Here is a 65,000-nt window from a genome sequence, read left to right on the forward strand (position 1 = left end):
TGTCACATTATCGTCTACAGAAAGACATCAGAAGTACCTGTTATACTCTCCGAAAAGTGTATTCAGATAGATAAAATCCTACTCTGTGCTGCACTCTTAGTGTCTTTCCTTTTTTAGTAATAATCTGAAATGTTGGTTCAGAGAATAACCAAAGCATGCAGTATAAGGGGGAATTACAGGAGCAGCATTGGGAAACTTGTATTACAGCGATCAACAGCCCTTTCCGCTATTGCACCGTTATCCTGTAACACAGTTCCAGCCTTTTGCCACCTGAATTTAAATAACACGCAGCATATTGAAAGAGGATGGTAAATTACAGCACAAACAGTCTTAATTATTTAGATTACTGTGTATCAATGTTATGGTAGGGGGGAAAAAATGGTTGATTCGATGTGTATTTATGTCGTGGCTTATATTCAGGCCTGCGTTATAGAAAAGGCGGTTACTGCACTCAGAAAGTTTCAGTTTCAGGAAATGTAAAGTCAAAGAGGAAGTTGTGCATTTTGCAGCACTGAAATGGGCATTGAAATTAACGCTGGCTGTGTAGCTTTGTCAGATGTTTGATCAGTTTGAATCGTCTGCTTTGGCAAGGTGTGCTGAAAATGCAGCTGTTTTCTCCTTTCGACATAGACCAGCGCATTCCTTAATTTCATGATTTAATTCTGTAATATTAACCAGTGCTCGGATCTGGAGCCTGAGCTCACGATAGGGTTGCTGTCTGCCTCCGTGCCCTGTGATGAGCCTATGACGCTCTGAGGTGGCGTCTGTTTCAGGCTGTGTTTATTGAATGATAATGAGCGAGTGGAAAATCAAGCTCCATTTAATATGGCAAGGAAAGAAAGACTAGCTGCCTGCAGTCGTATCAAGCTGTAGAGGTGGGGCACTTGTGAGGATTATATGAGAAAACGTACAACTGGGAGTCTTTTCTCACGTGAGGACACTGGGTCCAGTCCATTTTTTGATTCTCTCTCTCTCTCTCTGTCTGGCTCCCTCACATATAGATATGGGCAGTATGATGTGATATGATTAATTATACCACAGCGCTCTTAAATTGTCGATTCTGATTGGTTAGAAGATGTCGAGTAATTCAGCATATAAGCAGCCAGTAAGTCTTCTGTCTCGTGGACAGTGGACTTTGTACTTCCTAGTTTCTCTGTAACATGACAAGCGGTACAGAGGAATAAAAAATATCGGGGTCTTTTTGGACAACAAAATATTTTTTAATCAGTTTTTGTCATTTTCAATCTTTGTCATTTTCCTTGTAAAAGTTTTTATTTAAGCACTGAATTAAAAATAATGTGGTGATTAGGGATGATCAGGATTTTTGCAGCCGATACCGATTACCGATTTCTTATTGTCATGATACAATAAGATTGTCATGATGTTCAAGCAAACATATAAGTGATATGTAAGCTTTCTGTAATAAATGGGGAATTTTTTGTGTTTTACGTCTTCACATACAGTAGAACGGGATTATCAACTGGAGCATGCCTAGTGGTGATAGCAGGATGCTAGTGCTTAAACAGAGAAATCATTGTCAGAGTCCATAACAGAGGTCAGAATAAGAGCACACAGGTAATCTATAATGTAAATGGGACAAACAGGCACATGACTAAACCAGGAAATACAGGAACTAGAACAAGAGACACAGAAAAGAGAATGAGGAAATACAAAGGCTCAGAACTGAAATAAACAAACAAGACTTTACAAATACAAAAGGTATCAAAGAGGGTGTAACTTGAAAACTAATATGGGTGAACATAATCAGAGAAACCAACCAATGACAAGATCAGACGGAGGTAGGAAAAAAACAGAAACTACATACTGTATATAGACGCTGTATAGACCACCCCAATTCCTGTATTACTAGCTCCTTTATGAAAAAAAAATGCTATTGTGTTATTTCCTACTCTGTTTCACCAGTCTCAAAGCACTGGCACACGCCACCTCAATAATGCATTTCATAAGAGGGCAGCCATTCACTCTTTGGCCTTCGCCTAGCCATTGTTTACGGCTGCAGTACACATTGGGCAAGTGTGTCTCAATTCCTGTTAACACTGCAGTGCTCGGATTTAGATGTTTTTGGCCAATTGGCTGGAAACATAGTCCCCAAACATAAGTTGCGGGACTCTGTAAGCCTTGTGTACGAGTCCTGTTCTACCCAGTAGTGGATTCTGGATTCCTGATGTGGCTGGTTGTTTGGCCAGTTTGATTTCAGCTGATAACAGAAGGCATTTAGGGCTCAGCTGTTCTGTTCATGATCTGTTTACTCCTTAACAATGGAAGATGACACATTGCCTTATCTCACTATACAGTATTTTAAAGCAACACAATTATCATTTATCCTAAAATACCCAATATGTCTTATCTATCAATGAAACTTAAGGCCCAAGGTCCCCCCCCCCCCATGCTTAGGGATCCTACTAAATGTAAAGGTGGGAATGTAAAAGAGCTGCAGCTAAAATCAGAGTTTCGAATGTACAGGATTTATCAGTTATTTCCTAATCTTTATTTCACCTTGTTTCTCTCAGGTCACAATGATCTGATCATCTTCTGGGTAATAATTTTACTCATTGTTTGTTAGAGAGACTGAGACACACAAAAAACAAACCTTAAAATGGGTCCTTTTAATCCGAACATTACATACAGTAAGTGTTAAGAAAGCCATTGGAGGAACCCACCCGTGCATGCCGATGATTCCACTTTAGTGGTGTGTTGGTTGAAACCCAGCAGGTCAACCCTCTCTACAGAGGACAGTATTAAATTCATCCCAGATGCAGCCATTCACTTCTCTGCGTGCAGCTTTTATGCGGAACACATGTTGGTTAAGGTGTGACCTGCTCAGAAATCCCTTAGAAGCAGAGTTACAGTATGAGTTTTTAGCTGATTCAGATTAAGTACTGAGTGGAATTAGAATTTTTTTATACGACTTCACAAAAGGCTCAAGGGGTTGATTAATTTTCTGTACCAGCAGCTCTGACAGTAGTTCCGGACTAATCAGACTAATACGTTATCTTTTCTTTAGTAAAAGCTTACAAAGGTGCTTGTATGGCAGACTTAAAAAAAACACAAATTTTTTAATCAATTACACAAAGTGTAATTGATTACAAAGTGTGTAATTGATGGTATGTATGATCCTGCTTTATGTGAGGAGACATTTATTTAGTATTTGTGTAAGGAGTCTCCTCTGTTAGCACTATATAACGTAGGTAAGAGGTAAAGTTTTCTGACACTGGCAGGGCTTTAGGACATATGGCTTTTAAAATTTTTTATTAACTTCCAGAGAGAAAAATGGCTGGTAAGGGAACAACTGTTTATAGCTGCTATAACATAAGTGATAACCAGAACAAACTTGTTTTGCGGACGCTCAACAACATTAAACATAACTTTAAATGTGGGCGGCTGTGGCGCAGATGGTGGAGCGGGTTGTCCACTAATCGTAGGGTTGGCGGTTTGATTCCTGGCCCACATGACTCCACATGATGAAGTGTCCTTGGGTAAGACACTGAACCCCAAGTTGCTCCCGATGGCAAGTTAGCACCTTGCATGGCAGCTCTGCTACCATTGGTGTGTGCATGTGTGAATGAGACACAGTGTGAAGTTAAGCTTAAAAACACGCTATATAAGTGCAGACCATTTACCAAATGGATAGGATGTATGGAGTTTTCAGGGGTTTCTTTTAACACATCTGCCTTTATTTTTCATGATAATTCAGCTCCACATTGATGTTAACCTTTTACATTAATATCTGCTGTCAAGTGCAGTCAGCCAGTTCCATATCTTCATTGAATTTTTTCTTAGTGCAGAGCTTCCTGTTTGGCTAACCCTTACGATCGTGACTCTGATCATTTCCTGCCTAAACTTAAAACCCAGAGCCTCCTCATCTGCACTAGGCCATGGACATTCGTTGACAGGCATTTCTGTCACCTTTCACGTTAGTTTGTTTAATGCTCAGAGCCAAATGGAGCTCTGTGTATCCAAACTCCTTTACGTAGTATAGATTTTTCCACTTGGAGACTTCAGGAGCGGGGGCGTTGGGATGCAGCATGCACCGTGCTCCAGTTTTCCTGTCAGTATGTGCGAAACAAAAGAGCCTCTCCGATGTCCACCCCCACCTCTCCTTCCTCGGTAGAGACAGGCAGAGCCTGCGTTTGGCTTGGTTGAGCGAGGACGTTTCCTGGACAAAGGCATTGTGTGGCACGGTGCTACTCCTATTATTCTGTCCTTTTTTCCTCTGTCGGACAGCTGCGCTTTCCCTGTTAGCTCTAACCCATCCTTGCATTTTCCAAAGGCCAAGGGAAAAATGGCCCTGATGACCCTTTAAAAGAGACATCCTGAGAGACATTTCCTCCTCTTCTAGTGAAAGCTAGTGAATTTAAACCTGTTTCATTATTGAATATATGGCACTGCCATGTATGTATTCAGATTTAAGTGCTATACCTTTATAGGTAGGGTTCTTAAAGTATTATGGAGCAATTCTATGATATTTTATATTCTGAATAAGCTAGCACTCTTACTTTATCAGAGCTAAATCAAGTGAAGAACTACTTCATTCGGGTGCCGTCTTTGATAACATCATGATAAGAAATTGCTGCAAAATCTAAATAATAAATTTGCCTGTTCCTAAGATTTAACCACTGTTACATGAGTCATGTATAACTCCTACATCAGCAGAAAACACTAACCACAATCTACCCACTCTGCTCTCCCACCATAATGCCCGCTCAGGAATTGTAAAATAAATGCCAAACGAAGCAGATGAGTCGTCCCACTGTGCAACCTTGACTTCCTTCCCTCCTTTTTTTTCTTCCCTCATATGCTAGGATGTTAAAGATGAGTCGGTCAAGCCCAAAGAAACAACGTTCAACGGCAAAGCTGGCTGGTTGAAGAAGTCCTCAGGGAAGTTCCTGGGCAGCTACAAGGACCGCTACATCCAGCTGGACAAAACTGAGATTGCAGTGTATGAAAACGAGGTAACGAGACGATGAGTGCTGATTCACCATGGACTGAGATCCTAAAATAGGACTATTTATCATTTACAATCTCAGTAGCTCAACGGGTAACATTCTGAATGTCTAGAGCACCAAAGGGCCCTTCATAAAGGTCCTTAACTGCATCGGCGCACCGTACAAAAGCTGACCCTGTTTGCTAAGTCCAGCTTCCTTACAAACTGGGATATGTGAAAAACAATAATTTCACAATTAGAATAAACTAATTATTTATTAACAAGTATGAGAGGCTTGTTTAACATGATGCAAATTGCATATCTAAGTCACCAGACACTTACCTTTTTTTTTTGGATATATATGGGGCAGTGGTGGTTCAGCAGTTAAGGCTCTGGGTTACTGATCGGAAGGTCAGGGGTTCAAGCCCCAGCACTGCCAAGCTGCCACTTTTGGGCCCTTGAGCAAGGTCCTTAACCCTCTCTGCTCCGGGGTACTGTATCATGGCTGACCCTGCACACTGACCCCAGCTTCCTGACATGCTGGGGTATGTGAAGAAAAGAACTTCATTGTGCTGTAATGTATATGTGACCTATAAAGACTCATTATCATTATATAATAGCATTCATACCATTTTAAAAGTGAAATCTGTGCACAGACATGCAAAACTATGCCAACAATAAACACCTAGAATCCAAAATACATTGACGTAAAATATCTCTATGGTTCTTAAAGAGCCTATTTTTTCCCCTCTCTCTGCATTTTTAACATTTAAACATATAAATTGCTTGAAAGTTATGCTCAAATCCTTCCTTTTATGGTCTTGTTTAAATCTGAATGTAAACAAGCCCTCTCTCCCCATTCACCCAGGACTTACAGAAGTGCGTGGAGCGTCTGGATTTGGAAAACTATGACAAATGCCACGAGTTACGCAGTCCTTTCAAGAAGAAATACAGGCTGATACTGATACGAGCGCCCAAGAGTGCGAGTAAGGTAAGTCTCGACGCTACCACTTAATCATGAGTAACATTGCGATGTCAGCCATGGCACACTGCAGCAATCTTCTCGTATTTGTAACATAAAGAAGGACTGTCATCGATTAACAATGCAATGCAAAGCAAGGGCAGATCAGCAGTCTCTGACGTCAGCGGTTCAATATGGCATGCAGGAAAAGCACACTAGGTCTTTGTGTGGGCTGCTGTGAGTCAGACCCATAACTCTCCAGACTCATCCAGTCCCTATATCACTCATTCTTCATGCTTTATGTCCTTCTGACATTTTGCGCTAGTAACATTAATCAGGAATTGAGTACATGACAGTGTGCAGTAGAGCTGACCGGAAGTGGTTAGTCAAATGGCATGATTTGTTACATTGTAAGGGAATTGCGTTTGTCGAAATTGAACAGATATTTAAATATGAAAAGGTATTTAAAGAAAACGATACTATATAAAAGACTATCTGTATGAGAGATAAAATATTATGTAATGACAATTTGTCTCTAAAGCTATGTTCCTCTTTATTTAGTGTTTTTGCGGTATGTTAAAACTGTAACCCAATAACATTCGGGTTACAGTTTTAACATACCGCAAAAACACTAAATAAAGAGGAACATCCTGTTCCTCACACACTGAGATAATGCTCAAACTCCCACCTATCATTGTGCAAAAATGCTTAGCTGTTTAATTTTAGAAGCCGAAAAATGCTATATTTACCCAAATGATGGTCAGTAACTGTTTTTAATATGAATATCTTCATATGTGGTGCGGAAAACTAGCAACAAACCATTTCTGGTGCTTTCCCGTGTGTACCAGATGTTCTGTAGGTTAAAAGTGTGCCGAGTAGATCTCGTATCAGAAAACTGTCTGAAATCCAAATCCAATTTTAAACAACAACAAAAAAAATCAAATAGAAATATTGAATTATAAACATTACTCTAATAAAAATAATACCATCTGCACTCAGTGTAGTTAAATGCAGATGTTTAAATGTGGCTACTGAAACTTTTTAAATGATGTTGAGAGTAAAGTTATCCATTCTGCTCGATACATATTGATGCGACAGGTTCCCATTCAGGTTCAGACGTTTACATCGGCAGTACACCTCCTGCCTCTATTATGTTAAAGTCAACTTTTGTGACATTATTCCAAATGAAAAAGCGACTCACATTTTGCCTTATTGTTGGAAATCGAGATTTTGAATCCCACTGATGCTCTTGTCCAAAAGAGCGTAATCGGCCCTGGTGTCTAGCTAGTTAGGACAACCTTCCTCTTTCCCTTATTGTTCAGGTCAACACGAACCCATTACAGGAATCTGTAGATTGTTAGCTCAGTTAAAGGAATGGTGCCTAATTAATAATAGTTCATCAAGGTTTCAACTTTGAACCTGATTGGGATCGAAAGTAGTTCATTAGGAGCATCAAACAACAATTTAATCATTTCATATCTTCTAATTGCGTTTAATTTCACAAACAATCTTATTTATAATCTTATAAAATATAGTTTAATCACAAACAGCAAACGATCACTTAAAATGCAAATTCATATACATAAATTATTCATAAGAATAATGTAATTATAGTGGCTTACTGCATGTTTCTGTATTGATGTTATATGCCTTGAAGCTAATGTGGAAGGTTGTTGTATGTTATTGTATAACCCTGGAATTATTCATGTGTATCCAGGCCGAAGTATACAACATTGTATAACACTAAGGGTGCATTTTCTACCTCGGTGTGGTTTGTTTGCGCGGGTGAGAACACAGCGATCACACTGGGGTGCAGACTGAAACAACTGCTCTAAAAGCGTCTGGGGGAGATGGTCTCACTCCGGTTCAGAGTGAATTCTAGCGCAGTTTGAGTGTGGGGATGGAGGATCGACCAGACTCCAGGAAATGAAGTAAACATGTTGTATTTTGGGTTGCAGTCTTTTTTTGTAGATGTGCTGCTTAACTGAGCTGCGAAGCACAAACTGAGCAAAAGGGCAGAGCTGTAGCATGCAGAAATGAGAAGTGTTCTGAATATTGAACCAAATATAGATGGGGGATACAAAGCACAAAATGTTTTAAACACTGGCTCAGTGTCCTCTGTTTTTTGTGATTTTTGTGATGTGAAGGTTTTTTTTGTGTGGTTTTACAAAGGTTTTTCAATCACAGTATTTATGACCAAAGATTTACGAGTACATTTTCAGGCCTACATGCCCATGTGTCAATAGCTACGTTTATATGGACCGCAATAATCTAATTATTGACCTTGTTCTGAATAAGACAGTGAATAAGACACTGAATAAGACACCTTATTGTGAATAAGGTGTTTACATGAGTTGCTTTTAGAATATTCCTTTCATGTTCCCATTTTACATGTTATAGAACATAGATCGATTAACAGCACACGTCATTACGTCCCCACGCCACGCCGTCCGACGTTCCCTCCAGAATTTCACGTATCAGCATACAGTTGGTCTTCGTTATGGTACCGTATACAGTTTTGGGTGTTTCATTTTTAATTTTACGAAAGCTTCAAGTGCAATTAATTATTTTTCATGCTGTACGTGCAAATAGACGACTGCTTGAAGCCATGTGCTGCTTCCCAAACCGTGTACTTACCTACATGTATTTTGCCTACTATATATTAGGTAAGTACGCGGTTTTGGACGCAGCCGTGCTCTCTTGTTTGCCGTGAATTGGTTGAGCACTGCCGTGTGTGTACGTGTCCACTCGCAAAATGCGGTAAAAACTCCCACGAGACGTTAATAGTGTGATTATGTCTGTAATACACGTCGATAATGCGACTAAAACAGGAATACGCCACACGTCTTAATTCGATTTGTGTTTACTTCGAGTATAACTTTAGCCGGATTAAGGTCATCGATAATCGCTGTTTACATGCTAGTTAATTAATCAGAGTATTAGTATTGTCTTAATCGGGTTAATATCGGATTATTGTTGTCCATGTAAACTTACTGAATGTTTTGTAGCTTCTTGGTTTGTTTAATCAGATCAATAGTTGAGAAAAGCTCCCTAAAGAATCTGATCCCATTTAACCCAAAAATGTTTTTGTCATTGTCATTTGACAAAAGTCAAATGTCTTGTTTGTTTTTTTTTTGCATCACACTGTCTCTTCTGGTCCTGACTATCCTGCCTCTGACTCAGTCAGGAAATATTGTCTACTCAGTTTTTGCTTAACATCTGCAGTCATTACAGCTTGACACGATTGCATCAGTTTCCATTAGCTCAATTCCATTTAAGTTACAGGATAGTCACGCTGTTTTTTTTTTTTTTTTTTTAAATTAGTTTTTAGAGTTTTGAACTCTAGTCTGAAATTCCCAGCTTCACATAACACAGGAAGAGCCTTGAGAAGTGCAAAAGAGATACCTAAGTAGTGAAACAGGCAGCATTACTAACAGATGATGAAAACGAAGCTTTGGCGAGCTTCTCAGAACTCAGCAGCTGTAAAAAGAATGTGTGAGCTTGTGTGTGTGTGAGCGCGCGCGTGTGTGTGCGTGTGTGTGCGTGTGTGTGTGTGTGTGTGTGTGTTTCTGCCTGTCACTTTTTCCCTTCACTTGAGCACAGTGACCAGCCAGCTGTGTGAGTCAGACAGCTCAGCTTATGGCTTCATTTTAACCCTCAACCTCAAGAGCTGCAGTTCTATGAGAAAAAAAAGAGCTTTAGAGCGTAAAGACTCAACCCAGACTTCATAGCAGTTGCACTTTTAACAGTTTGGTGTAGATTCAGACTATGGTTTATTTTGGAGAAGCAAAGAGTCTGGAATACAGACTACTTCAGAGACACACAGAGTTCACCAGCAACCAGGATGTGTATCGCACTTCATTTAAACGCCACTCACCAGAACAATGGACTGTATAAATAAACGTAGAAATAAGCAAAGACTGAAAAGAACACTCTAGGGATTTTGGGGGTTATATAAGAAAGGAGGTTCATTTTGCTCAGACTAAATAATTTGTTGGCACTTATTAGTCTTGTTGGCTAGTAAGTGATTACTTCTGTTAAATGAACAGCAAGACACAGAATGTACAATTTGTTATTTTTTCCATGCCATTGTACCTTAAATATTAAAAAAAAAAAAAAAAAAAAAAACAAGGTTGAATTTTATTTATAAAAATGACATAAAACTTGCATATCAGCGTAATTGTAAAAAAAAAAAAAAAAAGTAAATAAAATAAAAAGTAGGGCAGAGTTTGAATGTCTAGAGTAATGATTCATTGATATCCATTCAAATGAACTCGTGTCGTTCTCTTGAGAATCTGATTGTGTGCCAGCAGCTCAGCACAATGCCATATTCATAATGATTTCATATTCCACTGTAATATTGTAGGATGGAAATACTCGTACTGTATGGCTATCAGAAACGATGTCAGATGTATTTTCTGTGTGCCTGTGGTGTGCTTTTATTGGGTACATACACAAGAGTGAGCACTGTTGTTGTTACAGTGTCATGGTTTATGACAGTGTTTTATCAGACGGTGACCTCACTATTTACTTTTCTTTTCTTCTTTTTAAAGTACTGATTGAAATGCATTTCCATCTGTTACCCTCTACCGTTTGTTTTTTTTTTGTTTTGTTTTGTTTCTTACTCCAGTGGTTCTGCACTGCAACCCCAACCCTTACCTAAATCATTCTACAACAGCTTCTCTATGCAGGAGGCTACAATGAAACCCTTTAGCTCTGTAATCCTCTACTGCTGTAAACATGTTGCGTTGTGACGTTTGCTTCCACTCGTAGCATGTTTGTAACTTTATCATACATGATGGCTATTAACATAGCACACAAGAATATGGCCGAAGTAATGGCGCTTTTCCTCGCAGACATGTTTTTTTTCCAGCTTCTAACAATTGATAGATAATAACAACATGACAACATGATAGATACTGACAGTGTAATATAAATATAAAATTAGGCCATTTGATTATATTTGTTTCATTTGTTTTTTCTTATATATTCAAGGATATGCAAAGATATATACAAAGATTTGACAATCAAAATTTCCTTTCATTTTCACTTGGTGTGTACTTTTTTAAATGGTTAATTGATACAATAAAAGCGTGAAACTGATATTTTTAGACCAGGTCATCAGAAATGCGAGAGAGTTTAGAGAGACAGTTTGGGTAGTCGTCTATTATTAGTTCATAATGAATTAGTACTTTGGTGAAGTAGCTTGCTTATATTAATTTTGATAAAATTGACAGCGAACATACATAGACCTGGGTTGTAAGAAGTGGGACAGGACATTTAAAGGAATAGTTTACTCAAAAATTTTAATTCCGTCATCAATTACTCACCCTCATGTCGTTCCAAACCCAAAATACACTTGCTCATCTTTGGAACACAAATGAAGACATGTTAATGAAACCTTGGAGATTTCTGTCCCTTCATTGACAGTCCATGTAGCCAAAACTTTCAAGAGGGACGCTGTAAGCTTCGTTCGTTACATTTTGAAAAATATACCAAGACCTAAAGCAAAATCAACCTACAGTGTAACGAACGAAGCTTGAGTACAGCGTCCCTCTTCCTCTGCTGTAAACAGTGCAGTGATTCCGGATCTGGTTGTATCGGGAGAACGACCACTCTCTCATCAACCCAACATGCATGTGCCATGGTTCTTTCAAGCATGCACGTTAGAGAGCTATGCGGAAGTGAAGATATTTTATGAATAAAGACTTCATTTTAGTATTTCTGCGCACACAAAGCATTCAGATTGCTTCATAAAATTGGGATTAATCCACTGGAGTCACATGGATTACTTTTACAATGCCTTTATGAACCTTTTGGAGCTTGAAAATTTTGGGTACATGGACTGTCAGTGTCGGGACAGGAATCTCCCAGGTTTCATTGTAAATGTCTTGATGAATGAAAGTCTTATGGGTTTGTACGGAGCCCCTAAAGGGACATGGTGCTGGAAAAAATTTGGGATGGGAGAAAAAAAAAATTCTAAACTTTTGCGTTCTCTCACAAAACTTTTGCTTTCCCCCGACAATGTTTTGCATTCCCCCGAGAAAATTTTGCGTTCCCCGAGAAAGTTTTGCTTTCCCTCACAAAGATAGCCTACCTGTTGTGTAGACTTCTGCATGGTGGTTCGTGCTTGTATCTTCACAGCATCACTTTTTTTCGTCGAGACTATGCTCTTTCACGTAATATCCTTTTCAGGGGTCTTTCACTTATGTCAAAACCGTGCCTCGAACTAAGCACGGACCACATTTCTTTATATTTGAGTCTAAGTTCAAAATAAAACTCTATGAACTGCTCCATTGTCAACCTATGGAGCTGTCTGAACCACTACAAGCGGGAAAATAAACAGGAAGTGTTTGACCGAACTCATAACAGGTTTTGCGATGGAACGCAAAAGTTTCTCGGGGGAACGCAAAAGTTTTACGAGAGAACGCAAAAGCTTTTAAAAAAAAAATTCTCCCATCCCAATTTTTTTCCCCCCATCATGTCCCTTTAGGGGCTCCGTAGGTTTGGAACGACTTGAGGGTGAGTAGTTGATGACAGAATAAAAATTTTTGGGTGAACTATCCCTTTAAGGCTTCACTTTCTGACATATACCTGTTCAGAATAATACATACTGCAGGTGAGGCATTTTACAGAACTAACATAGGAAGCTAATTATTTTTGGAAACTTTTCATTTGCTCGTAGGTCTGTGATGTCAAACTGCAGGCTCCAAATCAGGAAGAGAAAGAAGCTTGGATCAAGGCACTCAGCGATGCCATTAACAGGGCAAAGAATAAAATCTTTGACGAGGTATCAAAAATGCATTCTTTTCAGTTTTGACCTTGAAAAACAAAGAAACTATAATGTGCAATTTCTTTTTGCAAGCATAATCATTGTACAGTATAAGTCCTTAAAAATGTGAACTTTGCATTACTTAACATACTTAAGACTTGAATTTTATGAATAGCTTATTTAGTTCAGTTACCATGCTGATTTAAGCCTCTAGTGTGACAAATGCCTAATATACTTCTTTGCTACAGTTTAATATTTATAAATTCCCATACACAATGTATTATAAATAGCATATACTGTACTTTATGTAATAATATATTTTATTTCTATTTGGTTGATCGACTAAAAAACTTCAACATTTTTTTACCTGCAGGTGAAAGTAGACGAAAGTTTATCTTTAGATCATGTAACACGTTCTCGGCCGAAAGGAAACCGTGGTAGAAGACCACCAACCAGGATACACATGAAGGAGGTAGGCTGAGATGTTTTACACACACATGCAGTAGCAGCATCAAGGGATTGTATGTCACAGCTGTGTTTGTTACTAGTGCTGAAAGTGACCAGGCGTTATTGATTAAAGTTCTGATTTTTTTTTAAAGGCTGCAAGCATGTCATCAGATGGAATCTTGAGACTGGACCTTGACACTGTCGACAGTATGCCTAATGGTGCCCACATCTTGATGGATGGTGCTGATGGAGAAGCCAAAGTGGCTCCATCTAAATCTTTTGATGATATTCCAGAGAAAGCTGAAGGTGAAGATACGGAACCTCAGAAGAAAGTATTGAAGCCTCCAATGCCTCCATCAAAGGAGAACAAACCCAGTGAAAGTCAGGACAGCGAGAGCAAAGAAGACGAACCTGCCCCACAGAAGAAGATTCTCATGCCACCGATGCCACCATCAAAGGAGCAGAAACCATCTCAAAGTGCAGAAGAGGAGAAGGGAAGTGAAGAGAAGACAGCTGTGAAGCCACCCATGCCTCCCTCAAAGGAGAATAAACCCAAAGTAAGTGCCATTGGGGATGACGGTGAAGACACTGCCTCAGAGAATGGTGAGTCCAAAGCAGAAACCACACCAGACAAGTCCAGTCCAGTTCAAGGTGAGACAGATGTTCCTGAAACCGTCCATCCTCCCAGTCCACCATGTGAAGACATGAAACCCAAGCAGGCATCTAGCTTAAGTGATAATGAAGTTCTTTCAGAAGATGATGAAGGTTTTCCCAGTAAGGAAGATGAGACAGAAGACAAACTAGTCAAACTTTCAAATAATGTCCCAAAGCCCCAAGGAGTGATGTGGGATTCACCTTCTTCAACAGAGGAGAAAAGTTCTGTTGGCCAAAATGCTGATAAATCCGCTCAAAGCGTAGTAACGACAATAAAGTTTGAACCTGTAAAACCTGCCACTGAACTCAAATTAACTCCACATTCAACTCCAGAAGCTGTTAAAAAGAGTGCTGGCCCCCCTGCTCCACCAAAAAAGAAACCTCTTAAACCACCTGTCAAAATGGAGGACCAGGCTGTCCAGGACCACCCTGTGGTCGCAGCTATTGCTTCAGTTCCTGTTGCCGTGTCATCCTCAGTTGAAAAAGTCTCTGAAAACGTGCCATTAGATGAAGCAAAACCTGTCAATCAAGAACCAAAAGAAGAGCGAAAGATTGTTATCCTGAGTCTAAGTAACTCAGGAGCAAGCGAGGACCTGGATGATCTATCTGGAGTGGAAGCGGAAGTAAAGTCTATTGACAGCGGTCAGCTCTCTGCTGAAGACTCTGAAAGTAGTGAGCAAGTTACACCATCCACAGATAAGCTGCAGAGTAGTCTGGAAGTCTTAAATGGTGTGACCAGTGAAGAGGAACTGGAGACACCGGACAGCAAGGTCCAGACAATGGAGGATCCACTTTCAGCCATCCTAACTGTTAAGCTTGAACCCACTATGGATGACTCCAGCCCAGTTACTGCAGAAAGTAGGTGCACCCCTCAGATCTCCAGCCCTGCTTCAACGCTGAACTCCTCCTTGAAGAAACGGTCTGCATCCACGGGAGACATTCTCGAGGACATGAAGGGCTTGCAAAGTAAAGTGTCCATGGAGCTTGAGGAGACAGAAGAGCTGCTGGGTAAAATCGCACCCAGAGGGTCCCCTGAAGCCGGACAAGACAGTGAGGGGGTAACAGATCCAGAGATCCTGCTTGCTAAAGCAATGGAGAAACTTAGGAAAGCTGACCAGTTCTTGAAAGAAGCCAAGAGTTTTAAAGAGCAGGAGAACAAAAGCAATAGAATAAGCTTGTAATTGTTGAAGATAAAGATATTGGGGCTATATTGTTTTAATGGAATCACAAAACTTACAAATGATTAAAGTGCAATTATACCCCCATTGCTTTTTAAACTGGACCGGTGCGTAGTTAGTGAGTCCGTCTATAACTGTTTCATAACCAGGTACCATGGATTAAACTAGGGATCCAATACTGAGTATTGATATCAAACCAACATTGCCCAGAAATGCTGGAGCTATGAATCCCTGAATTAAACTTGATTAATGAGCCCAATTGATGTACTTGATGAGTGAGATTACGGAAACATAATACTGAATGCTTCTCAGTGGATGTCAACATGTATTCTTGCTTTCAGAATTGTAATCTTTGATGTTTTCTGCACTGGGTTAACATGACGCTTATCATGATGTCAGTTTGACAGTTTTCAGTTAAAGGCTTCCAGCACTGGTGTTCAACTAGCACTTAAGAATGTGATAGAATGGTGTTGCACTCAAATTTCACTCTACTGTATAGCACACCTCTTCTCCACCTTAGAGTATCTTACTTTAGTGTTCCACACACTAGCACAAAAGCAGGGCCACATGATAATGAAACTAGTGTCAGGTTACATTATTTTACTGATGCTAATAATAATGCAGTGGCCTTGTTCAATTTTTATGTTAATGTACATCGGAACTAGCAACTTCTGCTCTGATAGACATCAGTTTCATCCATTTCACAGTTTATACAGAGAGCATCATGAAAACATCTATTTTCATACTGACAGTGAGAATCCAGTTTTAATTCCTCTGCTTATTTCTAATTGGTTAGAATATCAACAGTGTTATGCTAACAGCTATTATGCTTACTGTCCATTGTCTTGTCTTTTAAATTTTTTTTTTTTTTTTTAAAGTGTCAGGGCATGTACCTTTTTTGTTTGTTATTATCAGTGTTTTTATATGTAGAAAACGCAGTATATGATCCAGATACTCAGTAATAATACAGTTAACCCCCTTTTTTGTATGAAATTCTGGTTCTAGTTTAATATTTCATTTCAAACAAAAAAAAAAGTATTAGACTTCCGAATTGATTATGTGGTACAGGTCATAGCCCTGCACGTATAGGTGTAGCCCACTTACCAGAACATTCCTGAAACATGATTCAAAGTTTTTCTATGTGAGCATCCAGATAACATTTATAGTTACTTTGTATAGCAATATATTAGCTCATTAAAAAAAAATATAAAGGATTTCCTTTTGTAAATAACATGTCTACCAATGAATTGCTTAATATTTAAGTTATTAATATTATGGCATCCTGGTTCTTGTCCTTTGAAGTAAAAAAAAAACCTAATATCAAATTTACTCAGAGATCCCAATGTACTGAACTGATAAATTATGTTTACCATTAAAACTATAAGAAGATCTATGATTATATATTGTAATATATTATTTGTCAGTGACTGCATTTACTAACTGGTCTAATAAGTTTTCTTGATGTCTTATGTTTAATGTGCGGGGGGGTGGGGTGGGGTGGGGTTAACACTGCTTGCTAAGCATGTCTTAATAAAAACGTCTTCCCTACTCTGGTTATAAAGATTTTTTAATGTTTTTTTTTTAATACATTTACATGTGTATTATAAACAACTCGAGAGAAAATGATACTTGAATGTTTCACATCCCCAAAATACTTGCTTATGAAGTAACAGTTTCACCATGTGTCTCTTACATTACTATATATATGAGAAAAAGAGCATCTGTCATCACTGACAGTGGTGTACCTTCCTCTGCATTAGTGAGGATGTGAAACCTTTTGTGATTTCTTGTTAGTAGCCTTGATACGGGATTTAAAATGTAATGACGAGAATTATCGCTTCTCTCATTTGATGTCATTCCTCTGTCTCTTGCACTAAAGTCTGCTGTGGTCCATCTGATTCATAATGTAATTATCAAGCCCTTAATGAGCTCGGTCAGAAAGCAGAATATTTCCGAAGCTTTCCGAACCATCTAGCGTTTTCCAGTTGGGATATTTTCATGTTTGCATGTATAATGTTTAGATCATTATTTTGATCAATGAAACAGACAAATGTTAGCTAGTTCCTGAGGAAATGTAATCTAGTACCGATTACAATTTACATAACTAGAGATGCATTCAGTTTTGTAATATTTTTTTAAATCTGATTACTTTTAGACTATTTCCTCTTTGGATCATTTGATTTAATCAGATTTCTAAGTAGAATCATTTCAAGAAGGCCAAAGGAACAATGCTAATGAACAGAATAATCATCAGAACTTAGACAACTTGTAAGGTCATTTTTTCCCCCAAATAGTAATCCGAGGTTTCCCCTGGGTGTCCTACCTTCAGCTAGCTATTTGTTTAAGTCACAGACCCATCACTGAGTACTTCTAACAGGCAGCTGTGATGAGGCTCTACTAAAAGGAAACCATTCAAAGTGAACTTTATCTGAGTGGTAGTTATGGTATTATTCAAATGACGTTATCATTTCATTCAATTTACATGTAGTATATCACTGCACAACAATGCCCAGAGCAGTTTGGATTTTGGATATCTTATAAACATCTTGGTTTGAGTATCATTTTGAGGTCAATGCTTTGAATTCAAATCATTTTCATTTCCTTATGAAGGATTAACATCTCTGATAATAGTATCAGATTAGCTAAACATTTTGGATGGTAAATTTGCTAAGCTTTCTGCATGTTCCGATAATATTTTAGGTGACATTTTAAAACTATTATTATTATTATTATTATTGTCATGAAATGGAGTTTGAGACGGATGCAATTGCTGTTAAGCACTTTAATGAAGATTATAATATCCAGAGGGCAAGGGAAAAGACATAAACAAAGACAGGCAGTGGTCAGGCGATCAGACAAACAGGCTAGAGCAGGTAAGGCAGAAATCAAGGTCAAAGGAGTAAACAAAGTCAAAAACCAGGCTAACAAACACAAGATTAAGGCTTGGTACATGACAGAGGAAAAGCTCAGCTGAGCGTATTACTTCGCAAAGACTTTGTGTATGTAAGTCTCTTTTATGTGTGGTGTGATTGTGAGTGTAATTGGGAACAGGTGTCTCTTATTAGTCCGCGGGGAGATGTCGTTGGCCATGTTTGTAGTTTACAGTGCATTCTGGAAAATGGAATCATGAGTTTGCCATGACATGACAATTATGTTATGCAAGTAATAAAACATGATGGGGTGTGCTGTTATAGGAAAATAATCAATGATCAGGTGGTGTGATGCAACCCACTGCAAAGCGGAGTTATTGGTACTACTCACATGTTGGCGTGTTTTATTGCTCTTTATGTAGTACCACAGCAGTATGGTAAGGATTATCATTTTATTGATTAAAGAATCCATTTTATCCATTTACAGTTTCTTTTAATGTGGAATTTCTGCAAAACACATCTGATCCTGTTATGAAAAGCAGCTATAAACAGTCCTTCTTTCACTTTCTCTTGAAGTTAATTAGATGCAGCTTGTTGTCGAGAAATGGAGAAAGTTTTACTTTCGGTACCAAACACTGACACTGGAGACTTCTTACATAACTGCTAAATACATGCTAAATGTTAAAAAAGCTTCACAATATCACTTATTATATATGCATTTTCTTTGGGAAATTCCAGCACATTATTTAATTTTGTTTATTATTATTATTGTTGTTATTATGATTATGAGTATTATTAATATTATTTGGGCAGTGATAGCTCAGTTATTAAGACTTTGGATTTCCATAAGGTTGTAAGTTCGAATTCCATTCCACAATTGGGGCCTTGAGCAAGACCCTTAACCCTCAACTGCTCAGTTGTATAAATGTAAATCACTCTGGATAAGGGTGTCTGCCAAATGCTGTAAATGTCATATAACTGGTAAAATATCAAAAGCAGCACATTAATATAAATCACATACAACTGGAAGTATTATACAGTTCTTCTTCTTCTTCTTCTTCTTCGTCTACTTCCTCTTATTATTATTATTACAGTCCAGTGAATCCAGGTATTGGTATTTAAACATGTTGCATGTGAGTTAATTCGCAGAATGTCTGAACACGACTCATCAGAACACGTCCTTTTTTCTTCTCAATGACACACTTGTTTAGAAAAATGAATGGAGAAAGCTGTTGAAAACTAAATTTATCAAGTCAGTGTGTTTATGCGTATATGTAGTATAGTAGTAGATGTGTGTGTATGTGGGCAGGTTCACTGTTCCTGGTTCTGCCGTAAGCTCTGAAAATGGCAACATTACTGAGAAGTGAGAGATATGGTGAGGAACTGGTCATGTAGTTTGGCTGCTTTGCTCTCTCCAGGCTTATATTAGTAGTAACTTCCTTTTATTATAAAGCACTGTTCCCTTCTTCTTTTTTTTTTTACATAGATAGAGGAAGTCTATACCTATGCTTCTATAATAATCGTAAGGCAAAGTAAATTGTATACAAGGCCATTCAAAGTGCATTACCAAGTTATGTATAATTAATTTATGTAAACATAACAATAAATTGGTAAATTACGCAGTATATTTATAGAAATATAAGCAGATTAGGAAAGGAAAACAGTACAAAAGTAGTAATAATGTACAGTGCCCTCCGCTAATATTGGCACCCTTGGTAAATATGAGGAAAGAAGGCTGTGTAAAATTGTCTTTGTTGTTTAACCTTTTGATCTTTTGTTTAAAAAAAAAATCACGAAAATACTCTGCTCTCATGGATATCAAACAATTGCAAACAAAACACGCAGCCTTCTTTGCTCAAATTTGAGCAACACTACTGAATATGTGGAGTTTCTCACGTTCTTCCCATGTTCGTATGTGTTTCCTCTAGATTCTCAGGTTTCCTCCCACCTCCCAAAAACAAGCCAGTAAGTCAACTGACTACACTAAATTGCCCCAAGGTGTGAATGAGTGTGTGCTTGGTGCCCTGCATTGGACTGGCATACCATCCAGTGTGTTTTCCGCCTCATGTCCAGTGTTACTGGGATAGCCTTCAGATCCACAAGAGCCCTGACCATCATAAAGCAGCTACTGAAGATGGCTTCTGCTTGGTTGGAATGTAAACCTGCATCCACACCAGCCCTTTCCGGATAAGATTAGACACCTCTGGGTTATCATGTTTGCCTTGCACCTCCAGGGTTGGCGGTTCGATTCCTACCTCCGCCCTGTGTGTGTGGAGTTTCCTCCCCCAGTCCAAAGACATGCTTTGTAGGCTGATTGGCATTTCCAAATAGTCCGTAGTGTGTGAATGTGTGAACGATTGTGCCCTGTAATGGGTCGGCACCCTGTCCAGAGTGTCCCCCACCTTGTGCCTCGAGTCCCCTGGTATATGCTCCGGGCTCCCCATGACCCTGCGTAGGATAAACGGTACAGAAAATGGACGGATGCATTTGATGCATGACAACTTAATCCTGGTTACTAATGGTTAACATAAACAATAGAAATTTGGTGCTTCTATTTTAAACAAACTGCACATGTAGAAATAACCTTTGCCTTGGAGCGGATATTAACTTTATTCTAAAATTATTCCTCAAAAACTAGAATTGACCCTAATGTTCAATTACCCCAAAGGTCAGCCTTTTCTTTTCTTTTTTTCCTAACAACTAATAGACGTCAGTCTCACTTAAAATCTTTTCCTCAAAAACATGCATAAATCTTCATGTACTCACTATAAGCAACATTGTTCTGTCGTTTGAATCTGATAAATAAACCATTTTGTAAAATATCAGGGAGAATCTGTATTTACACAGTTAAGTTTGTAAATAATCATCTATACCAATATCTGCATAACTTCCATAATTCTCAACTTTAAACTTAGGCAGGGAATGACACCAAACTGTGTTAAGGAAAAAGTCAATCTGGTTTCCAGCATGACCGCCCGCATGTTACAACATTCAGCTGCACTCTAACCTGTTGTTCATTTTTCTAGATTAAGTCATACTGTGTCCTAAAACACATCAGCAAGTGTGTGTGGGTGAAATTACTGGAAGAACTGAATGTGGTCTGAGCCTCTGAGGCAAATATTTACAGAATATGTTTTAGTTTGGATAGACATCCTTTATTAGATATCAACATTAGACTTATTGCTCCACTACTAATTGAAATAAGTGAAATCAGAGGGAGGACATAGCATGGCCCTTACAATGAAATAAATGGTTTAATTTGATTTCTTGCCAAACTGCTATGTTAGAAGACCAATGATTGGCTATATAGCTTGTTTTCACCACTTACTTTTGTGCTGCAGGTTTAAAAATGTACAAAAGTAGTTGATTGGATCACAGGAGTGTGTAGCATTGAGAAAAAAAAAAAGAAAATCATATATTCACTGCAATATCCTCTAGGCCCTCTGGTGTTATGCGCTGTCCCCCTCTGCTGCTGGGGGTTCGAGCTGTGTTTCACTAGCATGTTATGTCTCTATAGCAACAGGGCTGGCCAACATCCGTTTTGCAGTTTCACTATTAAAAATCCTGCAGATGTCTGTAATATTCTGACTTCTATTAGAAGGAATGCATTCATATTAACATTCATGTTACAGTTGGAACAATTTGTGCTGTTATAAGAAAATAATGCACACCTTCTGACCACATTCATCCATGCAGTGGCATTTAAATATATATCTATATGTATATAGACAAGAAACCTAATTATAAATTCAGTGTGTTTGTTGAGCCATTAATATAGAAACACAGAAAGTGCACAAATAATGTATTTTTTACAGGTTAGGTGGAGGGTAATGTGGTTCCTAAAGCAACATATAGCAACACTATATATGTATTGTTTTTAAATCACAGTTTTATATGGTTATTCACTGGTGGTTAATGTAACACACAGTGCCGTTGATTATATACATGTCAAATAACATTGTTCTGTGCAGTAATTGCACTTTAATGATGCTCATAAAAAGTAAGACAAGTCTTCATTAGGAGGGCATCGCCTTGCTCGGTTTATTTGATCATATTTTATGTAAGGAATAACATATGACAGGCCGTGCACTGTGGGGGTTAGTGACACTCTGTTGTGCATCGTGCCACATCAAATTTTGCGGACAAGAGTCTGAACAAGTCAGGCTTCTGAACTGACACGCATACCCAGCATCACTGATTATGACTACAATCCCTGTCAAAAATGATGGAATCGCCACACTTCGTAGCAAATAAACAAATCACAGATATGACAAAACAATTTTTGTTTAATAACTGAAGATTCAGGTTTCATGAAACATACCTCCAACAAGTTAAATGAAGTTATTTTTAATTAATGGCATATATTTATTTCCAGATCAAGTAGAGGAAAAAATTATAAAATCACTCAATTTTGAGGAAAATCACCCTGTAATTTGTGATATGGGGTTGCATGTCAGGTAAAGGACCAGGGGAGACCTCAGCAGTTAATGCACAGGTGTACATTGAAATTTTGGACACTTTTCTTACTCCATCCACAGAAAATAGGTTTGGTGATGATGAGGTCATTTTTCAGGATGATAATGTCACATCTTGCCACAGAGCAAAGAGTGTTAAAGCTTTTCTTCAGGAAAGGCAGATCAACTCAATGACATGGCCAGCTATCAGTCCGTATCTCAATCCGATTGAAAATTTATGGTGGAAATGAAAAAATTTGGTCCATGACAAGGCTCCATCCTGCAAAGCTGATCTGTCAAACGCGCTTCGAGAAAGTTGGAACCAGCTTGATAGAGAACATCGTTTTTCATTAGTGAAGTCCACGCCTCAAAGAATTTAGGCCATCATAAAATCCTGAGGAGGAGCAACAAATTGTGATTTTTTTTTTCCATAATTCCATAATTTTTTCCTCAACATTGAGTGATTCCATATTTTTTCCCTCTACTTGATCTGGAAACAATATGACATTAATTAAAATAATTTGAATTTAATTTGTTTGAGCTATGTTTCATGAAGCCAGAATGTTCAGCTATTAAACAAAAATTTCTTTATGTCATATCTGTGATTTGTTTATTCGCTACAACGTTAAAAACCCGGGTGAGCATCCTCTAAGTTTGGCGATTCCATCATTTTTGCCAGGGGTTGTAGAACGTTCATGCTCAGGAAATGTGCTGGCCAGCTTGCAGATATCCTAACAGACGTTTCAATTTGTCCCTGAGCCAGGCAGTTATCCTGGTGTGCTTCAAGACGACTATCATCAAACTGTCTGTGTCCTGCAGTACTCACACCACTCACCATGAAGTGCTTTGAGCAGTCTCCCCGCCTTGCTGGACAATTTTCAGTATGCGTACTATCTTAACCTGTCAACAGAGGCCGCTATAGCCGCAGTCATCCACCATCTGGAGAAAAAAACGACAATTGCTTGAGGATGCTGTTCATAGACGTCAGTTCAGTGTCCAGCACAATCAGTCCACAGTAATTTATAGGAAATCTGTGCCTGCTGGGCTTGAACCCCTCCCTCTACAACTGGTTCATGGAACTCATGCTAGTTCACAAGGTCAGGCACTAAGAGTACCATCAATCCAAAAACCCTGTTGGCAAGATTAGTACAGTACAAAAGGAAAACACAAGACAAGGATGTTTAATTATTTTTTTGGTTTGTTTACACTGCTGAGTCATGACTGTTCTGTACAACTCAAATCACATCAAGTACACTGATGACACAGAGAGGAGGTGGAGCAGCTTAGAGCTCTCAATGTCAATGTTGACTTCAGGAGGATCTTTATGATCTGATAATGATCAATCTGTGAGAAACATTTTATCTGCGGATACTTTTCCTTTTTCACTTGATCTTGCTGCTACACTTGTCTTTAATCTCCTGTACAGTTTGCAGACAGTTATTTTCACTGATTTTTCTTAAGCAACACTGTTGTGTTGTGTACCTTGTTGTAGTCACCGAACACATGTCATGTAGCCGCACTTTATGTAGTCCTGTATACCATGTTGCTGTAGATATTACGCGTTGCAATGAAAAAACATTTGGGTTTGCTGTACTATAGGGGTGATACAGAGGAATGACAATAAAAATCCACTTGTCTTGTGAATGACGAGTTTGTTAGAGAATGCAGTTTGTTAACATACAGTGCCCTCTTGTGACATTTCATGAAACGACATTGGTAAATCAACACATTTTATTAGGTTAAAATACCTGGGACTGCTGCACCACCATGCTGCCCTAGCTTGTTAGCTAATACATAAAAATGGTTTCAAATAATGTATCAAATAATTCTTCTAAAAAAATTTCTCACTTGGACATTATTTGAGGATATTTGCTTCATAAACTGACATGCTGAATTATGTACGTTCATTAGAGTCACAAGTCTGTGATGCACAGCTTTAATTGAAAAGCATCCATTACAACTTATCAACTGTCCTATTTATGGCTTAAGAATTTTTGCATTGCTATTCATTATGATAATTTACATTCGCTGTCCACTTTATTAGGAACACCTGTACACTTGCACAGGTGTCAAGTGAAGTGGGGTTTTATTGTCATTCCTCTATATAGCCTGTATACAACGGAACGAAATGTAAAATAATATTCTTTCTCCAGGACCACAGTAAAACACATAACAGTACGCAAGACTACATAAAGTGCAGTGTGAGATCAGTGCAGGACAATAAATACACAGAACAGAACAATAAATACACAGCTCATGGGCTGTAATCTGTAAACTATTGGTAGGGTAGCAGCAATATGTTTAGTGCTCCATAAAGTGTCCGATGCAGCTTTGTAAAATGTGGTGTTACTGAGTCATACTGGGTTAGGTGTTTGACTAGCCCATGTGAGTGTTGGGAGGCAGCAGGGTGTTGAGTAATCTGACTGCCTCAGGGAGAAAACTCTTGAGGAGTCTGCTGTTGGTGGCACTGATGCTCCTGTACCTTCTCCCAGATGGCAGGAGTATGAAGAGTCCATGAGGACTGTGAGAGGGGACACCTGGAATGCTGATGGCTCTGCGGATGCAGCAGCTGTTGTATAAGGTGTCGATGGTGGGTAGAGAGACCCCGATGATCTTTTCAGCTGTTCTCACAAGCCGCTGTAGGGTGTTGTGTTTGGAGTCTGTGCATTCCCCTTAACACACGCAGAGACAGCTAGTCAGGATTCTTTCATATTGTCCCTCTATAGAAGGTTGTGAGGATGGGAGGTAGGAGTTTAGCCCTATGTAGGATGTGGAGGCTCTGCTGGGCCTTCTTGGCAAGGCAGGTGGTGTTGAGATTCCAGGAGGTGTACAGTTGTTCCTAATAAAGTGGACGGTGAGTGCATATAGTCTACTGAAGAAATAAACAATACAATTCAATTCAACCTCAATTTAGACCCCTAATGAGCACACCGAGGAAACACTGAGGGAAAATAATGAATCAATGTTGATAGGAGCCAAAAGGGAGTCAAAAAGGAAACCATCCTTGTCTGGGTGACACCAGACAGTTGGATTATAAACCAACCGGTAATTAAGTTTGTTGAAAGCATGTTCAGTATGAGCATATAGTGAATAAGATCCTGAGATGAACATAGGACAGTCTGTATGATAACAGCAGCAGTTCTTAGGTACAAATCTACAAAGTAAGCATGAGACTTGGGCATATATTTAGGGTATCCATGTGAGATCATGGGCGGATGGTGGCTTAGTAGTTAGCATGTTCGATTCCCGCTGCGGCCCTGTGTGCGTGCACAGTTTGCATGTTCTCTGTTGTATATAAAATATACATGAAATAAACACGAGGGAGACCTAGTATGAGTAATATGTAATATTATTGAGAATTCACAGGGCTGGTGGACTGTATGAACGGATGTTTACCTAAGACACAACACACAGATAGGCAAGGTGCAAACCATACATGTATTTGATTAGTGCGGCAGGCCTCAGAGCATAGGTGGACGGTCAACTAAGAGACACACACACACACACACACACACAGGCCTATGCCACCACGCACACACATACAGAAGGAAAACAGAACATTATAAGAATAATAAAAGGAGTATTAAGATATTATAAGGATAATATAATGATATTATGAAGTAGGGAGTACAGTAAACCACTTGCAAGCAGTATAACTATATATATATATAACAGAAATGTAGAGCAAATATGAAAGGAAATTGTAAACCAGAAATACAGAAAAATGTGAAAGAAACTTACTCATAATATACTTGGAGGTGGGGAAGAGTGTTGTCTCACGAGAAAAAGTCAGGAGTAATACAGACGGAAGCCTTAATTTTTAAGAGAGAACCAAGAGGGGCCATTTATAAGGGTAGTTGAGTCACGTTGCACCCGCGAGATAACTGTGAGACCAAGGTCTCTCCGAAATGTTGTGTCTCGTACCTCTTTCAAACCTAATGGTGTTCGGAAAAGGCTCTTTTCAAAACATACTGGTAATTTTGATAAGCCCTTTCTAAAACAGAATGGTAATTTTGATAAGCTCTTTCTAATACACATTGGTGTCTGGGTCATCCTGACCCTAAGAAAACTGTATAAATAGAAGAGCTTCAGCTCTGGTTTTTTTGATCGCATTTTGGGGCGTCTCAAACTGTGTGGATCTCGTGTGGTGGAACGGAACGAATAAACCTGGACCCGTGCTTCTTCTCACTCACGGCTGGTGTCTTATTTTTCTTTCTCCAATTGAATATGTGAGTATTTGTTTCTATGTTAAGTGTCTTCAGGTAATAGGAAAAATTTGAGCCAGCATCTCCCCGTGCTGCGAGGGTTTCCTCCGCGTACTTCAGTTTCCTCCCCCAGTCCAAAAGACTTGCATGATTGGCTAATTGGCATGTCCAAAGTGTCCGTATTGTATGAATGGGTGTTTAAATGTATAAGTGGATGTGCCCTGCGATGGACTGGCACCCCTTCCGGGTGTACCCCGCCTTGTGCCCCATGTTCCCTGGGATAGGCTCTAGGTTCCCCGCAACCCAGTAGGATAAGCAGTATAGAGAATGGATGGATGGATGGATGGATGGATGTAGGACCATTCACATGCAATACAAAGAAATTCACAAGTGTAGAAGCTCCAAGCTGAACAAGAGCATCAGGATCCAGAGGGCCAGGAGATCCACAGCAGTACTGGTGTCAGGATCAGGCACTGGCATCAGGGCAAATAAAAATGATAGTAATCAATTCTAAATAAAGGAGAAGACTCTTTAACAACAATAATATTACTATAAAGAAAGTAGAAAAATGAAGAATACGTGTTCCTGTCGGTTTGGCTTTCCATTCCAGTTCAATGGAAAGATAATTGTTTGCTTAGGCATTAAGCTGGGCAGGTGCAGGGGGGCTGGCTGTAGGAAAGCAGCAGGCAGAGCACTTCAGGACTATTTTCCTGCCTTCAGGGTGGAACTGTAGCGAGGAAACCTTTATGTTTATCTGTATAGCACCTATTTTGTTTAGAGACTGAACAATAGATATTTGGCTCCCGTGACTTTAAGTGTGAGATGTGTAACGTTAACAATGAAAACATGAACCTGACTGACCACGAAAGCCGCCTATTCAGGACGTTTGTTTTCGACGTTTGTTTTGGATCATATTCCTGAGTAAAATGTTCCTGTAAAACCGTGAAATACGAATATTTCGATAACATTATAAAAAGGCTACTCATGACTATACCTCAGAGGCTTTTAATAGAATACAACCTCGGAGAAAACAGAGCTAAGCGCCGCTAGCCGCTCAGGGGGAAAAAACGGTCATTTATTTATGTTTATACAAATATATTTGGCACAGGAATGGAGGACGGCTTGGCGTCGGAAGACGATATCTGTAAGTAAGCTTATAATTTTTGAAATATTGCAACAACTGCTTAATAGAGAATTGCTGAAATGTGTCCGTATGTAATTCTGTTAAATGTTATTGTTTCCCCCGTTAAAGCTCCAGTAGGCTACTGCTGGACTTCACAATACACAGTTTCCTGCTCAATGTAAATTCTAACTGAACTACAATGTTCAATATATTAGTCTTATAGCTAGCACATATTCTACTGTTTGGAAATCAAATGGTACCATTAAAAACTTGCTTCGAATAGTTAATGTATTAATGAGAACCATTTATACTTTAAGAACCCTATGAAAGATATAACAAAAAATTAAATTGTTTTTAAGGATTCTTGCACCACAAACTTTTTTAAAAAAATCTTTATTATATATATATATATATATATATATATATATATATATATATATATATATATATATATGTGTGTGTGTGTGTGTGTGTAGAACCAAAGAGTGTAGGGTTTTCCTATTAGACAGTGTTAAAACCTCCTTCAGGAATACACAATCTTATAATACACAAGGCTAGACTCCAATTGTTCAGTAGCCATCTTTGAAACATAGCTGTCCTGTAACCTTTCACTACTACTGTGCTGAAAAAACCCAATAGAAACCCTCAGAGAATTTATAATGGTTTTAATGGTTATAATGGATATGGTACTGGTTTTAATACAAACTGTACTGGTCCCTCATGGTCACTACTGGTAATTTGTTGCCTGCTATTGGTGGCATGTTATATCTAGTGGATACAATGATGGTAATGATTTTAATGATTAGCTGATGGTTTGTAATGTTATTTGTAGTGGAAGCCATTAGAGTTTCTGTGATGGTTTGTATTGGGGTTTTTTTCAGCAGGGTAGATTCTTGATACAAAATTTGTTGCATTAATAAAAGATACAACTTGTTCTGAAAGGGTTTTATTGGTAACCTTTTCTGAAAGTGTTCTTCCTAGAACCCTCAACTGTGTAGGGTTGAGGGACAAACTGAAGAACGTTTAATGAGTGTAGACTGCATCGTCAATGTCTAACAAACTACTTATCCCATGACTGGAAAATAGAATTACATATCGGATTGTATTCCTATAATAATGGTTCAATAAAATGAGACAGCCTGCATTCTTACTATAGCACTGTTATGTCTTTAATAGGGTCATTTGCAATAGTTAATTGTCCTTATTGTTAGAGGTCTACACAATACATAGTTTGTTAGGCGCAAACACTACGTTAGTTTGTATTTGTGATATTGATTAGGAGTGTAACAGAACATTCACAAGTTGATTTGATTCGATTCACAATTCTGCATTCACCATTCAATTCAATTCGATTTCTCAGAAAATCTGAAAAAAGTTGAAATGAAGAAAAATTGTGACTTTTTTATTTCTATATAATAAACATGTAAATAAAATGCAATGCAGGTTCACCATTTCTTATAAAGAAATAAATAAATTCATAAATTCTCCACAAAATTTTTGATTGGATAAACAAAGTGTCTGACCTAGGAACCTGGGTCTGACCGTAGCAGAAATAGGGCTCCAAAGTTGGCTAAAATGCCAGAATTCTGCGGCCTCTTTCTTGGGCGGCTTAGATCACAGAGGCGTGTGGATGGTGTTGTTTAAAAGCTACTGAAGAGCTCTTGTTATCTATTATAACATGGTTGTGTAAACATATAACACATATTCCATGTTTGGCTTTGCAGTCCAGAGCTATTAGGCTATTAGTCGCTTCACAAATGCAAGTCTCACAGGATTTCCATGAAAGATCGCAATCATGTGAACAGTGTGTTCTCTGTATATTTTAACCCGATGGGATGTGCAGATTGGGACCTCTGTTGTTCAAACAGTGCAATTACATTACATGAATTATTAATAAAATGCTGATATTATACATTTCCAAGATGCACATACTTTCGTTTTTTGCTTTGCGATGCATTGCGTCACGATGTACTGTTACATCCCTAGCATTGATCTATATCACAGAAGACTGCAATATGCAAACAAAACCTCTAACTAAATATATTTTCATTGTCATTGTCAAGTAATTACAGTTGCAATCCAGATTAATGTTTGGAGATTTCCTGAGATTTACAAACATAAATAATCTTAACATGTCTTCAGCCAGCTGTTGATATATTACCATATTAATGCATTACTATAAAGAAATATACTGTATATTTAACCACGTGGCAATAGAGTACAAGGATATCACACTCACATAAAGTAGCAGTATAATTGCAATATTGTATTGTGCTCACATTGTGAAATCCTAATATGTTGCCTAATTGTGTATATCACTGTTTACTACACTTAGGCGATACCCATGTATATTGATGACTGGCCAAATATATTTAATCGCATTTAAAATGCATTTTATTTATTTATTCTGAGAAAACAACAGTCCACATTTACTTGCAGTGACTTGAGAGAGAGAGAGAGAGAGCGAGAGAGAGAGAGAGAGAGAGATAATACCTGTTGAGCTTTATTACTAGCTAGTAACTTGCAATTGTAAAGATTTTAATAAATAGTGCTGCATTAGCAGTTTGTTGGTGCACATTCATGGGGCAGCGCCAGCTGTCATACTCAGCTCTGTGGCTATAACTCTTTGTAGCTATAGCACATTAGTAATAATTATAATGCAACTTAATTCCAGTCAATAATGGAAATAAGGAGGAAACCTATCCAGTTATATTTCAGACCTGTGGGAACCAATGAATATGGGATGTCATGTGTGTTTTGCCACAATATTGTTGCATAATGGTGAATTCTAAGAATGGGACTGATGGACTTACTTTTATAGTCAGCAATTGTCCTTCATTGCTCAGTGCATTTACCCTGTTGCTATAGAAAAATGGCACGCAGTGCCCTCCACTAATATTGGCACCCTTGGTAAATATGAGGAAAGAAGGCTGTGAAAAATTGTCTTTATTGTTTAACCTTTTGATCTTTTGTTTAAAAGAAAATCACAAAAATATTCTGCTCTCATAGATATCAGACAATTGCATACACAACACAGGTTTATAAAAAATAAAAAATGAAGAAAAGCTCTGAGTCTTCTCTTATAATGGCCAATGAGGTTGGAGAATACATGTCAAGGGATCTGAGAACATTCCTCCATACAGAATCTCTCCAGATCCTTCAGATTTCGAGGTCCATGCTGGTGGGCTCTCCTCTTCAGTTCACTCCACAGGTTTTCTATGGGTTTCAAGTCAGGAGACTGGGATGGCCATGGCAAGACCTTGATTTTGTGGTCAGTAAACCATTTTTGTGTTGATTTTTATGTATGTTTTGGATCATTGTCCTGCTCCAACCACGGCCCATTTTATGTTTTCTGGCAGAGGCAGTCAGGTTTTCATTTAATATCTGTTGATATTTGATAAAGTCCATGATGCCATGTATCCTAACAAAATGTCCAGGTCCTCTGGTAGAAAAACAGCCCCAAAACATTAAAGAGCCACCACCATATTTAACTGTGGGCGTGAGGTACTTTTCCATATAGCTACCTCTCTCTGTGTGTCAAAATCACCTCTGGTGTTTACTTACAAAAAGCTCTATTTTGGTTTCATCTGACCAGAGAACTCGATCTCATTTGAAGTTCCAGTAGTGTCTGGCAAACTGAAGACGCTCGAGTTTGTTTGTGGATGAGAGTAGAGGCTTTTTTCTTGAAACCTTTCCAAACAACTTGTGGTGATGTAGGTGACTTCGGATTATAGTTTTGGAGACTTTCTGACTCCAAGACACAACTAACTTCTGCAATTCTCCAGCTGTGATCCCTGGAGATTTTTTGGCCACTTGAACCATCCTCTTCACGGTGCGTTGAGACAATACAGACACATGTCCAATTCCAGGTTGATTCATAACATTTCTAGTTGACTGGAACTTCTTAATTATTGCCCTGATAGCGGAAATGGACATTTTCAACACTTGTGCTATTTTCTTACTGCCAGTTCCCATTCTGTGAAGCTCAACAACCTTTTACCACACATCACAGCTTTATTTCTTGGTCTTACCCATTGTTATGAATGACTGAGGGAATTTGGCCTATGTGTTACCTCATATCTATACCCCTGTGAAACAGGAAATCATGGTTGAACAATTTTCTGTTCCTAGTCACCCAGGTGTAACTAAAGAAATGTAAAATATCAATGGGAATATACTTCTAATATATATATATATATATATATATATATATATATATATATATATATATTTGTTTAAACCTGTGTTGTGTTTGCAATTGTTTGATATCCATGAGAGCAGAGTATTTTTGTGTATTTTTTGAGCAAAAGATCAAAAGACTAAATAATAAAGACAATTCTTCACAGCCTTCTTTGCTCATATTTACCAAGGGTGCCAATATTAGTCAAGGGCACTGTATTTGTATTTTGCATGTATAGTAGAGGACCTTAGTGAATTCTGAGATATACTTGAAGTGCAAAAAAAAATCCAAGAATGCTGAAGGAATGCTAGACTTGCAGGGATTAACCATTGTAAATTGTTTTTGCAGTGGTGCAATCAGAGAAGGTCTTTCACAACGCTGCAAAAAGGAATGACACAGGAAAGATGCTGGAGCTTATTAGGAAAGGGGTAGACATCAAAGCTAAAAATAAAGTAAGTCTCTTGCAACCAAATGAGCTGTACTGAACATGTGTTCATTTGATTTCTGGATTGATTTTTTTTTTTTTCAGATTTGTTTAGAAGTTTTACTGTCATACTTAAACCATGCACACGGTATAGTTTTACACAGAATAACTACTCTAATAAAAAGAAAGGCCAAGTCAGCATTACACCGTTTGAAGTCAGTGGACTTTCAGCAGTATGCAGAAACAAGAGGAAGTCTGTTCACCGGAAATTGACTTGCACTCCAGATATTCTCTTTGGAATGCTTTGTTTTGATCGCTTATGCACCAGGGCAACGGAAACCCACTCTTTTCGGCTCTTATCACAGGATATGACTTCACGTCAGACAGTAAAGTAAAACCACACCTCTGTGAATATCACTGGAATTTTTTTTCTTGTCAGTCTGACATATTACAGTTTGTCTTCATGAATGTCACCATCTTGACTGTTTTCTTAACAGTTTATCCCTAGGTCAATGTTTGAGTATCACTGAAACGTGTTAATAGAACATCTTTTCAGTTTCACCAGTGTCATTTCCTTATGTGCAGGCAGACAGGAAGGCACTGCACTGGGCTGCAGGTGCTGGTGGTGAAGATGCTTTGCGTCTGCTGCTGGAGCACGACACTGCGCTGGATGATGCAGACAGTGTATGTATGATAACTTGTGTGGAAAAAAACTTATTTAAGTATATTTTGAATGACAAGAAGACAATAATTTTTTTTTTACTGATTAGGGCAGATCTAAGATCTGTACGGGCATGATCTTATATTCTGCACAGCTAATTCACATCCCTCTGTCTGAGACTCCCAGGCTGCTATGTCACTGAAGCAGAACTAAAGACAATAGTGCAAGCAGAAGAGTGTTTACTCTCTTCATTAATGACGTCAAACAGGAAAGGAAAATTTTGATCTCTGTGTGAAAGGAACAAGCAACACCAGTCATGTGAATAGTGAGGTTAAATATTACGCAAGATTTGCGTAAGCTCTCAACCTTCTGCTTTGCGCAGGAACAATTCTGGCGAGTTACATACAGGAAAGTCATCAGATCTCAACCCAACTGAACACCTATTAGAGATCTGGAGCGATGTATTAAACACCACATAATGGAATTTTCTTTTAGGAAGAATGGTGTTCATCCCTCCAGTACAGTTCCAGAGACTTGTAGAATCTATACTAATATACAGTATTTGTAGTAGCCCAGCACCTCACTCACACTTTATGTTGTTGTTGTTTTTTTCCCTTTAATCTGTCACTCCTCTGTATAAAGAGCTGCTCAGGAAACATTATAGAATGGCTGAACATGCCCGGGGGAGCAAAGGAAGGCTGTCGTTCCTTCTCAGAGAGAGTAATCAATTAATGCTCACTTGGACTCACAATGAATTCATGATCTTTTGATATCAGGGCACCATTCTTTAATTCATTATCTAATAGTTTGGTGACCAACAGGTAGGAGCTCATTCAAGTGTTCTCAGTTTGACTGGGAGAAAAGAAACAGAACATTTTACAGACTTCAATATTAATCAGCATGTTTTCTCAAATATAAAGGACTCGTCCCTTTTACTATGTTTGAACTGAGAACACAAAGCTCAGCATAGTTGTCCTTCTGATGAATGTTCCATCAGCCATGTGCTTAGGCACCTGCTAAAACATATAACAGAAAACAACAATTATTATTAAAGTATTATTATTATTATTATTATTATTATTATTATTATTATTATTATTTCCTATTATATATAATCCAACAAGATGCATAACCAACTGTCATAACATTATTCTCTGTGATATCTACCTGATACACTTATACTCAGCCCATTCATCATCACCATCGGATCATTACTGGTTAGATGCTATTTGGGAGCTGGACCATTCTCAGCACAGCAGTAACACTGATATGGTAGTAACCTGTGTGCAGCATGTGTGGTACTGGTACGACTATAATAGACTAATGTATCAAACATACACTATAGACTTCTGTTACCTTAACTTGCTCATTTGTATCTTTCTGTTGCATGCCTCTACAAACTGTGTGTGTTTGTTTTCCAGTTTGGCATGACTGCACTACTGTTGGCAGCGTGGTTCGGTCACCTTAAAATATTGCAGATCCTTGTCTCGTCTGGTGCAAAACTCAGCTGTGAAAACAAAGTAAGGCACACATTGTGATCTGATGGTGGGGTGGGTGGGTGGTGGGTAGGCTGAACTTGTGCAAAATAGACCATTTTACCCACTTAAAGGAAAGTTTCACACAGTATGTTTATACTGAAATATTTGTGATGTGCTTAGTGATTCTGGTGCTTTGTCGGTTGGTACTGAGTATCTGTTATTCCCATTTGTCTTTTGCATGCAGATGTATTCAGAGCAAAGGAGGACATTGGTAGAGCAGCTACAATGGAATTTTGTAGGAGAAAATTTAACATAACTGATAATTGTCAGATTTTGGTCTGAGCACCTAAAAAACCAAATGCTTCTTTTCTCACTCACCATTTTCAGTGACATTTGAGATCATGTTAATGAGAAATCCAATATAGAAATAGTGGAGACAGCAAACATCGAAGTCCAAATTTCCAGTATGCAATGCAGCTATACGACTCAGTTGTGTTGATTTACAGCAGAGACTCAGCTTGGCTATTTAGTGATGTATGAGATGACAAGTGCAATGGCGTTGGCGATGGTATTGACATGAAAGTTGAAGCTGTAGAACCTGATCTTGAACAGACTGTACAGAGGAGGATTAAGGCACTGCTGCGTCTCACGTTTGGTAGAGGTAAATAACTACTACTGACACTATCAGTGAGTAGTCAAACTGCATTGTGGGTAATGAAAGAAACAGTGAGCCAAAGTGAAAACAGAAAACAGAAGGTGAAAAGAGTAAACAAAAAATTGACGATCAGGGTGGATTTTTTCTTTAAGATGGTATAATGTGCATGTAATTTATAGGAGAAAGTACATTACACTTGTAGTGGGTCAGCTAAACCTCATGAGAAGAGCTCATGCTTTTAGCACATGCATGAACACACCCAGGATTACTCAGAATGGGACTGTTACTTAGCTTATAAGTTGGACCAGGTATATTAGTACAAGGAAAGAAGTAAATATTCAGCTTCAGCTATAAAAGGACTGGAGTTGGAAGTCAGTGAACTAATGTGAAAATTTTTTAGAAGAATCTGAAATTAAACTTCCATTCACTGACTGATGTAATCCTGCTCCTCAGAAAGGGCTGAGTCTTCTGCACTGTGCTGCCCAGCGAGGTCATATTCGTATTCTGGAGTACATCATGGAGGATCTGGAGGATATAGGACTTGACAAAGTTGACAAGGTGATGATGCACATTATACGATTGCACTAGTCATTATAAGTTGCATTTTCAGTTGAATTTGGGGAAACCACTTGAAGCATTCGTTGTGTTGAACTATTTCAATTGCTTTCGTTTGATTTGTTCATTGCAAACAGCTGAAAGTCTGTACATTTTGACAATAAACCTGATTTGCAGTGGGGGTTGAATCATTTTGATTGCAACTGTACTACATCGTCTTCCCATGTGACTGTGCAGTTATCATATGCTCTGGATATTTTTTATATTGCACTAAAAATGCATGGGAGCCCTCCTGCAGCCATTGCAATGTTGCATCAAAGCATATGAATTTATGCACATGCAGGTACAACATAAAAAATTCAGAATGGAACAGCATGCACCCAAAAGTAGTTCCCACTGTCTTTTAATACCAATCACTTAATGTGCAATGAACCTGTTAAATGTAAGGAATTAAACACAACAACTGGCATGCTGTTATATGAAAATAATCAGTGAAGAGGTTGTGTGGTACCATTATCGCCATTAATTTTCTAATAAAACTATGTCCTGAAGTCGTTTATTCATGAAGTCCTTTTTATATACATCCATTTGCAAATTGTAACAAATTTACTGTATAACGATTAAAGAATGGCAATGCCCTATATTTATAGTAATGCTTAATGTTATGTAACATCTGAGTTAGTTTCTGTTTTCACTTACTTTATAGCAGCTATAATCAGTCATTCCCTCACTATACTCTTCAGACTGTTTTTTTTCTCTCTCTTGAAGTTAATAAAACAAAGGTAGTTTTGTCATGCATTTTGTCATGTTACCAAGAAACCTCAAACCCTCCATCCTAAAGATTCTCCTATGGTGGAAATCTTTACAGCTTCATCTCCTTACAGAAAATTTCACCCTATCATCAATTACACACCTATTTTAAAACCTGTTCATGTAAAGCACCTACTATACAAGTTGTTACGATAAAAACGATAACGAATTAGAGCGAGTGCATTGATATAGACCTGTGAGTTTCCTTGCAGTAAAACTACTGGCCGAGCTGCTGCTATAGAAATATAATCAACACCTTCTGATCAATCAAAATCAAGAATTCAACAGCATGGACAAAAATTCTATATTACATATGCACCATATGGGTGGAAGAGTTTGTATGGTTTTGAAGTATAAGCTTGTACTTCATAAGCGTAGACAAATAGGTTCTCTTCTTCTAGAAAGATAAACAGGGTAATGATTGCATAAACCTTATTGTAGAAATCTAGTTAAATATTAGACACAAGGTTTTGTTGACTCAATTGACTAAAGTATTTGTCACCTCTTAAAAATATCGGCTAAATGTGGTATTTGAGAGACCTTTGTACCCACTAAAATGTCTTATGTATAGCACAGTAGTGATGTGATGGTAAGACGTAGTCATACTCCAGGTTTGGAATATGACTTTTCATAGTTGATAACAAAAATAGGTTCAAATTAATATAAGCTGCTATTCACAAGCATACTACTATAAACTTTTAAACTGATATTTAATGTTGTAATTATATGGTAGATTGGATAATATAGCCTATTAACACAATATCATGGCTTTCTGAGTTAAACAGTTGGCAGTGATGTAATTCTGAAGTTTATTAGGAATTGGTGCATGCTGTCCTATCTACCCTGTCTCCCATATTTCCTGTGTGTCAGTCAGGTAAGACAGCATTTCACCTGGCAGCAGAACATGGACAGTTGGAGGTGACGGAGTATCTTATTGGCATGGGCTGTGCTCACGACCTCAAGGACAAGGTAAAACACGGCAGGAGGTGTGGAATATTTCAGCCGCATTGCTCTGCTAATTAAACCCCTCCTGGGTACTGGAAGACAGAGCAAATGAGAAAGTACGCATTAACAGCATGCTTCCAACAGTCACATCTGATGAGTCAAGTTCTGAACAGTTCATGTTTACCCCAAATGTAGTCAGTCAACCAAGACATGTCTGGTGTCTAAAGTTTGTTTCCTAGTTTTATACTGGAGCTATATAGACAGTTTAAGAAAATAGTATCTGTCTGTACTAATATCAATAGATGTGTAAATATACAAGTCAAATTAGAACTACAGTGGATATAAAAAGTCTGCACACCCCTGTTCACATTACAGGTTTTTGTAATGGTAAATGGTCTGCACTTATATAGCACTTTTATCCAAAGCGCTTTACACTGTGTCTCATTAACCCATTCACACACACACTCAAACACCAATGGTAGCAGAGCTGCCATGCAAGGTGCTAACTTGTCATCGGGAGCAACTTGGTGTACAGTGTCTTGCCTGGGTTGGGTCATGTGGGCCGGGAATTGAACCACCAACAATCCACTCTACCACCTGATCCACAGCTGACCAATGTAAGTTTGTGATGTAAAAAAAATTAGACCAAGATAAATAATATCAGATCTTTTCACATCACACCTTTAATGTGATATAGCAACTAACAGATTAAATAAAAAAAATATAAAACTTACAATAACATGGTTACATACCCTTTCATAATAGATCATGTAACTGTGCTCAGAATGAACCAATCACTTTCAAACTCATATTCCAAAGTAATTATTATACAGCTGTCATCAATGAAGTCATTCTGGTCAACCCCAAATAAAGATCAGTTTCTGTAGGACTTTCTTGACATTGTCTTGGTTTCATCCGACTGCTGAAGCCATGCTCTGCCCAGAGCTCACAAAGCATGTATGAGATCTCTTGTGGAAAGATATCGATCAGGAGAGGGGTATAAAAAATATCCAAAACACCGTGAAGAACATCATCTACAAGTAGAGAAAATGGAGCGCCACAGTGACGTCACCAAGAACAGGACGTCCCTCCAAATTAGACGAAAGGACAAGAAGAAAACTCGTCACTTATAAATGTACACCCTTTCCTGCTCCATATATTCCGACAATGAGATCCTACACATGGCTTTGTAAGCTCTTTACCGATCATGGCTTCAGCAGTTGGTTGGAAATCCTTCAGAAACAGGTGATCTTTATTTGGGGTTGAATAGAATAACTTCATTAATGACAGGTGTATGATGATTACTTTTTTAGTTCATTTTGTAATTAAATAACATGAGTTTGAATGTGATTGTTTAATTCTGAGCAGAGTCACATGCTCCATTATAAAAGGGTGTGCACACTTATGCAACTATGTTTTATTAAGTTATATAACTATGTTATATTAAGTTTTTACTTTTTGTTCCTAAAACATTTCTATTTGTTTTTCACTTGAATTTTCTTGGTTGTTATATCACATTAAAGATGGAAATGATGTCACATGATTTATCTTGTTTTGTTTTTTTTCTACATCACAAAAACCTGCAGTTTTAACAAGGGTGTGAAGACTTCTTATATTCACTGTATATAATCACTTCTAACACATCTTTTAGACTTCAAACTTTGGGACACACCTCCTACCTGAGCCTGATATTTGTGTGTATTGAAATCTAACTATGCACTATGGAATAATATAATTCTGGTTTCAGTATGGCTGTTTCTACTGGTTTAGATCAATGATGGATTTTTGGGCAGTGGTGGCTCAGTGGTTAAAGGCTCTGGGTTACTGAGTACAAGGTCAGGAGTTCAAGTCCTAGCATTGCCACTACTGCTCTTGGGCAAGGCCCTCAACCCTCAGTTGCACAGTTGTATAAATGAGATAAATGTAAGTCACTCTGGATAAGGGCATCTGCCAAAATGCCATAAATGGATTTTTGTCCCTTTTTATAGATAAAAGCATGTCATAATGTCACATTTATTCTAATGTGAGTGCTAATTTTCAGGTGTTAACAACATGGTGGCATCCCAAATCCCCATAAAGCAGCTGGTTCATTATTAGTTGCAGTGCTAACATGAGAGTACCAATGATACAGTTCTGCTGTGTGTGCAGGAGGAGAACACTGCACTTCATCTGGCAGCAAAACACGGCCATACTGAGGTGCTCAAGAAGATTCTGGAAACAGGGGAGAACATCAATGAGAAGAATATTGTAAGCAAGAATTCTCTTCGACAGCTCACATTTTATGAAAGGCTCCTTCATGATTTTATTTAGTATGGTATAAATATTTGAAATGTTGCTTTCTGTCAGGATGGTCTGACTGCTTTACACTTGTCTGTGGATGGAGGGCATTATGACTGTGTCCAGCTGCTGCTTGAGGCTCATTGCAACGTCAATGAACTCACAAATGTACGTAAAATACATACAACCCCAATTGCAAAAGAAGTTGGGACGCTGTATAAAATGTAAATAAAAACGGAATGCAATGATTCGCAAATCACAATAGAACCTAGAAAACATATCAAATGTTTAAACTGAGTAAATGTACCATTTTAAGGAAAAAAAATAAGGCAACTTTGAAATTGATGTCCGCAACACGTTTTAAAAAAGTTGGGACGGGGCAACAAAAGGCTGGAAAAGTAAGTGTTATTAAAAAAGAGGTTAATTGATAACAGGTCAGTAACATGATTGGGTATAAAAAGAGTATCTTAGAGAGACAGAGTCTTTCAGAAGTAAAGATGAGCAGAGGTTCACCAATCTATAAAAACTGCATCTACAATTTGTGGAAAAATTTCAGAATAATGTTACTCAATGCCATCCGCAAATGCTGGTTAAAGCTCCATCATGCAAAGAAGAAGCCATATGTGAACGTGATCCAGAAACACCACCATCTTCTCTGGGCCAAAGCTCATTTAAAGTGGACTTAGACAAAGTGGAAAACTCTTCTGTGGTCAGATTAATTGAAATTGGAAATTCTTTTTGGAAACCATGGATGCCGCATCCTCTAAACTAAAGAGGACTAAAAGAGGAGAGGGACCATCTGGCTTTTTATCAGTGCTCAGTTCAGAAACCATCTCTGATGGTATGGGGGCGCATTAGTACCTATGGAATGGACAGCTTGCACATCTATAAAGGCACCATCAATGCTGAAAGGTATATACAGGTTTTAGAGCAACATATGCTTCCATCCAGATTCCATCCCATCTTTACTTCTGAAAGACTCTGCCTCTCTAAGATACTCTTTTTATATGCAACCATGTTATTGACCTGTTGCCAATTAACCTAATTAGTTCCAAAATGTTTCTCCAGCTGTTTATTTTTAGTGACACTTACTTTTCCAGCCTTTTGTTGCCTTTGTCACAACTTTTTCGAGACGTGTTGCAGCCATCAAATTCAAAATTACCTTATTTTTTCCTTAAAATGGTACATTTCCTCAGTTTATACATTTGATATGTTTTCTATGCTCTATTGGGAATAACATATGGGTTTATGGGTCAAGCCACACTCCTCTGATTTCATTGTAGACTGAATATTGAGTGCTTTTCAGTCCTTGGATCATTTTTTTCCCTTTTGTCTGAGTCAATTAGTTGGGTCATTAAGCTCAAGAACAAGCTTTTATGTTTCTTCCACTATTTCTCATGGTTATTTAAATATTAAAAACAAGCATAGATACCAAGGACTAACTATAAAAATGAACACTATGCGTTGTACTATAATATTTACTTCATAAAAACATTAATAAGTGTTTCATATCACTTCGGTGCAACACAGTGCAACCTATCTATCTATCTATCTCTCTTTCTATTATTTTGCAACACTTTTTCAAATGTGATCTCCAAATTAAAGTCATTTTATTGATTGTTAAAATGAAATATTTTCAAACATTTTATGGGGTTATATCATGAGGAATTCTAAAAAAAACTGTTACATCACTTGATTTACGAGCTTTATTAGCCATGTATTAATGTTTGCCCCCCCCAACAGAGGAATTTGACGGCTCTTCACTTTGCAGTTCAGCATGGCTTTGAAAGAGAGGTCAGGCTGCTTGTGGAGGCCGGAGTAAGTGTGGACTCAGTGGATACTGTAAGTACCAGCACTAACTAACTCAGTTTCCCAACCCAGTCCTTGGGTCTATAGTATGTTATGATTCTCTCTAACCTTTACCGTATTAAAGGGTAACATGCAACTATGTGTTATTAAACCATTTTTGGGTAAACAAAAACTAATGTTGATGATAAAGTACTATACCATTTTATGGAAATGGAAAGGTACTGCCATCTCTTTGTAGTATTTTAAATGTAAGTGTTAACCCAATTAGATTATGGAAATGGTAATATATTGTATATACAAATTTGCAGTATTCAATTAGCAATATATGATTTTAGTTTATTAAGAGGTAAAAAGATATGAAGGGATATAAACGTTAAAAGGATTGGGCGAACACATCATTAAACGATCCATATCTACACCAGTAAACCTCCGCACACACAACGCTAAATTACAGCAGTATCCTGGACTTTGCTGATTAATTCCACCAGTCCATAAAGTTCCACATAGGTCTGTGTTGGTACCAGTTACAGATGTATCTGGAAAGTCATAAACGTGCCACAAGAAAGGCGATGTTATTTAAGCTGTTCCTTATGTAAGCCTCCTATGGTTTTATTATATAGTAGATTGCTTAAAATGCAACCCTTTATAAACTGACTCTACTATATCATTCCTTATTAGAATCATACCACCGCACTACACTTGGCAGTGTTTAACAACTACCCAGAGATTGTTAAAATACTCATTGATGCAGAATGTGACCTAGATGTTTTTGACGAGGTGAGTACACATTTTAATCTAGCAGAAAAAATATATATATCTAAGACAGAGTCACAGTTTGTTTGAGACTAAATGGAAGTCAGTTAGTGTTTCACAAATTTTATACTGTAGGTCTGTCTCCAGTATATTGACAGTAGTTGTTATGTTTCCACACAGCGGCTGCAAACAGCCCTGCACATAGCAGCCGAACACGGACGCCAAATCATAGCTGAACTGATCCTCATTGCTGGGGTTAACCTCAAACTTCTCGATAAGGTACAGCTCTCAGGTCCAGTGTTACGTATATACTTGTACCTAAATGTACTACACTATGCATTTTGATGAATTTAATTAGCACTTCTATAATTCATCATTTGCAGCAGGGAAAGACATCACTGGACATTGCGGCCAGAAGCAATCATGTAAACGTGGTCGACATGATTATTAAAGCAGACAGATTTTACAAATGGGAACAGGTAGGGCCATGTGCATACTGAATCATGCTTATGAAAATGTGAGTTCTTAACATGATTCATATTTCACAGACATAGACATCCATATATAACGGATATACAAGAAGCAGTTTTCACTTTAATTGAGTCTCAGCTTTGCAGGACAGCGTGAACTGCTCTGAATCATTAGTGGGAAGGAATGTGACCTTCAGACAAGACCATCAGCAGGAGACACAGCACATTCGCTCCATCTTATGGAAGTTGGCCACCAAGCACTTGAAAGCTGGGGAGTGGAAGACACTGGCGCAGCACTGGCACTTCACAGACGCACACATCCGAGCCATAGAACATGAGTGGACAGGTACAGTAATTGTAAAATGATATGGCGTGATACCCATTATTATACTCAAGTGGTCTGGTATTACACTTTAATACACGGAAGTGCTGTCTTACCAGCCTTTAGTACCTTGAATTGTATCATGTTACCTTTTAGCACCTTGAAATGATTTAGGATCGTATTCAGAGTCTGCGACTTAAGTTAGAAATATACAACAATATTAATGCAGAGAAAGTGTTCATAGGAAGGTACTGGGCTCCCTTTTCAGATCATGCAAATTACCTGCATGTAGTTCATGCATCTGAGGTTTCCAGATTTTTCTTGGGGTCCAAGAAAGGGTTCTTTAATAGTGTCTAGACCACGGCCTTCAAAAACAAGTGCTTACCTTTAATCCTGAAAAAATAAATAAATCAGGGGATAGAACAGAAGAAGTATAAAATTATTAAGCAAGCAAAATAAATCAATAAAAAGAAAGACTAACATGATACAGTATATGAGAAGATTGCAATCTTTTGGCAGTATATTGCTGTATAAATGATCCTAGTTGTAATTATCGCATTTATCACTGCAAATTTGTTTAACAATATGGATTCCACCTTCATTATTTGGCAGTCTGCAGAATAACACTTGATCTAGCACATCCTGTTTTTTGCTTAATGAGTTAGAACTTCAGTAGCAGAAAGCGTGACGCTTAGGCAGGGGTGACTGGACAGGCCATGAAAGCATTTATTTATTTATTTATTTATTTCAATTGTGTGCACAATTTAGTGTAGCTGTGACATACTAAATCAAGGTCATGAAAGGCGCTTATAAATCATCACTTTGAGTTAATAAAATAACATAAACTGTATGAGTGCACCTGAAAGCTATTGTATGTGGATGCTTTAAGTGTAGCTGTGTGATAGTGTCTGTCATTTTAAGGTACTAAAAGCTATAAGGACCATGGGCATCGCATGCTGCTGATCTGGCTGCATGGTGTGTTGATTGCTGGACAAAACCCCATTAAATGCTTGTACGAAGGGCTGATGGGAATCTCGAGGATGGATCTGGCAGGTAAGAAAGTAAATGGGAAACCTGAAGCATACTACAGTGCTTTTTAAAAAAAAAAAAAAAAAAGTATTTGCCCCTTCTTGGTTCCCCCTACTGATGCTTATTTGTCCCACTGCAGGGTTTCATTCATGGTGATGGATAACTTATGCCTTAGTATAATAATGTTATTTTGTATTTACTCAGGTTGTCTTTATGTGATATTATATTATAATGTCATATAGTGTGACAAATAAGCAATAATAGATCCAGAAGAGGGCAAATACATTTTCATAGCACTGTATAAGTAAGGGACAAACCTAAAACTATGTGTCAGAAAAATACCAGAAAGGATATCAGAAAGTAATGTGTTAATGGGAGTCCTCTGCCAACCAGTTATGATTGTGTCGCAGATGACATTATGTTAATTCAAATATTTTATGCCCTCCAGCTAATTTTATAGCCTATTTTACAGCCTATTTCAGCATGGTGAAAAGAAGTAGTTAAATTGCGATGATAGAGGTGATAGAACTTCAGTGGTAATGGTAATGTCATGGTTACCTCATACCTCATCATTACATAGCATCAGTAGCACTGATTTAGAACTGTGACAAAAATTTTTGACTGGATTTACTGGTGTTTTTACGCGCAGAAGCGCTAAGGGCGCATAACAGCCCGCAGCGCTATGGGACACTCTACTGTGTTATGTATTTCTTTAGGATGCCACGTGTTTGTTTATTTATTTATGTCCTGTCTCCTCCCCTTATTGTCATTGGTTTGCCCCTTGATTTGTGTATATATTAAAACCCTTTGTTCTTCGCAGAGTATATGCTCAGTTTGTCTACATGCACCTGATGATACCAGGCCTATTGTTCTGAGTTTAGTGTCCTGGTTTGGCACTGCCTAGTTCCTTGATTCACGTGTGTTGTCTTTGCCTTGTTAATCCTGCTTGCCGATCGCCTGACTTTGTGATCTCGATTCTGCCTAGAGTTTTGGATTTGTTTGAACTGCTTTCATTAAAGGAACAATACCTGCAGTTGCATCTGTCTCACCTCTGCGTTCCTGACAGTTGCTAGGAAACTGGAAAACAAACACTGAGAATGAACTAGCTAATATTTAAGGCTAATAATTTAGCTGCTTAATACGTAGCTGTTAAGTCTTTGTAAAGGTATCACCATATTGAGAACCATCAACATCGCATTACTCAAGAACTCTCGAGTTATCCGAAAAGTTCGGCTTTCGTATGAATGTTCTTATAAACATGGCGAACACAACCCCATTTGAACACAGGATAACGCCTGCTATCAAGTTAAATATAAGGATTTGTGACATATTTTGAATTGCCGTTTTTGATTCGAACCTTTTTTGCTTTCTCCCCACAGAGAGTATGCGACAGCAAGCTAATGCAGACCCCAACACTTCTAAGAAGTGTACAACAATGTGAAGCAGTGTTGTCACGAAACATACTGAGGAACTTAAGTTTACAGCAACCAATACAAGATGAAATACGGTCCAGAGCTGAGTATGCAATAGAATATAAACACAGTTTTCCTCAACAACACAGTTTTGAAGGGCTACTACAATACCATCTGTTGATTCTTGTGACAAATTTCAGTTTTATGCAAATAGGTAGAATACTGTGAAGCGACAAATCCAAATCCATATGATTGGGTAAATTCCTCAGATGCGGGTTGTCTGATGTTCCCCAGTTTTATACTCCCAACTTTTAGGCCCTACTTACATTTATTGGTAACACTTTACTACAACAGTGCTTGAACAATCATGCACCAATCATGAGTTAAGGCATGTAGTATTCACAAACTAATGAAGAGCTAACCTTAACTACGACATGAGTCTTAAGAATTCATGCGTGAATAACGACCATCTTATAAAGTACATGTCAATGCATGTTTGTTAGTTAATGTATTAATTAACATGTAGAGGTAAACTAAATCAAACATGCTCTATAAGAAAGGATGTGAATTAAATGTGCATAATTTCAAAATGTTTATATAATTCGCCAGATGCAGCTGCGTACACAATCATCACTGGATGGCGCTGAGATTAAATTATTGGTGTTTATTATTAGTGTGTCTTCCTACGTTCGATAAGGAGGACCAGTGTAAGTAATGAAAGTAATCCTGCACCATCTAATGATGCTTGTGTACGCAGCTACAATGGTAAATTATATAAACAATTTGAAATGATGCATGTTTAATTCATATTCTTCCTTATAGAGCATATTTGAGTTTACCCCTATGTATTGATTCATACATTAACTATCAAAACTAACAATTAGTTTGTGATTAGTACACGCCTTAACTCATCATTAGTTCACATTTAATTAAGTATTAATTGAAGTATTAGTGCATGATTATTATAACGTGCTACCCATTTATTTATTATTATTTTTTAAATTAGCTTTCAAAGAAACGGCTCAGGTTAAAGAAAAGAGGAAAATCAGGAACACAGTATTTCTAGCAGAAATTTTTTCAAAACAAAAATTGCAAACCAACAAAGGTAACATGGTGATAAATTAATAGCAGCACAACAGTAGTTGCTATTATGTAATGTGACAAATGAAAACAGCATCTACATAGTAAAGTATTAGAGACAAACTGGACCAACATCAGCAACTTGTCGCCTTCAATTTGTTGTGAATCCAGGGTTAAGAGGCTACAAGCACTGTGTTAATTATGTTCCAAGAAAGAAACATTATTAGAATTAAATCCGTTTTTCATGCATTGCATTGCTGGTATAATGTCTGTGCCTGTCTCCTGAGCTAGGTATGGCTAGTGGTTTTCACTCATTATGGAGTCTAGTGACTCGACAATTGAGGTGCCAGATTGAAAGAAATGGAGATGAATAGCCACCAAAGGAGACTTGTCAGTGTTTGCAGTCTTATAACAACCACCTTTCACTTATAACAACCACTTTCTTCTCTAGGTCTTATTCAGCTCTTATACAGTGTTTACTATGTCCTGCTTATATTATACAAAGATTTAAGTTTATATTACGTACATATAAATTGTTTTTTTTTTTTTAAAGAGTGCTACTGTTTTTTGTTTGTTTGTTTGTAAATAGATTCACTGTTTCACATGTTGTAGCATGAAACGCATCATGGCTTTTAATGATGTCAAGACTTGCCTTTAACTGTGACTTAAATATGCTTTTATTTTTTTTTAAAAAGAGCTGTTGACATACATATGCATACACAGAATGAAAAGGTTTAATTGCTTAAATGTTTAATTAGCACTTTAAGCCTACAATCAGGACATTTTGAGAAGAGACTCATCCTTAATCCATCACATACCATGCCCTCCACTAATATTGGCACCCTTGGTAAATATGAGCAAAGAAGGCTGTGGAAAATTGTCTTTATTGTTTAACCTTTTGATCTTTTATTCAAAATAATTCACAAAAAAAACTCAGCATGTTTGTATACTCAAACATGCTGTACATAGATGTGAGATTTGGTTATGTTTAATCCCAGGCAGATTGAATTTTAGCATTTATATTTCTTTAAATATCTTTCAAATATTTGTTTTTTAATGTGAAATACTCAGGGAACAGTTTATCTCCTAAAAATGTCCTGATTACATTTTGCTAATGGTTATTATTATAATAATTATTAGTATTGGATAATAAAGGTAAATAATTGTCAAAAGACCTGATGAATGTCTGATGAATTATTTATTTACATACAATTCATGCAGATAGTAGATGGTGCAACAATGCAGGTGGTAATGTGTTAGTACATTTTTAACTAAATTTGCCTTTTGAATGAGTAAAACAGAAGGGAACCAAGTTAGAGGCTCAGATGAACTCTCAGATGAACCTGAATGATCTTGTGCTCCTCTCATGACTATCAGGGATCCTAGAAAAAAAATACTGTATGCTTCACATGGCAAAGGTTAAGTGCTCTTAGGGAAGAGCCAGAGTCAAAACTCAAGAGCTGAAAACAGTGAAGCGGCACAAGAGCAATCTGGTTACAGTCTTGGGATTTGAACACATCTTCTAATTATTAGTATAGAAAACCTTAATGCTGTGCCACTTATATGACAGCTAAGGTCATCAGTCTGGGAGAAGATTAGTTTTAGAGGCTACAGGCATGAACGTGGTCACAGGGTGATTTAATTTTTTTTTTTTCGTTATTTGTATTTCAGCAATCAGACAAATGCATTGACCTTTTCAGTAAACAGAATCGGACACATCTTATTCTTATAATGAACCATGAACATATTTATTCTGATTGAAATGCTTTCCTTAAATTTGTATCATAACTTAAACATACCATAATTCCAAAATGCGATTTATAATAAAATACTGAAACTGAAGTTGTGACAAGCCACCTGTCCTTCATCAAATGTTCAAATGACACATGGTCCTCACAGGAGGATTAAAAAAAAGGAACAGAAAAAAAGAAACAACTACATGTTGGAAGACAAACACTGTCACATTGCAGTTAAGCATTGCCTGCTTCTTAAGTATCTTAACATTTAATACAAACCCCATCTGACGTCTTAAGCAATGTGTGACTCGCTTAACTTTCTCTCAAACACTAAATCTTATATAAATGCAAATTAAAACTATGTTCACAGTGAATTAAAGCCATGCTAATCATAATTGGCCTGCAGAGATGAAGTCTAATATATAGTTTTAAACCTGTGCAAATAATTTAAAAGGAATTGTTCAACAAAACCCTCATTTAGACATTTTTCACTTACACAAATGTGCTGGATCATATATATATATATATATATATATATATATATATATATATATATATATATATATATATATATATATATATATATATATATATATATAATCAATCAATAATTGATGTCTCTCTCACCCAGTCTTTTCCATGAATATTGCCTAAATCATCAACCACCTGCTTCAAAAAAACATTCTTCTACTATGTAATTTTTAAATAAAGTAAAGAATTTTGTATTATCAAGCATACTTTTCTACAATTCAGCTTTCAAGAGGTTGTGGCATATTGCGCAAGTTAGTAGTGTAAACATAGTGAACAAATGCACAATGATAAGTTGCATTATGGAAAAAAAGAAAACAAAATTATGGTTGTCCTAGGAAGCTGTCCCCATCATTTTACAGTGCTCAGCTACACACTGAAGATTGGTTCATGTTTATAGATTACAGGAAGATGACACTGACAGTCATGAACAACTAGTTTTGGTTTGATTGAGATATTTGCAGGAAACAAACTAGGGTGAGACAGGCTTCTACATTTTTTTGGTGACTAAATTTCTAGATCCAGTACAAATCTGGGGAAAAAAAAAACAAACAAACCAAAAACCCAACACCAGCAAGCATGTCCTGGCTAATCAGCTGAACATTTTGTATTTTTTCTGCAAATTATTCCTTTGTCAATACGCAGCTTTTCCATCCTTACATAGCTGTGACATTTGTACCTTTCTATCTTCAATCAGTGCATGTGTTACAGTAACCAAACTAAAGCGAGAAAAAAGGACAATATGAAACACAAGACTAATCAAATGCAAGGTATAAGGCAACCAGTTCAAAATGGCATCCTGTGAAACAAGACCTAGTACCCAGTCTTAAATTATTTACAGCCATAATACATATCAAAATATTGTTTCTGGAAAGTAAAAATAGGCTCTTTGAGTTCGTCATTTCGATTGAATCCATTGTAGAAAAACATGAGGCCAAAATAAGGTTTTTCCCGGCATGTGATGCTTAGCACTGACTTAAAGAGTCATTGCTTCTGTGATTGGCTCAGTGTAGGCTGTGGGTCAAGGGTGGTGGGGGGTGGGGGTCTTCTTATGATTCATCATCGCACTCTCTAATGTTATTCAGATTGCTCTTTTGGACCTCGAGCTCCTCTGCACTAACCATAGCAGGGTTGATGGCTGCGTATCTCGTCCCATGGAACTGTCGAAGATGTATCTACAGAGCCAAACAATGCAGTAAAATAATAAGAATATGGAAATTCAAATATGCTCATCCCTTTAGTTTCCAACATTAATCACTCACTTGGATGTAAAGGTTAACTTCGGCGCTTCGACAAAGGTAGGGGAAGTTGCCGCCGGTTTTGAGGTGAGCCCTCCTAGCGTTAGGGTACAGTTTATACATTTCCTCCTTTGCCTCATTTGAAAGAGCGCTCTGATCGAATACCTAAAACAACAACAGTATGAAGTGACATGGCCAAACATGCAGTAGAATGCAAAAGCAACTGAAGTGCAGTGGTTAATTATGTAAATATTAGAAGCAGTAAAAGCATACATCCATAATGGTGACTGAAACATCCTTTATTTTGTGTGGCTCGATGTAGGAGTTTTGGCAGTTCAGCGTGAGCCGGGATGCCAGTTCACTCTGGTTCAGGCTCTCCAGCTGAAAATATAAACACAAAGACAGCACTATGTTACTCCATCAGCAAGGAATAGGGCAAATTTGCACCAAGCATTGGAACAAAGCTTTCTTTAACAAATATCTGTGTATTCACCTTTAAGACCAAGGTACACAATGCTCTGGCCTCCATGAACAAGCACACCATTTTCATACTAATGTAATTTACAATTTCACAGTATGCCTACAGTCCATCTTCCAACATCTCTGATGCAGAAATCAATGAAACTGATTAATTGATTTTCACCCAGATGGCTGTAAATGTTGCAGATGAATGCTTGATCAGCTTCAGACCATGGGCGCAATTTCTTTAAAAGAATGTGGACTAAATTAACATTATTTTATTAATTCGCCAACTAAAAATAGCAAACTATATGGGTGATAAACCCGTCCACATCGTGTGCACAAATTACTGAAATTATTACTAAAAATGACTAAGAATGGCTTCATTAAGTTGTGTGCAAACACAATATCAAAAGATTAAACACAAAATATTAGGTGGTCCTAGATGAAGTGCTATTTCTTAAGTTGGTGAATAATAACAGTGGAAGCCATAGTGTTAAACTCAATCAAATTTGCAGTGATTCATGAGATAATTACACAGAGGGTTAGAGTGTTGTTTGGCAGAGGTCTACCCTTTCATCGGCAGTAAGAATCAGAAAGCCAGACTGGAATTCACAAAGAAATACAGAGATAAGCCACAAATATTTTACAACCAAGATGAACCTCTACCAAAATGATGGGAAGGCTAAAGTGTGGAGAAAGAAAGGATCTGCTTATTATCCAAAACATACAATGTCATGGCTTGGGTTTGCTTCTGGAATGGGCTCAATAATCTTTATTGATGATGCAACTCATGATGGTAGCTGCAGAATTAATTCTGAAGTCTACAGAAACATTCTGTCTACCCATTTTCAGAGAAATGCATCCAATATAATTGGGACGAACTTAATCATGCAGCAAGACAATGACCTAAAACACATTGCCAACTCAACAAAGGACTTGGAAAACGTGGACAAAGTCAATAACCAGACCTTAAACTTGTTGAGCAGTATTTCACCTCCTGAGGAGGAGAAACCCACCAAAACAAACAATAACTGAAATAAGCTATTGTATAAGCCTGGAAAAGCAATACAAAAGAAGAATGCAACAGTCTGGTGATGTCAGTGAGTCACAGGCTTGATGCTGTTATTGCAAGCAAGTGATATGCAACCAAATATTAAGTGTTATTTACTTTAAAACTATCTGTTTCAATACTTTTCGCTCACCTAAAGATTGGGTGTTCTGCAAAAAGTGTCATGTTCTAAGCTGTTTAATACATTTATATGTAAATATCAGGAAATGAAAGCTGAAATCCTGATTTGTATATCTTTTGATCTCAAGCCCAAATGTCTTCACTGTACAGTGAACAACAAGAATTAGCCTTGCTGTTCCAATACTTTCAGAGGGGACTGTATGTTTCCCTGAATTCACTCCACAGCTCCACAGAACTGGAACTAATAAAAGAAAAGGAATTCATGAATATTAATTACTCACTCTGTCCACCATAAAGTCAATGGCATCTGCCATTTTGGGATCAACGGGTCCTTTGGCAAAGTTCCCAAGAACAATCTTCTTAAGCATAAAGGCTGGCATCAACCAGAAACTGATTTAAAAAAAAAAAGTCAAAAGTGAGGAAATGTGGAGATTTAAAACAACAACAACAACAACAACATTTTTAAAGAACAATACAATATCAAGTGCAGGACTCTACCTGTTAGCGGTCCACGTTTGGTTAAAAATGGATGTATCGCTGAATGAATTGCACAGGATCAGAGAATGCACTCGAGGTGATTTGTGTGTGACCTCTGCGAATTTCTGAGCCAGAAATCCTCCCAGGGATGCACCGAATAAATGCACCTAGTTGAAAAGAAACAGGACAGGATCAGTATTCTTTGTGATTGTAAGATGATTTTTTTTTCTTCTGAAGTAACTAGTTAAATAAAGGAATACTGGACAAACTTTGTCTAGTTGCAAGTGGTCGAGAAGTTTCTTAAATCCATCACAAAATTCCAGAAGATCCCAATAGACTGGATACTGGAGCTGCAGCAGAAACATAACAAGTTACATGACTCAACCGAGTTGCTGCCATGAAGTGATGCACCATCCATAAAAAAGTCCAAGAGGAACCAAAAGTATGTGTGTTCAATATTTATGATACAGCGGTACATTAAACCAGTGTGTATCATTTAGAAATTAGGAGGTAATTGTGATTGAGCGGATCTGGGCATCTCTGAAACGATAAAGTCTAATACTACATGCGCTTCTCTTTATTACTGGTATCACATTATTGAGAAAAGTTATTTAATCTCTTCGGTGTTTGAGAGTTGTGAAGAAGAATTCCTTTATGCCCAGGTGTTTCCTGTATTACTTCTTCTTTCCTCTTTAGTCACTTGACAAATAAACTCCAAACACTGACAGCACTATGACAACTCATTATTTACATGTCCTTTCTACACATATATCATCACTAAACCGTGTGCGAAGACTTCCAGAATAAAACTACATTTCACGAAACTCTCTAAAATAACACATGTGGCCTGCTTAATCGTGTCGCACTTCCACACTGGTGTACCAGATATAATACCAACTGTTGTGGACCTTACCGAAATGACACGATATCCCCATCCACTAAGAGCCAGCACTTGCTGGAAGAAAACTTCAGCCGTGCCACTCACTGGAGGAAGGAAGATGATCGGGCACCTGATGCTTTTCGGCCCGGCGTCATACAGCGACCAGACTTTGCTGTCGTCATCATCCACGATAATCTAAATGACAAAGTGATAATCGATAATCAACATGACAAAGTCACACTGCTAAAGGGGATGAATCACGAGCCTATCACATGGTAGAATTTATGACCAAATAAAGCAACTTAAGAAGCTGTGAAGAAAAGAACACAGAATATTATCAATAGTAACAACATTATACAGCTTGAGTGTGAAATTAAATAATCAGACCACACAAGCTGCCAAAGGTATAATAAATAAGGGTACTCTTACTCTTTTGAGGGGCACTGAGCTTCGAAACCAGTTGTAGTCAGGAGACATTCTTATCTCCTCCATTTCTAACAGAAACAGAATAAATCCAAAGGTTAGGGAGACATTAGGCTATTTGTATGAACTTCACACAAAAAAACAAAGCGCCACAATCTTCCAATCATCCAATCTTCCTCTCCACACACACACACACACACACACACACACACACACACACACACACACACTTTGTATAACTACAGATTTAGTGCACTATTGCTGCTGAAGAGTGGTCGAGCAGCAAATGAGAGTAACATTTTCACTGACGTTAATGGCCACGCAATAAAGTAGACTCGATCCTTAACGGCTCAATGCTCCCTAAATGCGTGCACTTTAGAAAATATAAAGAACCAGACTCCTACAACCTAGACAGTGCACTCTATGCTCAAATGAGAGTCATTTAGGATACAGCCATAGACCGACACACACACACACACACACACACACACACACACACACACTTACTTCTGCTTTTATCTATTTCAATTTTACAACCTCTGAGCAGAGAATTGCACAAACAGCAAACACTTAATCACAGAGAATGGATAACACCACTTCAGAGTAAATATAAGCAAAGCCAATCAGATACTCCAACACAAAACAATAACTGCACACTTAATCCCCAAGCTTTCTTCTGCTTTAATAACGTTTAGCAGGTTAACGACTTGTTTATAGACAGTCAAGTAAACAACTCAATGTACTTCATAATACTGTATTTTGAGAATTTAGCTACCTTTCGATGAAAATTGTCATCCACGGATTAGCAACATTTTAGCTTTTCTTTTGCAGTCATATGACAGTTAACTTCCGCATCGAACATGGGAGTGGACTGCTCTGCGCATGCGCAGATGTCTTCTTTTTTTTTAACAATGCGCATGCTCCGTGTAATAGGCATTATAAAGTATTATTATACATATAATGCAATTATAAAATATGTACAGTAAAGAATGTGGACATTATGATATATATATATATATATATATATATATATATATATATATATATATATATATGCGTGTGTGTTATATTTATATGCTATATAAATATATGAATATATTAAAATCAATTAAATAAAAAAAATACATGTATCTTTTTTCTCATTCTTTCTCAATTCAACCTAATGGGTGTTCCTCAGTTAAGCCTTCTGTTCATTAACAACAAAAACAACAACAACAATAATAATAGTCATCATCATCATTAATATTATTATTATGCACATATTTATTCAATACAATTCATATACATTTTGCAGCTTGAAGTGTTAAAAATATGCAGAAGCTGTTTCAATAAATTCATTATTTTAACTGTTTTCTTTTTTAAGTATGTAATTGTGGGTCTTAATCAGGTGCACAACTTACTAGGTGTCTTCTAAAGAAGATGAAAAGTGCTTTTATTTAATTAATTTACTCATATTCTTGACCAAATTTTCATCCATCTATTTTCCACTTATCCTTGCTGGGTCGCAGGGGCATGGTGCACAGGGCACAGGGACACCCTGGACAGGGTGCCAATCCATCGGAGGGCACAATCACACACACATTCATACATTACAGACAATTTTTGGGCATGCTAATAAGCCTACATTGCATGTCTTTGGACTGGGGGAGGAAACCAGAGTACCCAGAGGAAGCATGGGGAGAACATGCAAACTCTACAAACTAACCTTAACCTTAACCCTCCACACACATTGAACCGTGGTGGGTATTGAACCCTCAACCCTGGAGGTGTGAAGTGAACATGCTAGCCACCAAGCCACTAAGCCCTCTTTAAACCAAATTCCACATTCCAACTTTTTTATTTTGACTGAAATAATGGTGTACATGGACAGAATTAGAGACTCTTTGAATAAGAAAGCTATAAAGAATGTAAAAGTTTGTGAGCTCCACAAAGTATTTATTTGATAGTTATATACCCAGTTGTATTCTTATTTTGTTCTTTATAATATTACCTTTTATTTCTTTACTGTTTTTATAAGTGGTTTATACATATTTAACTGTATAATATTTAACATTTGCAATTGAACGAAAGTGTATAATGTTCATGTACACAAACAAACAAACAAAAAACAAACTTCTTAAGTGTCCCTTTAAGGACATTTGGTTGAACGTGTTAACATTGCGACAGTCTGAGTCTGCCCTCGTCATGTTTATCTCACGCCGGTTTACTCTCAAATTAATTTCCCTCAGGCACATAGTGCACGATATAAGACCTTGGAAACCTATCATTTCAAACCCTATATAGTGCACTAAGATAGGGAGCAGGACGTCATTTAAGATTCAACCATTCAAGCAGGCTAACACAAGTTCTCAGCTAGGTTAGCATGACACCTAGTTAGCTTTGCTTTGTCACTGAGAACACATTGCTTTTAGATTCTTGTGCACTTTAATTAACCTATGGACATTTCCTGAAATAACTGATATATTATCTTTGCCCTAAACAGTGCAGGTTCGCACTAGATCTATTATTATTTCACCAACTTATTTCCGTTGACAAGCTTAGTAAGCTAACACCGCTAATTGAATGGTATGGTGGTTAGCTGGTTAGCGTAGCATTTCAGTATTAGCTAGTCCTTAGCTAGCTGATTCAGCATAACAAAAATAAAACGAAGCCGGAAAACATGTCCTGTGCATGCACTTCAGCGGCACGATTGCTCATAAATTCAGCTCACAAAGGTAAAGACACTATTTATTTTCTGTGTTCATGTTCTGGATGGCTAGCTGACAAGTCAGCTAATTTCAATATGTCAAGTCTTAAAGGAAACCTTCAGCTTGAAACACATGAACTATATTTCTACTGGAATATTTGGGACGTGTTTAGTGATGTTGGTGCTAATTTATTGATCGGTGGTGTGTGTTCATTATTCCCGTGAGAAGTCCGCGCTTGTATCCCGCGCTGACGTCACATGGGGACATTTCTAGTGTCCTTACAGCGATGTGTAATAGGAGGGACCAGTGATGGGAAGTTCGGATCATTTTACTGATTCGGATCTTTGAATCTCGTTCAGCAAAATGAACGAATCTTTTTTCCGAGTCATTTCGGTCATTTCAGCAGAATATAATTAAAATGTTACATGTTAAATTTCCCAACACGTCTAGTACTTAAGCAACCGTTGATCACATTTCGAATAAAAAAATTAACTACAGGCTAATGCAACTGAGGCCAAATTATGAGAAATAGAAATGATTCATTAATTGCTTAGCTAGGTCTTTAGGCTATGCAGTCTGTTAGTTCACCTCACCAACCGATCCAAGTCGTTCTTTCTTTTGTCACATCACGTTTGTCACGTCTGTTCCACGGAAACAGAAATTATGAGTTCAGCTCTCGAGTCTTGGGGTTCGAGTCTTTCGTTCATCCTGTGATCACCCCATAGGCTGAATGTAGTGGGGCTGTGACGTGATGAACGAACAACTCGAACCTGAAGACGCAAGAGGTGATCTAATAATTTCTGTTTCCTGTACAGAGCCTATGGGGATGTTGCAGCGATGCGCGTTCAACACAAAATGAAAGAATCACTCTCTGTGACTGCTCGTTGTTCCCGGGTCGTATTAAAGATTCGTTCAAATGCAGTCCTGATAACAACGCAGTTGTACATCAGCTGTGTTTGACTCGAGGTCGCCACGTAGTTCCCAACCATCAACTAGTAAAGGCCAAAGAAAATTCACCTCAACTTTAAATTCCTATTCATCGACTTGGGGTAGTCTTCTAAACTACGAGTTCCTTCCCCATTGTGACGTCAAATTGACATGGCTGTGCACAGCATCAGCAGTACACAAAGTAGCACTTCTTACCTTTAAATTTAGTTATAATGTATGTACAAGTGTTTGCTTTAGATCGATCGACATACAGATATATTTGCTTGTTAATTTGGTAACACTGGCTAACACTACATCGCATTTTTAATAATTTTTTTGACCTGCGAATTACCACTTACGAGGTAAATCGAATGCAGTGGTGAACCTAAACTTGAGTCAGAATTTCTGACCTCAGACTAGGAAAAGTCAAAGAAATAGTCCACTCAGCCCAGAGTTTAGCAAGTGACATCAAATCAACAATGCTGCTCAAACCATCAACTGTGTTATACTGTATATATTAGTGTTTGCTTTTTAATAATCAACTTACAGACATGTTCACTGGTTAAATCTATTACACTGAGTATACAGTTGGCTGTTTTGAGGAAGTAAACATACTTCGCCCTTTGCCTCAAACGCAGAGATCCAGAATTACGCCATTCTGAATTTCGCGTTATTCAGCCGCAGTGCCTGCCTTGATAAATTCTATTTTTTTTTGTAGTTGCAAATCAGTTAGTTCAGGCTTGGTGTGTGTGTGTATAACAATATATTATAACGCTAAGTTAATATTGTTGTGAATTGAATGAATTCATTTGTTTGAATGCAGGGTTCTCAGGTTCCAGAGTGCAGCTGCTCTCTCTGAGCCGGCCAGCGACTCATGAAATCCGTCTGACACGAAGCGTCCCTGTCAGGCCCTTCTCCGAGTCATCCGTGTATTATGCGTCTAAGGACGGAATCAAAGATGGAGATGGTGGAAAGGTAGACTTATTTTTCTGTTGACCTTGCATGTTACAGTATGCTTTATCTTTAAATCAGGATGTTGAATTCAAATGAACTAGCATATCTGTTGTTTTGTTCCATTTCTTTTGAAGAAATCTGTGAGTGAAGGAAGTGGCAAAAGATCCAGCTCGGGCAACTCGGGGAAAGGTGGCAGTCAGCTTCGTTGCCCCAAATGCGGAGATCCCTGCACACATGTGGAAACATTTGTTTGTGAGTAATACATTGTAGTTATGCGACATCTATACTGAAGTTTAAATCATGTAAACCAATGGTAAGCCTCCAAAACAGGCAGACTAGATTAGAGTTTCCCCCAAAAAAATAAAGCTAAAGAAATAAAAACTCCTATACATTTCTGGAACAATATCTTATGCGCAGATGAGATAAAGATTAACTTGTACCAGAATGGAAATACCCTTATATTAAAGCTGAAAGTGAGCTTGTGATCATTATTTAATTTTGATTCCAATATGTTGTGGTAGACAGTTAAAATAACAAAAAAAAATTCAGTGTCTAAATATTTATGGAATCAACTGTACTAGGCAGCCAATAAGCTACATTCAGTGTGGCTGTCAAGTCAGTGGCTTGTGATGAGACCTGAAATGTAATTAAATCACACGTCGTAGTGATTCTTTAATATAAAAACAAATAAAAATGTTCCGCCGTCAGACGTTTGGCTATAATCTGCGAGGCCATGCATCATCATCATAATCAATATTATTATTATTATTATTATTATTATTATTATTATTATTATTACTACTACTACACTTTGTGAAATCAGGACTTTTTTCCCCCCTCATGATTTGCATTGTTGTTGTCTCTTTAGTTAGTTAGCGTAATGTCTGGGTCGTTTAGTGGTTTTGGTTATTAAAGCCAATCTGATCAGTGTTAGATGTTTGCATCCCTGCTAGGTCCACATTTCATTGGCTTCCATTGAGATTTGTATGGTTGTGTATGTCTTCTAAAAGCATTTTGTACTCTACTCTAAGCAGTTAATGATGTTTCTCTTTGTCAGCCTCAACTAGATTTGTCAAATGTGAAAAATGTCATCACTTTTTTGTGGTGCTCTCGGAAACGGACACTAAGAAGAGTCTGAATAAAGACCCTGAATCAGCCGCTGAAGCTGTGAAGCTGGCCTTCCAGCAGAAACCCCCACCACCCCCCAAAAAGGTATCGTACTGATATCTTTTTAAAAAATAAATAAATAAATATCCTTGATTTAGAACCTGAAAATTTCAATTCTTATGTAACAACTTATGTAACAGTTGAAAGCAGCAGGGCCTTGCTATGTCATTAGCATGTCTGAATGATGCATTCCTTTCCAGATCACTGAATGGTGTGATTTTCATTTCCAGACGATTAACCAAAGGCATGTTATAACGTGCCTATTTTTTCCCTCCTTTAAATTAGATCTATGCCTATCTCGACAAGTATGTTGTGGGTCAGGACCATGCAAAGAAGGTGCTGTCAGTGGCTGTGTACAACCACTACAAACGCATTTATAACAACATGCCAGCCAGCTCCAGACAGCACCAGGCAGAGGTGGAGAAGCAGGCCTCTCTCACACCCCGAGGTTTGTACCACTTATCTATTTTATATTGCTAAGAAACGCTGCGAAGAGAACACACGTGTGCTTATGAAAATTTGATCGTTTGAGTCAGTTTAATCCCTTTTTCTTTCCAATCTTCTTTCCAATGTCTGAGCATTACTTTAAAGGTTTCTTTTTAGAAGGAGTCAGCTGTTAGGTTTGTTCATATTAAGATGGATGTTTTTATTAGTGTGACCTGACAGACAGCATTAATGGAGCTCTGTAAAGTGAAGCTTTATCCAAATGGCCTAAAGTCTTGTTGCATGTAAGTGTCCTTGGTTTTTACTGCCTGGTTGTGCAACTATGCTGGTTCAGCCCAACCAGGAGCCACTTCCCTGATTTATTATTTTTTTTAGGGAAGGCGAATAACCAGCATAATAACTTGTTTCCATGTTGGTATCAATTAAACAAAACATGTTTAATTAACATAACATGCAACATGTCTTTGCTTACTCATTAAATCAGAGGTTCCCAAATGAAGGGTCATGACTCCACATGAGTCGCTTGATATACAAATGGGAGTGTGAGAGAAATTCGTAGTCTGCTTTTGTTTTATTCATTTATTTCATGCATTTATTTTACAGATTAATATTTGAACTGTTTATATGGGGGGAGGGGGGGATTTGTGTGCTAATATTTTGAAATGAATCTGTGCATCACGTTTTATCAAGACGCATTTAAATGAAGACTGGGCTTGCTATTATCGCATTATCGTAGGACTTCGGGATAAATTTTCCCAAATTCATAAAGTCCATTTGGGATTATTTGGCCAAACAGTTTGGGAACCTCTGCATTACATTATAATTCTACTGATGATATTCTATGCCCCCTTTTTTGTTTGTAGGAATTAGGTCCTGACTGATATGAAAATTTGCACATACCAATTTAAATCAGCTTTTAAGATTACAATAACTGATATCAGCCCATAAAGTGTATATGATAAAAAAGTAAATGGCAGTCCAATTGAAGAGTGTACAATTATAAACAGTGGAATACAAAAACAAGCCTCTGTGACATTTTAACTCGTACCTTTAAAACACATAAATAACAAAGTTTTGCAAAGTTGAATTTAAACGACATTTAAAGAACGTTATCTGGCATCTCTAATTTGTGCAAAAGAATGAAACATTTGAATCCAATTATGCTATAATCCATCAATAGGAGAGCATCCCAGAGAGCATAACTTCCCTTTAAAAATGAATTATATTCACACAAAAAATATCACTTGCTGGATGCTGCTGTGAATGAGGATTATTATTATGTTTGGGGAAAAATAATTTCCGGCAGATTTTTATCGGCCAACTCGTATATCAGTCAGGCCCTAATAAGAACCGTGACTGCATGTTTGTGATTTGGCATTTGTACAATTAAAAAGCTGCAAAAGTAATCTTTGACGCTGCTCAGAGTAACATGTGCATAATAGTAGTGATATGTTTTGTAAATCTGCTACTTTTTCTGTAGAGCTAGAGCTAAGACGTCGGGAGGATGAGTACAGATTCACAAGTAAGTGTCTTGTTAATGCTTTTATGATTTCTCCTTTTGCTTTCTATAATTAATTCAGGTTTATGATTTCTGTAAACCTGCAGGCAGACAGAATCCCTACACTTTCTGTTCTTTTAATTTGATTCAGTTCATGAACTGCTTTATTGTACAAATGCCAAACTTTGTCTGGTTTTTGTTTTGTCTGCTGATCTGTGTAAAGGCATTAGTGAGTGGGGTGGCGTTCTCAGGCATAATCAGTAAAAAAAAAAAATTTTAAAGTAGAAGACTTATGGGATTGTTTTCTTCTGATTGTGTAACTGGGTTATAGAAGCAGTGTACATCGAATGTATGGTGATGATTAATTTTTATTTTTTAATTTAACTTTCAGGGAAAATTTCAGTCGTGTGTGACTTAGTTGTGAAATTTCTGGAAATTCACGACGATCTCTTGAGTAATTACCGTGTTTGCTTTCATGTGTTGCCAATGCCACCAATTTCTTCATCTTTTGGATTTTACTTTCATCATCTTGCTTCATCATCTTGTTTACGTTCATCATCACACTGGTCATTCACATTTAACTCGCATTGTCCATGTTCATTGAGCTTGTTTCCACAGGAAATCCTTTTAGATCCCCTCTTTGGCTCAGCTGTTTGTCATGCAGCATTGACTTCTTTGAAAGACAGCAGTGACAGCAGTTTACGGGCTACAGTACATTGTCCTGTAATGCTTGAAAGATTTTACTAGTGGGCCCAAATGTTCTCTTACTTTAAGAAAAATATCCACTGTCAACAATTTGCATATTCATTTTTTTTTACCAAAAAAAAATTAACAAAAAATTAATTTTGTAATGAAAGTCATTCAAAACTGTCCTATTTTCATTTTGGTTAATGGTTTCTTGTATTACCCATGATGCAATTAGACTACCTGCTGATAGTGGTGGCAGTCGAAGGTAGCTCTTGTATCATCTCTACTTAAAGAAAGCAATGTATTTCTGAGTGGTGCTTTTCTTTAAGGGATTAATGAGAAAATGTCAAATTTTCAGAGAACTTATTATTCGCGTACTGGTTGCATCATTGTCAAAAAAAGGTATAAAGTTATAGCCAGTAGTGTTTAGCGTACTTCACAGCCAGGAAACCTACAACTGTTGGGGGCGGGGCACTTCAGATTATAGAGAGCGTTTGATTGGACAGAAAATCTGACGCAAAGTTGAAGTGCAGAATGATATCATTCAAATAAAATTGTTGATCCGTATAGGTGGTAGAGAGAGACTGTGATTCATACTGTATCTTCTAAAGGTCGAATTTTGTCATTGTTTTGGAGCACACTAGCTTATAGAGAACCTTAATGTGAACATATTCATACTAAAATCCATAAAACTTCCATTTTGATTTCATGGGGACTTTAAGAAAACACTTAATTATTATTAAAGCTTTACTGTAGCGTAAGTAGCACTGATTTGTCAACGGTGTATGTATAACTACATTTGTTCTGTTTTTTGTGTGATCACTGTTGCAGAGCTGCTGCAGATTGCAGGGATCAGCCCCCATGGTAATGCTTTAGGAGCCTCCATGCAGCAGCAGGTGAACCAGCAGGCCCCACAGGAAAGAAGAGGAGGAGATGTGCTTGACTCCACCCACACTGACATCAAGCTGGAGAAGAGCAACATCGTATTGCTGGGCCCCACAGGCTCTGGTATGACCGCTCATATGTTTCATGGGTCCTAGCTGAGGAGAGAGGGGCCGTGCCTCCTACACTGAGACTGATGGGCACACAGGCCACACCTCCCACACTGAGACTGACGGGCACACAGGCCACACCTCCCACACTGAGACTGACGGGCACACAGGCCACACCTCCCACACTGAGACTGATGGGCACACAGGACACACCTCCAGCACTGAGACTGACAGGCACACAGGACACACCTACCACACATTTTAAAAACAAGAGGCAAATTTGTGTAATCTTTTGTGTCCATAATGCAGGTAAAACTCTTTTGGCCCAAACTCTGGCTAAGTGCCTGGATGTCCCTTTTGCGATCTGTGACTGCACAACCCTCACGCAGGCCGGCTACGTAGGCGAGGACATTGAGTCGGTCATTGCCAAGCTGCTGCAGGATGCCAACTATGTTATTGAGAAGGCTCAGCAGGGTAATAAAGAAAAATTCATGATACTGAGATATTCTGCTCATCTTTGTAGTCTGATGGTGATATGAAACAATGTGTGGGTGTTGTAGTGAGCTGACTTTTGAATTTTTATTATTACTGTTTATTTATTTATTTATTCTTATTCCATAGGTATTGTTTTCTTGGATGAAGTCGATAAAATTGGCAGTGTGCCCGGGATCCATCAGTTGAGAGATGTGGGTGGAGAAGGTGTGCAGCAGGTCAGTCATGAAACGCTGTGCTTTAAAGATGTGACTATAGTTCAGTCTGAGTAGTGTTTAGTATATTTGTCACCATAGCAACCTACAGCATCATAATGCTGTTAGTAACTGCATATTTTAGTGTTTAATAGTTTTTCCCTAAAATGTCAATTATGTGTTTATACACTACCAGTCAAATGTTTGGAGACACTTGACTGAAATATTTTCTTTTTGATCTGAAGGTGTGTGATTTAAATGTTTGAAATCGGTGTTGTAGACAAAATATAATTGTGCCAACATATTCATTTCTTTCATTAGAAAACTAACATTTTATTTGCAAAAAAATTTTTTTTTTTTAAATGGATGACTCGGAGCAAAATATTTGGAAAAGCAGCCAATAAGTGTCCAGCATAGGTGGGAACTTCTTTAATACTGTTTAAAAAGCATCTCAAGGAGGTGCTTTTGAGAAAATGCCAGGAAAACATTTCTGGAAATTCTAGGCCAAAATAATAATAAATTATTTTGATTTATTTGGGATTTATTTGGGGGGGGGGGATGAGTGTACCTAAACTTTTGACTAGTAGTGTATATTCAGTGGAATAGATAAAGAATATCTAATACTGCAGTTGCTTATTATGCTTTATTTTGATAGGGATTACTCAAACTCCTGGAAGGCACTATTGTAAACGTTCCTGAAAAAAACACCAGAAAGCTGAGAGGAGAGACTGTGCAAGTTGATACTACGAACATCTTATTTGTAGCTTCTGGTGCTTTCAACGGGCTGGATCGTATAATCAGCAGAAGAAAGAACGAGAAGGTTTGTGTTTCAAAGTAATTGTTTCTAAGTTAATGTGTATTTATTCCAGAACCTCATTAAAAAAAAGTAAAATCTGATCTGTGCCACATTTGTACCAAATCATTTTATTTATTTATTTTTTGCATAAGTCAGCCTTGTAACATGAACATAGCTGAAGTTATTTATCATCCTGTTTATTGGAAAGTAATATTTCAGCTCTCATTGCGAGGTATACGTTAACGTGACATTATTGTTTATATTCATGTCGTTCAGTATCTAGGCTTTGGAGCACCATCTAGCCTGGGTAAAGGCAGAAGGGCAGCAGCTGCAGCCGATGTGGCCCACATGACTGGTGGAGAGGTGGACGCCGTGGCCGAGATTGAGGAGAAGGACCGGCTCCTGAAGCATGTGGAGGCACGTGACCTCATCGAGTTCGGCATGATACCCGAGTTTGTGGGCCGCCTGCCTGTGGTGGTGCCGCTTCACAGTTTGGATGAGGACACACTCGTCCGCATCCTGACTGAACCCCGCAACGCCGTGGTGCCCCAGTACCAAGCCCTCTTCAGCATGGACAAGGTACTGGGCTAACTCTCTCTCTCTGTCTCAGTTTACTCAAATGCTTATGAATTATAACGAACCATTAATAACTAAATAAAACATTATCGCCTTGTTACTCTTAGATCATTGCCCCAAAATGATTTCTCTAATAAAAATGTGATTTTTATAACTGATATTTTTAGTATTTGTCAGAAATTGT

General features: G+C 37.8%; 4 protein-coding genes across 6 annotated transcripts in view; 3 read left to right on the plus strand and 1 right to left on the minus strand.

The window, feature by feature from the left end:
- The window catches only part of plekho2 (pleckstrin homology domain containing, family O member 2), a 19,310-nt gene extending 2,964 nt beyond the window's left edge, over positions 1-16,346 (plus strand). The window contains exons 2-6 of the mRNA XM_017478664.3: positions 4,824-4,973; positions 5,814-5,936; positions 12,592-12,696; positions 13,052-13,150; positions 13,278-16,346. Of these exons, the coding sequence (XP_017334153.1) occupies positions 4,824-4,973; positions 5,814-5,936; positions 12,592-12,696; positions 13,052-13,150; positions 13,278-14,960 (2,160 nt within the window). The 3' untranslated portion in view covers positions 14,961-16,346. The remainder of the gene's footprint in view (positions 1-4,823; positions 4,974-5,813; positions 5,937-12,591; positions 12,697-13,051; positions 13,151-13,277) is intronic.
- Positions 16,347-27,155: 10,809 nt separating this feature from the next.
- ankdd1a (ankyrin repeat and death domain containing 1A) lies at positions 27,156-46,673 on the plus strand. 2 transcript variants are annotated; one of them, XM_017478540.3, is made up of 15 exons: positions 27,156-27,630; positions 32,138-32,241; positions 32,799-32,897; positions 34,296-34,394; positions 35,461-35,565; positions 37,243-37,341; positions 39,466-39,564; positions 39,664-39,762; positions 41,338-41,436; positions 42,082-42,180; positions 42,337-42,435; positions 42,540-42,635; positions 42,774-42,972; positions 43,870-44,001; positions 45,357-46,673. In XM_017478540.3, the coding sequence occupies exons 1-15, from the start codon at positions 27,597-27,599 to the stop codon at positions 45,416-45,418; spliced, it is 1,524 nt and encodes a 507-aa protein (XP_017334029.1). In that variant the 5' UTR covers positions 27,156-27,596; the 3' UTR covers positions 45,419-46,673. The 2 variants fall into 2 exon arrangements, with proteins under 2 accessions (XP_017334029.1, XP_017334030.1); XM_017478541.3 differs by lacking the exons at positions 27,156-27,630; positions 32,138-32,241; positions 32,799-32,897 and adding an exon at positions 34,061-34,178.
- A 975-nt stretch (positions 46,674-47,648) lies between these two features.
- On the minus strand, positions 47,649-54,291 carry spg21 (SPG21 abhydrolase domain containing, maspardin). Its single transcript, XM_017478542.3, has 9 exons — positions 54,178-54,291; positions 53,409-53,473; positions 53,013-53,174; positions 52,369-52,449; positions 52,121-52,266; positions 51,904-52,012; positions 50,245-50,352; positions 49,996-50,136; positions 47,649-49,908 (listed from the first exon to the last, which is right to left on the minus strand). The coding sequence occupies exons 2-9, from the start codon at positions 53,469-53,471 to the stop codon at positions 49,783-49,785; spliced, it is 936 nt and encodes a 311-aa protein (XP_017334031.1). The 5' UTR covers positions 53,472-53,473; positions 54,178-54,291; the 3' UTR covers positions 47,649-49,782.
- Positions 54,292-55,724: 1,433 nt separating this feature from the next.
- The window catches only part of clpxa (caseinolytic mitochondrial matrix peptidase chaperone subunit Xa), a 13,204-nt gene continuing 3,928 nt past the window's right edge, over positions 55,725-65,000 (plus strand). The window contains exons 1-11 of one of the 2 annotated variants that reach the window (XM_017478453.3): positions 55,725-56,116; positions 57,840-57,991; positions 58,105-58,222; positions 59,028-59,182; positions 59,423-59,585; positions 61,062-61,103; positions 62,598-62,774; positions 63,068-63,232; positions 63,380-63,468; positions 64,100-64,264; positions 64,517-64,819. In XM_017478453.3, coding sequence (XP_017333942.1) covers positions 56,062-56,116; positions 57,840-57,991; positions 58,105-58,222; positions 59,028-59,182; positions 59,423-59,585; positions 61,062-61,103; positions 62,598-62,774; positions 63,068-63,232; positions 63,380-63,468; positions 64,100-64,264; positions 64,517-64,819 — 1,584 coding nt within the window. In that variant the 5' untranslated portion in view covers positions 55,725-56,061. The remainder of the gene's footprint in view (positions 56,117-57,839; positions 57,992-58,104; positions 58,223-59,027; positions 59,183-59,422; positions 59,586-61,061; positions 61,104-62,597; positions 62,775-63,067; positions 63,233-63,379; positions 63,469-64,099; positions 64,265-64,516; positions 64,820-65,000) is intronic. The other variant, XM_017478454.3, reaches the window with a different exon arrangement.

The sequence above is a fragment of the Ictalurus punctatus genome, chromosome 10, assembly GCF_001660625.3.
Source record: "Ictalurus punctatus breed USDA103 chromosome 10, Coco_2.0, whole genome shotgun sequence".
Classification (NCBI taxonomy): Eukaryota; Metazoa; Chordata; class Actinopteri; order Siluriformes; family Ictaluridae; genus Ictalurus; species Ictalurus punctatus.

What these genes read in the sequence shown, in the direction of transcription:
- ankdd1a (XM_017478540.3), top strand. Translation starts at nt 27,597, where the DNA reads ATGGAGGACGGCTTGGCGTCGGAAGACGATATCT. An exon ending in ACATCAAAGCTAAAAATAAA is followed by an intron (nt 32,242 to 32,798) that starts GTAAGTCTCTTG and finishes CCTTATGTGCAG; the next exon opens with GCAGACAGGAAGGCACTGCA. An exon ending in GATTTTACAAATGGGAACAG is followed by an intron (nt 42,636 to 42,773) that starts GTAGGGCCATGT and finishes TCAGCTTTGCAG; the next exon opens with GACAGCGTGAACTGCTCTGA.
- spg21 (XM_017478542.3), bottom strand. Translation starts at nt 53,471, where the DNA reads ATGGAGGAGATAAGAATGTCTCCTGACTACAACTGGTTTCGAAGCTCA. An exon ending in GCTCAGTGCCCCTCAAAAGA is followed by an intron (nt 53,175 to 53,408) that starts GTAAGAGTACCC and finishes TTTGTCATTTAG; the next exon opens with ATTATCGTGGATGATGACGA. An exon ending in ACCACTTGCAACTAGACAAA is followed by an intron (nt 52,267 to 52,368) that starts GTTTGTCCAGTA and finishes CTTTTCAACTAG; the next exon opens with GTGCATTTATTCGGTGCATC.